At 38.7% G+C, this 58,753-nt stretch overlaps 1 protein-coding gene across 1 annotated transcript; it reads right to left on the bottom strand.

Moving 5' to 3' along the window:
- Positions 1-23,336: 23,336 nt before the first annotated feature.
- LOC115863558 (desmocollin-2) lies at positions 23,337-55,539 on the bottom strand. Its single transcript, XM_030876462.2, has 16 exons — positions 55,209-55,539; positions 48,671-48,755; positions 47,581-47,780; positions 46,350-46,469; positions 44,910-45,065; positions 43,514-43,658; positions 42,354-42,520; positions 38,085-38,219; positions 37,648-37,833; positions 35,974-36,224; positions 35,703-35,845; positions 30,774-31,001; positions 28,232-28,465; positions 27,729-27,853; positions 26,196-26,483; positions 23,337-25,508 (listed from the first exon to the last, which is right to left on the bottom strand). The coding sequence occupies exons 1-16, from the start codon at positions 55,275-55,277 to the stop codon at positions 25,311-25,313; spliced, it is 2,730 nt and encodes a 909-aa protein (XP_030732322.2). The 5' UTR covers positions 55,278-55,539; the 3' UTR covers positions 23,337-25,310.
- Between the last annotated feature and the right edge of the window lie 3,214 nt (positions 55,540-58,753).

Here is a 58,753-nt window from a genome sequence, read left to right as displayed (position 1 = left end):
ATTCCAGAAATAGTGTAAGAAAGCATATTGGTGATATTTTCTATTTGTATTGTAAAATTCTAGGTGCAATATGAATACTGAATAATAACATTATGGAGTATAACTATCTTGGAATTTCCTGTTTTGCTAAGACATGTATTTGTCCACCATGAGTATATTAAAGTCCTAATAAAAAGCAATGTGTTTTTATAATTTAGAAAAGAATCTTCATAGGCAGTTATAATTATAAATATGACTTGAAGACAAATTTAAGAATTGCTTTTATTTCTGCTGTGGAGATTATAATTTTAAATGAAATTGTTGAAAATTTATTTAAAACCTGAGCTTTAGTTTGAATATAGTTAGAACTGGATGCCTTCTATAATAAAATTAATTTTAAATCATCATGAGACATCATAAGGCATAAAGAGTTATTCTGAAATGTCTTTATTTTAATACCCTGTACCCCAAACTGGAAGTCAGTTGGAAGTCACGACTAAAAGAATAATGTACAAAAATGGGAAAGAAATATGATTTTTCCTTGTTATCTTCTTAGTTTGAGGGTAAGAGCAGCAATAAATAGAAGATCAAAAATGGAAGATGACCTTAAGCTAACGTCTAAAACTTCAGGGATCCAGGTGAATTGTCAAATTTTCAGTAGAAAGCAAACTTAAGGTCATCAGGAAGAGTTCTCTGTAGCTAGGAGGGATCTCTGGCCACAGAAAGGGTAAAGACCCTAGGAGCTGGGAGCCGACTCCTAGCCCGCTGAGAAGGCTGCCTTGCACAACTCCGCGCCCACAGGTGCTGGTCTCACACACCCACTCACCTCAGTGGTTTATATGGGCGGTGACACCACAAATGTGGGTCCCCTCACACACGCCTATAAAACACAACCAGTACAACTGTATGATGTTTGGAACAAATTTGCTGGTAAGGGAAGAGATATTTATGAAAAGCTTAAATTAAAAGCAAGTAAAAGTTTCATGTTGAATAGTCCTACTAGTGACACAGAATGATTTCTGCCCTGAGACGTTAGCTCCGAAGCATTTGTAGAATATGATTTAGGGTAAATAGTCACGGTAATGAACAGTATTCAAACAAATTGCTTGCTGGAACAAGAGTGGGAAATACTGTACAAACATGTACTCAAATGCCAGGAGCGTTCTCAGACTTAATTTTTAGAAATTAGCTCCCCTTAGTGTATCCACTTGCTCTTTTAGAGAAGGCTCTTCCCTGGTGCTTGGCAACTGGGTGGTCGGATTCTCTCATCTCCACTACTGTTTTCCTCTAAGAGTACTATATTCTGCTACTGCCCTTCCAGCCTCCAGGAGAGGATGCTGCTTTTCCTGTAGCACCTTTCCCAAAGTGTGGCGGTAGGTCCTCCACAAATTTCCCACAGCGCCGCTAAGAACGGCCTTGATTTTTTTGTGTGTGTGTCATTTAAAAAGACTGCTGGAGACAGTTGACGTCAAGAGTAACCTATAATATTGCATTGATGCTCAGGACGAGAGCCATCCACGATCTCCATCAACCTCACGGCAAGCACCCCTCCCAGCGCTATTTCCACCCCCATGGAAATGCTCCGGGAAACAAACAGAACCTCGAGCCTAGACCAGAATGAGCCCTGGCCTCCCAGGGAACAGAAGTTTACCTTTCCTCCTCTTCTGTGCTGTGTCCTTACTCCTAAGGATTAATTTCTACCCAGAGTGATTGACAGTAGGATTACCCATTTCTTTCCGGAGAAAACACTCCCAGCCACAGAGGTGTGACCTTTCACTCTAACCTTGCAACAAACATTCAAAAATTGAACATTTGTACATCTCTCAAACTCAGAAATATCCAGTTTAAGAAACACCATGATAATAGTCCAATCCAGATAGGGTGTGCCAGGCTCAGAAAGGCTCCCTTTCAGTCTCTCCTTATTAATAAATGATTCAAGGACTATTACAATAGTTTTACTCTTTCTCCACGGAAATCTTCAGACGCCCTGACAAATAGCCTCTCTTCTGCAAACAGGCCTTTCAAGGAGAGAGGAATGTTCTCCTGGTGACTTCTCACCAGGCTGGAAGGAAGACGGATTTCCACACAGAAAACAACTCCATTGTGTGAGTGATAACTTCTTACATTAACTACACAAACCCAGGGTAACAAAGTCCTCCTACAGGGTCAATTTAGTCCTTCCTATCTTGGAATCATCCCATAATCCTTCGCTTCATGTCAGCATGAAAATCTCTTCCCACCGGGTGAGGCTTTAGTTTCTCCTATATGTTCTCATGTCGCCAGGAGAGCACATTGTGTGCATCTGTTGTTCAAAGAGCATTACTCACGGATGAAGGCTACAGGTGTGAATGGGCCAACTTCCAGATGCCATGTGTCATTCATCTGATTCATTGGCCCGTCAGCCTTCTTTTTTCCCAGAAGTTTAGGAGGACCATCCCTCAAAATCAGCTTGGGGAAGTGGCAGACCCCCAGCTCAGATGCCTATCAGCTAGCTCAGGAGTGGAGAAACAGATTTTCCCACCAGTTCTCTATGGGCAGTAAATTATTAAATTCAGCAGTTATTATTTATTGTTCTTAATTGTTGATTTTATTTTAAATTATCTACTCATTAATTTTATCTACTTAAGATTTATTCAACTTGATTTGTTTTTTTCTTTTCCGCCTGCCCATTTTCCCAAGCCCTCTGTCACCAGATAAGGAGTAGCTTTCTACCAATTAGCTACTTAGTGTTCACTGAACAAGCCAAACACCAAGGTTCTCTCCTTGCACTGCTTTCAAGCATCATACTTGTGTTTGCCTTTCAACATTATGATAAGCTGCACTTTTCCCTAATTGATAAGTTCTAGTCTTAACTTACACACATCTATGTAAGGTTATACCAGATCCCTATTCCTCTAAACAACCCTAATGCAGGGATCTTACCTGAATGTTAAAAGAAAAAGAGAGAGAGAAGCTAGAAATATTCCTATTAGGCATGTAGGCATGTCCCAGAAAGCCTATTTTGTTGTCCCTTTCTCCTAAGGTTGCAGTGTTCTTGACATGTGCAATAAAATTGGCTGCTTCTCCCAGATTCCAAGTTCTGTTTGGATGGTGGTCCAAGAAAGACTTGATCTTAACTATAATATTTCACTTTAAAAATGAGAATCTGTTACCAAAATCACCCTTTCAGGCCCCCAAAGTAATAAATAGTACTTTTAGACATCTCAAAATAAATTATTCCAAACTCACAGAAACATCCTTAAGAACTTTATTTCCTACTCAAAACAATGTTAAGTAGAGCCCTGAACCAAGATGGTGGAGTAGAAGGATATGCTCTCACTCCCTCTTGCGAGAACACCAGAATCACAACTAGCTGCTGGACAATCATCGACAGGAGGACACTGGAACTCACCAAAAAAAGATACCCCACATCCAAAGACAAAGGAGAAGCCACAATGAGATGGTAGGAGTGGCACAATCACAGTAAAAGCAAATCCCATAACTGCTGGCTGAGTGACTCACAGACTGGAGAACACTTATACCACAGAAGTCCACCCACTGGAGTGAAGGTTCTGAGCCCCATGTCAGGCTTCCCAACCTGGGGGTCCAGCAACGGGAGGAGGAATCCTAGAGAATCAGACTTTGAAGGCTAGTGGGATTTGATTGCAGGACTTCAACAGGACTGGGGGAAACAGAGACTCCACTCTTGGAGGGCACACACAAAGTAGAGTGTGCATCGGGACCCAGGGGAAGGAGCAGTGACCCCAGGGGAGACTGAACCAGATCTACCTGCTAGTGTTGGAGGGTCTCCTGCAGAGGTGGGGGGTGGCTGTAACACTGGTAGCAGAACTTCCAGGAAGTAGTCCTTGGCGTGAGCCCTCCCAGAGTCCACCATTAACCCCACCAAAGAGCCCAGGTAGGCTCTGGTGTTGGGTTGCCTCAGGCCAAACAACCAACAGGGAAGGGGAAGGAACCCAGCCCCACCCATCAGCAGTCAAGTGGATTAAAGTTTTACCGAGCTCTGCCCACCAGAGGAACAGTCAGCTCTACCCACCACCAGTCCCTCCCATCAGGAAACTTGCCCAAGCTTCTTAGATCGCCGCATTCACCAGAGGGCAGACAGCAGAAGCAAGAAGAACTACAGTCCTGCAGCCTGTGGAACAAAAACCATATTCACAGAAAGATAGACAAGATGAAAAGGCAGAGGGCTATGAACCAGATGAAGGAACAAGATAAAACCCCAGAAAAACAACTAAATAAAGTGGAGATAGGCAACCTTCCAGAAAAAGAATTCAGAATAATGAGAGTGAAGATGATCCAGGACCTCGGAAAAAGAATGAAGGCAAAGGTCGAGAAGATGGAAGAAATGTTTAACAAAGACCTAGAAGAATTAAAGAACAAACAAACAGAGATGGAAAATACAATAACTGAAATGAAAGCTACACTAGAAGGAATCAATAGCATAATAACCAAGGCAGAAGAATGGATAAGTGACCTGGAAGACAGAATGGTGGAATTCACTGCTGTGGAACAGAATAAAGAAAAAAGAACGAAAAGAATTGAAGTCAGCCTAAGAGACCTCTGGGACAACATTAAATGCAACAACATTCGCATTATAGGGGTCCCAGAAGGAGAAGAGAGAGAGAAAGGGCCAGAGAAAATATTTGACGAGTTTATAGTTGAAAACTTCCCTAACATGTGAAAGGAAATAGCCACCCAAGTCCAGGAAGCACAGAGAGTCCCATACAGGATAAACCCAAGGAGAAACATGCCAAGACACAGTAATCAAATTGGCAAAAATTAAAGACAAAGAAAAATTATTGAAAGCAGCAAGGGACAAATGACATATAACATACAAGGGAGATCCCATAAGGTTAACAGCTGATTTCTCAGCAGAAACTCTACAGGACAGAAGGGACTGGAATGATATACTTAAAATGATGAAAGGGAAGAAGCTACAACCAAGAGTACTCTACCCAGCAAGGATCTCATTCAGATTCGATGGAGGAATCAAAAGCTTTACAGACAAGCAAAAGCTAAGAGAATTCAGCACCACCAAACCAGCTTTACAACAAATGCTAAAGGAACTTCTCTTAGTGGGAAACACAAGAGAAGAAAATGACCTAAAAAAACAAACCCAAAACAATTAAGAAAATGTTCATAGGAACATACATATCGATAATTACCTTAAATGTAAATGGATTAAATGCTCCAACCAAAAGACACAGGCTTGCTGAGTGGATACAAAAACAAGACCCATATATATGCTGTCTACAAGAGACCCACTTCAGACCTAGGGACACATACAGACTGAAAGTGAGGGGATGGAAAAAATATATTCCATGCAAATGGAAATCAAGAGAAAGCTGGAGTAGCAACACTCATATCTGATAAAACAGATTTTAAAATAAAGAATGTTACAAGAGACAAGGAAGGACACTGCATAATGATCAAGGGATCAATCCAAGAAGAAGATATAACAATTATAAATATATATGCACCCAATATAGGCGCACCTCAATACATAGGGCATCTGCTAACAGCTATAAAACAGGAAATCTTCTTTAACACCTCACTTACACCAATGGACAGATCATCCAAAATGAAAATAAATAAGGATGCAGAAGCTTTAAATGACACAATAGATGAGATAGATTTAACTGATATTTATAGGACATTCCATCCAGAAACAGCAGATTACACTTTCTTCTCAAGTGCGCACGGAATATTCCCTGGGATAGATCACATCTTGGGTCACAAATCAAGCCTCAGTAAATTTAAGAAAATTGGAATCACATCAAGCTTCTTTTCTGACCAAAATGCTATGAGATTAGAAATCAATTACAGGGAAAAAACCATAAAAAACACAAAGACATGGAGGCTAAACAATACGTTACTAAATAACCAAGAGCTCAATCACTGAAGAAATCAAAGAGGAAATCAAAACATGCCTAGAGACAAATGACAATAAAAACACGACGATCCAAAACCTATGGGATGCAGCAAAAGCAGTTCTAAGAGGGAAGTTTATAGCTATACAACCCTACCTCAAGACACAAGAAAAATCTCAAATAAACAATTGAACCTTACACCTAAAAGAACTAGAGAAAGAAGAACAAACAAAACCCAGAGTTAGCAGAAGGAAAGAAATAATGAAGATCATGGCAGAAATAAATGAAATAGAAACAAAGAAAACAATAGCAAAGATCAATAAAACTAAAAGCTGGTTCTTTGAGAAGATAAACAAAATTGATAAACCATTAGTCAGACTCATCAAGAAAAAGAGGGAGAGGACTCAAATCATTAAAATTAGAAATGAAAAAGGAGAAGTTACAACAGACACCGCAGAAATACAAAGCATCCTAAGAGACTACTACAAGCAACTCTATGCCAATGAAATGGACAACCTGGAAGGAATGGACAAATTCTTAGAAAGGTAGAAACTTCCAAGACTGAACCAGGAATAAACAGAAAATATGAACAGACCAATCACAAGTAATGAAATTGAAACTGTGATTAAAACTCTTCCAACAATCAAAAGTCCAGGACCAGATGGCTTCACAGGTGAATTCTATCAAACATTTAGAAAAGAGATAACACCCATCCTTCTCAAACTCTTCCAAAAAATTGCAGAGGAAGGATTACTCCCAAGCTCATTCTATGAGGCCACCATCACCCTGATACCAAAACCAGACAAAGATACTACAAAAAAAGAAAATTACAGACCAAATCTCTGATGAATATAGATGCAAAAATCCTCAACAAAATACTAGCAAACAGAATCCAACAACACATTAAAAGGATCATACACCATGATCAAGTGAGATTTATCCCAGGGTTGCAAGGATTCTTCAATATATGCAGATCAATCAATGTGATACACCATATTAACAAACTGAAGAATAAAAACCATATGATCATCTGAATAGATGCAGAAAAAGCTTTTGACAAAATTCAACACCCATTTATGATAAAAACTCTCCAGAAAGTGGGCATAGAGGGAACCTACCTCAACATAATAAAGGCCATATATGACAAACCTTCAGCAAACATCATTCTCAATGGTGAAAAACTGAAAGCATTTCCTCTAGGATCAGGAATGAGACAAGGATATCCACTCTCACCACTATTATTCAACATAGTTTTGGAAGTCCTAGCCACAGCAATCAGAGAAGAAAAAGAAATAAAAGGAATCCAAACTGGAAAAGAAGAAGTAAAACTGTCACTGTTTGCAGATGACATGATAGTATACATAGAGAATCCTCAAGATGCTACCAGAAAACTACTAGAGCTAATCAATGAATTTGGTAAAGCTGCAGGATACAAAATTAATGCACAGAAATCTCTTGCATTCCTATACACTAATGATGAAAAACCTGAAAGAGAAATTAAGGAAACACTCCCACTTACCACTGCAACAAAAAGAATAAAATACTTAGGAATAAACTTACCTAGGGAGACAAAAGACCTGTATGCAGAAAACTATAAGACACTGATGAAAGAAATTAAAGATGATACCAACAGATGGAGAGATATACCATGTTTTTGGATTGGAAGAATCAATATTGTGAAAATGACTATATTACCCAAAGCAATCTACAGATTCAATGCAATCCCTATCAAATTGCCAATGACATTTTTTATGGAACTAGAACAAAACATCTTCAAATTTGTATGGAGACACAAAAGACCCCGAATAGCCAAAGCAGTCTTGTGGGATAAAAACGGAGCTGGAGGAATCAGACTCCCTGACTTCAGACTATACTACAAAGCTACAGTAATCAAGACAATGTGGTACTGTCACAAAAACAGAAACATAGATCAATGGAACAAGATAGAAAGCCCAAAGATAAACCCACATACCTATGGTCAACTAATCTATGACAAAGGAGAAAAGGATATACAATGGAGAAAAGACAGTCTCTTCAATAAGTGGTGCTGGGAAAACTGGACAGCTACATGTAAAAGACCTAAATGTAAGTCCAGACACTATAAAACTCTTAGAGGAAAACATAGGAAGAACACTCTTTGACATAAATCACAGCAAGATCTTTTTTGATCCACCTCCTAGAGTAATGGAAATCAAAACAAAAATAAACAAATGGGACCTAAGAAAACTTCAGAGCTTTTGCACAGCAAAGGAAATCATAAACAAGACAAGAAGACAACCCTCAGAATGGGAGGAAATATTTGCAAATGAATCAACGGACAAAGGATTATTCTCCAAAATATACAGACAGCTCATGCAGCTCAATATTAAAAAAACAAACAACCCAATCCAAAAATGGGCAGAAGACCTAAATAGACATTTCTCCAAAGAAGACATACAGATGGCCAAGAAGCACGTGAAAAGCTGCTCACCATCACTAATTATTATAGAAATGCAAATCAAAACTACAGTGAGGTATCACCTCATATCAGTTAGAATGGGCATCATCAGAAAATCTACAAGCAACAAATGCTGGAGAGGGTCTGGAGAAAAGGGAACCCTCTTGCACTATTGGTGGGAATGTTACTTGATATAGCCACTATGGAGAACAGTATGGAGGTTCCTTAAAAAACTAAAAATAAAATTACCATATGATACTGAAGTCCCACTACTGGGCATATACTCAGAGAAAACCATAACTCCAAAAGACACATGCTCCCCAATGTTCATTGCAGCACTATTTTCAATAGCCAGGTCATGGAAGCAATCTAAATGCCCATCGACAGACGAATGGATAAAGAAGATGTGGTACATATATAGAATGGAATATTACTCAGCCATAAAAAGGAACGAAATTCGGTCATTTGTTGAGACGTGGATGGACCTAGAGACTGTCATGCAGAGTGAAGTAAGTCAGAAAGAGAAAAACAAATATCGTATATTAACGCACATATGTGGAACCTAGAAAAATGGTACAGATGAACTGGTTTGCAGGGCAGAAATTGAGACACACATGTAGAGAACAAACGTATGGACACCAAGGGGGGAAAGCAGTGGGAGAGTGGGGTGGTGGTGTGATGAATTGAGTGATTGGGATTGACATGTATACACTGATGTGTATAAAATTGATGACTAATAAGAACCTGCTCTATAAAAAATAATTTAAAGAAAAGAAAAGAAAAAAAACACAAAACAATGTTAAGTAGTGATCAGATATTATCTGGAACAGCTTCTCAACCATCTAATGATGAGTTATCTGATCTCAACTGCTGTACTGTTCCAAAGGTCCAAGCAAGGACTGGAGCCCACTGCCTCTCCCCATTTGTCTTATCCTAGGAAGGGTGGACAAAACGAAATTGGAATGGACAAGCGCTGTGGGTGTAACTATGACATCTTTCCCCTTATGGTGACCTGCCTTTCTGTAATAGTCCCAAGATAATTGACACCAATTTCATCCAATATCAACTTTTCCTTTCTCATTTGGCACACCGAGAATAAGGTTTCCTCTCTTCAGAGAGATACTGAAAAGTGATAAGGACACACATGTTCTCATGACATAATGTAACATAAAGACATCTTATTTTCTGCCACATTCATTTATCATAGTATACAAAGTATTCCCTGAGAAGAGGTGGCCTGAGCCTTGCTCTATTGGGCTCTCTCAGCAATAGTTTTCCAGACTCATCTGTTCAAAGGAGAAGGGCATACTCTATTATGGCATTTAGCAAGGAATATGCCAGGTTTTTTTATTTTTCCCGAGTTTGTCCAAGGCCCTCTAGCTTTTTCCTTCCCTTCCCCTCCAAATGTAACAGGGATCCCAGTCAGCCTGACCTGGGTACTCTAACCCCATCTGTCTAGAGATTCTAACTGAATTTTTAAATTGCCTGTTAACTTGTTTGACATAATTGCCCTGGGGTAGGTAGTTTTTAAATCTCTGGCCTCTCCATCTTGTAAAAATGTAAAATTTTAGAAAAGATTTTTCCTTTTACATCTGGATTACATAGAGTAAATTTCATAGACCTTAAGCATACACTTCAATAAGCTTTTTTTTCCTTCAATAAGTTTTGACAAATATATACATAAATATATATATGGTTGGCCAAAACGTTCGTTAGGGCTTTTCAGTAACATCTTACGAAAAACCCGAACGAACTTTTTGGCCGACCCAATTATTTATCTATATATAAATACATAGTGTTACCTTCATTCAAATCAAGATAGAGAACATTTCCTTCACCCTAGTCAATACCCCCACCCTGAGGCAACCACTGTTCTGCTTTCTGTCACTAAGGAGTAGTTTTGGCTTCCTTAGAATTTCACATAAATGGAATTGCACACTAACTTAGTTATCTATTACAGCATCACTTTTTATCTATTGGACATCACTTTTGCATTATTCCACAGCTTAGTGGGTTAAAACAACTAGGACTTGTTATCTCACAGTTTCTGTGGAATTCAGGCTTAGCTGGCTGTCTCTAGCTCAGGTTGCAGTCAAGGTGTGAAGCTGAGGCTACAGTCATATCAAGGTTCCACTGGATCTGTTTTTAAGTTCCTGTACATGACTTTCGGCAGGCTTTCCTTGATAAATGTTGGCTGAGACATCAGTTCCTTGCCACATGGGCCTCTCTAGGGCAGCCCACACCATGGCTACCTGGCTTCCCTCAGAACAAACCAGAAAGATAAGGTGCCCAGAATGGAAGCCACAGTCTTCTTGTAACACAACATCAGAAGTGAGATTCTGTCACCTCTGCCTAATTCTGTTGGCTAGAAGTAAGTCACTAGAAACACTCCAAAGTCAAGGGATGGCGATTACACAAGGGCACGAACACCAAAAGGCAGAGATCATTGGACACCATCTTAGGGGCTGACAGCCCCCTAGAATGTATGCTTTTTTGTCGATGTCTTTCATTCAACATTGTTGTTGAGTGTGTCAGTACCTTGTCCCTTTTATTACTGAGTACTATTGCATTGTCTGTACACCACTGTGTGTTTAATTCTTCTCTTTTGTGTTGTTTCCACATTTTAGCTGTTATGAATAAAGCTGCTATGAACATGTGCAAGCCTTTTTGTGCGCATAGAGTTTCATTTCTCCCCCATATATCCCTAGTAGTAGAATAACTAGGACATAGGGCATAGGATAAGGCTATACTTCACTTTCATTCAAACTGTCTGACCAATTCCCCACCAGCATATATCAATATATATGAGTTCCAGTTGTTCTACATCCTTGCCAACACATTTTTTGTTTGTTTGTTTGTTTGCGGTACACGGGCCTCTCACTGTTGTGGCCTCTCCCGCTGCAGAGCACAGGCTCCGGACGCGCAGGCTCAGCGCCCATGGCTCACGGGCCCAGCCGCTCCGCGGCATGTGGGATCCTCCCAGACCGGGGCACGAACCCGTGTCCCCTGCATCGGCAGGCTGACTCTCAACCACTGCGCCACCAGGGAAGCCCCCTTGCCAACACATTTTTGTCAGTCTTATAATTTTACCACTATGGGTGTCTCATTGTGGCTTTCATTTGCATTTCACTGATGACGTGATATCTTATGTTTTAAATTTGCTTTCCCCTGATGACTGATGATGTTGAGCAAATTTTCAAGTGCTTATTGGCCATGTTAAGTACAATTGCATCGTCTGTCTCCTCATTACTGTTTTGTGACAATATTTACTACATATTTTTAAAATTAAATTATTTATGTGTAATAAATATACAAATTATTTAAATATAAATTCAAATTTCGTACATTTTAAATAGAATTTTATTTGTTGAAAATGTAATTCAAGTCCTCCTCCTTCCTCTTCCTCCTCTTCCTTTTCATCTTTATATTGGCTAATTCATTACAAAAGTGGTTCCAGAGTCACAGGAGCTGTTAAAATCTTGTGTTTCACAGGTTGGATTTACAACTAGGAAGATGGAGGCAAGGGTATCTTCTAGAAAACGTTATTGTCTAAGCTTTTGGACCACAAAACATTTTTTAAATTTCTCTTTGGATGCCAAGGTAAAATTTATAGTTATGGAGGAGAATGTCCCAGTTCTGTAATTGACTCAAAAGTTTGGGAAGGGCGCTTCCCTGGTGGCGCAGTGGTTGAGAGTCCGCCTGCCGATGCAGGGGACACGGGTTCGTGCCCTGGTCCGGGAAGATCCCACATGCCGCGGAGCGGCTGGGCCCGTGAGCCATGGGCGCTGAGCCTGCGCGTCCGGAGCCTGTGCTCCGCAACGGGAGAGGCCACACAGTGAGAGGTCCGCGTACCGCAACAAAACAAAACAAAATAAAACAAAAAAAGTTTGGGAAGGCTGCAGTGGGTCCAGGACTGACTACAAATTTAGGAATATCACCACCAGGAGCAGTAGTTCGTAACTCTCACTGCGTATTGATATCTCCCGGGGAGCTTTTAATAAACACCAACATTCAGGCCCCCCCTCAGATCAATTACATCGGATTCTCCGAAGGAGGGGCTCTCTTAAGTGTTTTATTTAAAAGCTTCCCAGAGTATTCTACTGTACAGATCAGAAATGAGATTCTTGCTCTAGATGAGCAGTTCTCAAAATGTGGTTGTTTAACCAGTAGCACAAGCACCACTAGGAATGTGGAAGTTCTTTACTCACTCTGAAATATGACAGATACAAAACCCAGGAAATGATGAAATTGACGTTGGAAGAATTCAGGCCTTTGGGTTTTTCTAAGATGCAGATTCTTAAATTTTTTTAAAATGTTTCATTTTGATTTAGATGTAAATCTCCTTTTCCCATTTTTTAGCCCTCTTTGTAGCATTTATGTAATCTATTTAATCAATACTTTACAAGAAAGGCTTAGGTCTGCTTTTGTGTACTTCATCAAGTCCTTTCATGGTGGGCATGATGAAATGTACTGTGGTTTCCAGTTCGTTTATTACCTGGACTGTTGTTACCTGTATTCGTTTATTCTTACTTTCAAAGTCTTTCCCTAGATTTCAGTAAATTACAGGAGAAATATATATCAAGGAAGTATTTCTTCCACACACCCATTTAGGTCTAGATGTTTCCTATCCTCGGTGAAATATTAATGGCTAAAAAGATTCTAATGGTTCCACTTTCCTATCTCAAGTGCAAGAATATTTATTGTAACTCTTGGGTCTGGGTCTTTTAAATGGTTTCCAGATAAACTGTCTATATTATTAAGACTTCCCTCTGCTTACAATTGACACAATTCTCACGATTTATTTTGATGTCCACAGCTATTGGCAAAAAGGAAAAAAAAATCAGGTATTGTTTTGGTGTTCTTTCCACTTAGATAACCAAAGCTATCATGTAAGACTTTTAGCATCATGACACAGTAAACACAGGACAGAGATTGGTGTTTCCATTGCCTTCATACTAAGTACTGAAATACAATATCTTATTTCTCAGGGACTAATGCCAGTCTTGAAACAAAATCACGCTTCCCTTTCAGATAGCTCTGTTCATCTCTACCTAGATGTTATGGGTCTTGTTTTTCATTTTGGTTTTTAAAAATCTCTTCCTTTAGCTCATGCTTTACCTACTTTTTCATCTTTCCATTCCACACTCTCAACTGGGACAATAAAAATGTTCTCAAGACACATATAATTGACAGTGGTGAAGGCATGCTTCCTGAAACCACAAGTTTTCTGCCACACCTCTTTTAGGAAAACCAAACAGTCCTGACACCCAAGCTAGTTTAAATATCCTGAGAAATGGGTATTTTATAGGGGTCATCTGGAAAGATGTACTGAGGTGTGAACTTGGAGATCTGAATGATAGAGGAGACAAATGATCTGGAGGGAAAGCATCCCAGCCTGAGAGAATACCAAGTATAAAAGCCCTGGAAATCAAGAACAAGCTTGTCTGTTCAGAGAACAGAGAGAAGCCAACAAGTGTTGGAGTGGAGTGAAGGCTACTAGCATATAAAGCAATAAAAAGAAGCAACAGAGATTTAAAAAAACTCATGGGCCCCGTTAATGAGTTTAGGTTTTATTTTAATTTCATCTGCTCATAAAAAGGCATAGAAAGGCTTTTGGGTGGTGGTGGGGGAGGAAGGCGTGATCTGATGTATATATTTTATTAATCACTTATGGCTGCTGCAAGAAAAGAGATTATAGAGGACAACACTGGCAGATGTAGCAGTTCAGGCCGAAGGTGATGATGGTTTGACCTATGAAAGTCAGTGACGCAACTAGTGATGGAGTTTGGATTTGTGGTATAACTTGAAGTTAAACCTCATAGGACTGGTTGATAGATTGGAGATGGGATGTGAGAGAAAGAGAAGATTCAAGGGTGCCTACCAAGGGCTTTGTACTAAGCAGCAGTGTGAACACAATGACTGAATGAAGGAAGGAAATTGGGAGAGGAACTGGTTTGGCTTAAGACATGAAGGGTTTTATTTGGACATGTAAAGTTTGAGATATCTATTACATACCCAAGCTAAGATGTATTATTTAAAACTTTGAGAGTGAAAGAAAATCTAGGGAATGAGTGAAGATAAATCCCTTAGTTACTCCAAGAGTCAGGAAGGAAAAAGGAAACAGCTTCTCCTAGACTAAGGAGGAGTGGCCAGAGACTAAGGAGGAATGGAATGATCTGTGAACATGGTGTTCCATAAGCCAAGGGAAGACAGTTTGTCACCAAGAAGGAAGTAATTAACTGTGACATAAGCTTTTGAAAAGTCAAGTAAGATTAAGGCTAAAAACAAGTCATTGGATTGGACATGACTAAGCCATTGGTGATGACAGGAAAGTGAGTTTCCTTGGAGTGGTGGTGATGAAGGTACGATTGCAGAGCTGCACATGGACTAGGCGAGGTGATGAGGAAATAGAGACAAAAGCGACTCTCAGATCTTCGCTTCCTTGCACCTGTCACACTTTGGTCCACCTGGAAACAAAGCCTGAAACACAGATGTGAGAGAAGCCAGTCTACTGGGAGATAATCCTGGAGGCAGAATCAGAGACTGGGAAAATATAAAAGTCACTAAAAGTTGTGTTATTGACTTGATTAATGCTGTGGGCTCAGTCCCATTTGTCGCACTCTGAGAAAGGAGGTCTACTGCACTTCAGAGTTGTATTCTGGAAAGAGAGTACGTGACCAGGCAATTCTAAGCTACCACAAACTTAGAGGCTTAAAACAACACACATGTATTATCCATAGTTTTTGTGTGTCAAATATTTGGACATGCCTTAGCTGGGTGCTCTGCTTTATTCTCACCAGGCTGCAACTGAGGTGTCGGCTGGGCTGCATTTTCATCCAGAGGCTCAGGTGGGGAAGGATCCACTTTCAAGCTCATGCTGATTCTCGGCAGGTTTCTTTATGGCTGTGTAACAAATGGCCTGCTTTTTGTGGCTGTTGGATGGATGGTGGGCAGCATTAAGTCCTACAAGCCACCAGCAGTTTCTAGAGGTCACGCCAGTTCTTTGTCACATAGGCTTGCTTAATACGGCTGCTTATTGCAAGTCAGCAAGAAGAAGCTCTTTCCCCGGTCCACTAAAATGGGATGTTATATAGCGTAATCATACGCTATGTGGGTGAAGTCTCATCCCATTACCTTTGCCATGTTCTATTGACTAGAAGCAAGTCTAGTCAATAGACTTGCTTCTAGTCAATAGAAGTCCTGCCCTGCCTTCTAGTCAATGAGGCCCGGCCCTCATTCCAGAGGAGGAGATTACTCAAAATCATGGACACCAAAAGGCAAGGAACCGTTGGAGGGTCACCTTAACAAACAGGAATCTGGAGCACATGTCCACTGACTTCTCTTCCCTTTACGGTGAGGGTGGGCCCTGAGGAGCAGTCACTCCTCTGACTTTCTGGGCTCCATCTACACACAAGACTGAGAGATGCTGAAGCAGGTGCTCCAGGTGGACACTCGCAGGTGTGTGGAGCTGTCAGCCTCAGCTATGTTAAAATTGGGTGGGGTGTTGAAGGGTTGTCCTATGGGACTCAAAGCCTTCTGCAACAGCATCATTTGGGTCTCTGTTATGTAGGTTTTTCTATGAAAAGGGACGGAGAAAATGAGGCAAACGCTGAAGGACAACTTGAGGTAAACAAGTTTTATGCACATGACAGAAGCAAATTGCAGGGTGGCTAAGAGCGTAGATTCTGGAGTCAGATTGCCTAGTCAGATACTGATTCTATCATATCCTAGTACAACTACCCTGAGCTAGTCATTTAACATTTCTGTGTCTCAGTTTCCTCATCTATAAAGTGGGAATAATAATAGTTCTTAACTTGAATGAGCATAAAAAAAATTAACATATGCAAAGTTTTTACAATATGGCACAAGAAAACTACTATATCCATGTTAACTATTATTTCTATTAAGCATTTCTGTTTATTATTGGAGATGATCCAGGCAAGAGCAGATTATGGACGATGTAGGAGAGGTTAATTTCATGAACAAAGATCTTGAGGAAGGAAAAGGTCATGGGAACCAGTGTATTAATGGAGAGGTTGCCTTAAATACGAGCAGAGCAAGTCATCCATTATAAAGGATGGAGGTCAAAGTACATGGTATAGTTGTTGGTAGTCTGGTAGAGTTGGTGGTGGAAAGATGAGAGAGTTCTGTTTCTATTTTGTCATTAAAATCAGTTGCAAAGTTATGTTAAGCAAGGATGGTAGTCTAGAGACTTAAACAGAGAGTAGGTGTAAAACAGGAAATTGACTAGACCAGTCTTTTGAATTGTTGACTCTAATTCATAGTAAGAAATATTTTTTATGTTGTGAACTGGTACATAGCTCATACATGTAATCTGGAACTTAAATTTCATGAATAACACTTACTGTTCCCATGTGTAACACACACTGACCATTTCTGTTCATTGCCTTCTAATTTATTAATAATGCAGGTGGCCATCCCTCGAGTTAATTGGCTGTGTTTCAACCAATTGGCTGTATCTCACTGTTTGAAAAACCCTGAACTTAGGTAACAGGGCAGAATTGTGGGTCAGCACTGACAACATGGTTAAATGTTTTTTCTTGAGCCATGTTCCAGGGTTCATGTAAAATTCATGAAAGAGCTGGCAAATCCAGTGATAGGGTTTTGCTGAGTAATTACTCAGCAAAAGAAGAGAAAGGAAAAGAAGTTAAAGTTATAGTGGAATAGATTAAAGCAATGAATAAATTGAAGTTGAGAAAGGAAGGAAATGATGAGATCAATGAAACAATGAAAAAGTGGTAGGGTTTTGCAAGAGACTGAAAATTGCCAAAGATGTTATTGGAAGATTTCCTAAAGAAATGCAGCCAAAAAAAAAGAAAAAGGGAACTTCCCTACGTAATTGAGTTTCAGGCACATATCCAGACAAACTATATAAATCAAAGCATCAGAAGAGTTCTGGGATAGACGTGTGCATTTATCTGTTAAAGACATTTTATCAGGGCTGCTTACCAGCTTCGTGTTGGCATGGAGCTAACATCAAACTAATCCAACTATCTTTGCCCTGTCCTTGACATACATCTCCACACACCACAGCCATTGCAATACAATCTCTTTGACTTGGAGGACGTTTGGAAATCAATGATATACTAAGACTGAATTACCACTTCACTTATATTTGATTAACATGGAATCATAGAAAATTATAACAAAGTGACTAGATATTTAACCTGGTTTAACTCCTCAGTTTATTGAAGAAACATACACCCAAAGAAGGAGTTATGTGATTTTCCTAAAGATGCAGATGAGTTTTTAGAATGTTGAGATAAAAATTCAGAATTTTGGACCCATATACCCTCTCTTAAAAAATCTTTATGGAGATAAATTAATCTGTTAAAACCAAAAATGGTTGAAACCCATAATGTTGTTTTTTTCTTTCCTGCTTAAACCTAAGATGTATTGGCAGGTTTTAAATTATTATTATTGTTGGAAGAAACAGCACCCAATTATAACCATAAGAAACAAAACTGTGTCTGCAAGTTAAATCCTGTTCTAGGAAACTATCCAAATTCTTTTACTGTGAACAATCAATGAACCATATAAAGAGTTTTAGAAATAATTTTATTAATTAGAAGTTTTTAAATGATATTTATTCTCTAAGATTTCTATATGCATTATGCAAAAAGGAAGAATTTAAATTACTGATGTTTATATGAAAATTTTGCATAAAGGAGACATTAAAATAATTAGAAAATGACTCCTATTTTTCAATTAAAAAAAGAAAGTACAGATTCCAGGGACTTCCCTGGTGGCTTAGTGGTTAAGAATCTGCCTGCCATTGCAGGGAACACGGGTTCAATCCCTGGTCGTGGAAGATCCCACATGCCCTGGAGCAACTAAGCCAGTGCACCACAGCTACTGAGCCTGCACTCTGGAACCCGCGAGCCACAACTACTGAGCCCACGTGCCACAACAACTGAAACCTGCGTGCTTAGAGCCCATGCTCCACAAGGAGAGAAGCCACCGCAATGAGAAGCCCACACACTGCAACAAAGAGTAGCCCCCGTTGGCTGCAACCAGAGAAAAGCCCGCTCCCAGCAACGAAGACCCAATGCAGCCAGAAATAAATTTATATATATATAAAAAGTACAGACTCTAGACCAGACCACAATGTTACAATGTTTAAAAGGTAATGAAGACTCAGCAATCTTTTTAAATTTTATTTTATTTATTTATTTTTGGCTGCGTTGAGTCTTCGCTGCTGCGCGTGGATTTTCTCTAGTTGTGGCGAGCGGGGGCTACTCTTTGTTGTGGAACACGGGCTTCTCCTTGTGGTGGCTTCTCTTGTTGCGAAGCTTGGGTTCTAGGCACGCGGACTTCAGTAGCTGTGGCTCGTGGACTCTAGAGCGCAGGCTCAGTAGTTGTGGCACACTGGCTTAGATGCTCCACAGCATGTGGAATCTTCGTGGACCAGGGCTCGAACCGGCGTCTCCTACATTGGCAGGCGGATTCTTAACCACTGTGCCACCAGGGAAGTCCTCACCATAGGTCTTCTTTGTGCAGAGATTAACTTTGTGTCTATGGGAGGAGGAAGAGGGAAAGCTAGGCTTGCTACAAAATGAACAATTTATTTGGTTCACCGTTGCACTCATGCAAATACTGTTTGAAATATTTCATTTGGTACGTCTAGTAAATTGTTTACTTTTTCTTAGTCTAGCCAGCACATGAAAATTTACTGATCATAAAATTTGTGTGCTAATGCAAAATTTTTAGACGAAAAACACGAGTGCACTCAATTCTTATGAGATGTTAAAATATTGTTTTTGCTTCAATTCAGTCATTTACTGTGAATGTAACATGTTCCTTGTAGCCTTGATGTTGTAAGGCTAAGATTTAAAGGTTTTTTTCTCACAGGTCTATAAATCTCCAAAAATCTAAAACCTATGAACTTTTCTTGTTATTTCATTTATTATTTTCCCCCAATTTTATAATAAATGCTCATTGTAAAATGGAAACACAAAAACACAATAAAGAAATATTTCATCTGCAGATTACCACTCTATTTTAGTATATTACATAGAATCTTACATTTATATGAATTTGGAATTATACTAGAGAATTGTCCTACTTTTTCATTAATACTGTATTTTGTCTTTTCTTAATTAAATAGCCTTCAAAATAAAATAATTGCATGATATTCCATTATCATCATAACAATAGTAGCAATAGCTATCTTTATTAATTCATTGATGAGTCAAGAACTAAGATAGGATCCTTGGGACGTCCCTCGTGGTCCAGTGGTAAAGAATCCGCCTTCCAACGCAAGGGACACGGGTTCGAGCCCTGGTCCGGGAACTAAGATCCCACATGCCACAGGGCAACTAAGCCCGCATGTCACAACTAGAGAGAAGCCCACGTGCCACAACGACGAGTCCACACAGCAATGAAAAGATCCCGCATGCCTCAATGAAGACCCCGTGTGCTGCAACTAAGACCCGAGGCAACCAAAAACAAATAAACAAATTTTTTAAAAAGATAGGATCTTTACATGTATTACATCATTTATTCCTATTTTGTCCCCATTTTATATGTAACAAATCTGATGCTCCCATGATTTACCAAGGTTCCTCAGTTAGTGATAACAAAGTTGCAATTTGGATTCATGTCTTTCAGACTACAAAGTCAGTGCCCATGGTCACTACATCCGTTATCCTCATTTATGGTAACTTGTATCACAGTAATGTATTATAAACCATTTACTTTCCTATCATGGGACGTTTAGCTTATTTCCAATTATCCACATATTTCATACTACTGAGATAAACATCTTTGCATGTGTGTGGAATCTTTGCACCATTATCCTACCTTTTCAGGATAAATTCCTTTTACCTGATTTACTGGTAATTTTGCATCAGAATTCTGTAGGTTGACCCCGCCCCTCTGCTTTCAACGATGGCTTTCAGAACATCTCATTCCCTGTAGGTTCACCTCATGTCCTTGGTTCTTAGAAAATTTCCAATTGGACCACTTCCCATGGGAACACTCTTTAAGCTGCAAGTCTTGACTCTTCCACCACATCCCTTCCCTGTTTCATAAAACCCTCTGAAGCTCCTAGCCATCATGGTTACCCAGTGAGCACTGCCTGTCACCCTGCCCGACACGGCTTCCACATGACAGCATAGCACTGCCAAGTATCTGCCACTTCATGGACAGAGTCACCTGTTGCACCTGGTGCTGACCCTCCTTGCCCCATTTGTCTCTGGAGATTTGACAACCTGATTTGTTTTGGGAAGAGATGCAACATAATTTGCATACATGTTATTGGTTAGCAGCATTTATGTGGCAAAATTAGCTCATTTTTTTTAGTGTTTACTGATTGTCTTCATCCCATGATTCTACCTTAAGACCATGCCTCCACTTCCCTTCCATGTGGTTGGCAGGAATCACGGAGCAGAGTTCATTCTGAAATGGTTAATCAACTGAAATTGTGGAATTTTACAAACTAATGTGTTTCAACTCTTTGGTACATCTAGCATTTTGTATAATGTATCTGATATGAAGAAGCAAACTTTAAATACTTCAGTTTCATAAACTTCCAAATAATCACCTAAATCAAGATACTAATCCCTATTCATGGTTCTCAAAATTTAAAGGGTGTAAAAGTGACCTAGCAAACTTATTAAAAAGTGTGGCCTTCCATACTTCTTCCCAATAACCTGTCATCCCTGTGATTCTGATTCAAGGGATTTTTTTTTTTTTTTGGGGGCCACTTTGCCTGTGGGATCTTATTTCCCTGACCAGGGATCAAACCTGCACCCCCTGCAGTGGAAGCACGGAGTCTTAACCTCTGGACCACCAGAGAAGTCCCAAAGGGATCTTTATTTTAACAAACACAATGGGTGATTCTGAGGTAGATGATCGGTGAACCACACTCTAAAAAATAGTGCAAGCAAATATTTCAGCAAGGTCACCCTACTATTTGTCTACTGTGAAAGAACCAGCATTTTGCTCCATCCTCCTTCCTGTATCCTAACATAAATAAAAGCAAACAGGCAACTAGCAGAAATTCCACAGCTCTAACCTCTTAGCTCTGCGCAGGTTTCCTGTAGGGATGTAAGGGACAACTACACCATGCCTTGTCCTATGCAAGAGGAGCTGATTCAGCTTGTTCCTTCTCATATGAGCACAAACAGTCTGTATTAGGAAGGCCTTACATGGCTGTAAATGGGAGCGCATTAAATGACTGTATGCAAAAAAATGAATGAATGAAATTGTGTTTAAAATTCTCAGAAAATTTCGCAGTTTGGGGCAACGAATTGGATGTGCTATGCAGACAAGAAAGAGAAGCTAAGGCTTCTCAGCTTCAAGCCTAAGTAATAAGAAGGAGGACACTATTTATACAGGAAACTCAGGAAGGCCTGATTGGATGGGGCAACATGCTGTTTGTCTTTATGCATAATGAGTTAAAAGTACTAGCCTAACAGAGGTCTTGACCTAAAAGTAAATAATAGGATAAAAGAGGTCTTAAAGAAGAACTGGATAAGAGCTGTAGCTCTACACAGATACCATGTAACCTCTTACAGCTTCATTATTCAAGGAGGTAAAAAAAAGGATGGTTCTAGGTACATAGAAGGAAAAGCATTTTGTCCTCAGGACGTTACTGCCTAAGGGGTCGACCAGGGCAAAATCTGGGGTCGAGATTTCAATCTTGAGCCCAGGAAAAGGCTGGAGGTAGAGACTAAAGGGAAAGTTTGTGGTCAAAGTCAGATTTTGCACTTAAAAAAAAAAAGAAAGAAAAGGAACGAAGATAAAGCCCTGTCTTAAAACAGGGAATCCAATAAAGCAGAAAATGATTATACAGAGATCGCAAAAGCAGATTGCACTGAACTAACGGCAGATCCCCGTTGGCTTCCTCTGTTGAAGCAACATTTTGTAGGGGAAATCTCTAAGAGTTTTGCCTCCTTTTTGCTTCCTGAGGCAATGTATGGCTTATTAGGAATTTTATCTGCTTTTCATTTAAGTCTTAAGACTGATCACACACTGATCTGTGGGCTATGGGTATGATGTAGCTTCCTGACTACCAAGAATCAGAGACCTGGAAACTATTATTAGCCATGAAGTTCCTAAAGGCCATCACAGGTAAAAACACTGATCGAGCTTCTGGGGAAAATGAACGGGAACATGATGGCAAGTTGTCAGCTGTAGAGAAGTGGATACAGGAGCTATGATTCTTCCCAGCTATGGCATCCTCTGCTCCTATGATAATAGCAGCAGCTGACACATATATTGAGGGCTAACCCAGTACCAAATCTTTTCATGAATTAACTCTTTTAACTGACAACAAAACTATGAAGTAGACTCCTCCAACCCCCTCAATAGGTGTCATACAAGTGAGGAAACCAGACTCAAAGCTTGAGTGACTTCTCAAAACCCACAGCTAATAAGGGTGGAGCTGGGAGTTTGCATCAAGGTAGTCTCTCTGGAGTTTTTGAGTTTTTGCATTTAGATTACCATGGTGACTGCCAAGAGTCTTAAACTCCCAGGCAAGCAACTGCTTGCCTCGGAGGCAAACCATTCTTTAGCAGAACAAGCTAGCAGAGCAGCTAAGGATGGGCTTGACAGGAGGAATCTTAAGCACAAGTAATTTTCAAAGAGCTTTAGAATTAGTGCCCTTTTTAAGAAGCGGATGTTCCTCTTTCCAGCCAATTTGAATAGAGTAGTTTCACAGTATTTCAAACAAAGCAATCCTTTGCAGATACTTCAGCAATCTTTGCAATGTATGTTCTGAACCACTGGAAATATAAGACCCAGTCATCAGATGATCATTATGGAGAAACATATGCTCAATTGACAAACATTCAAAAATGAAAAACAAAAATAAAAATAATCCCCCCCCAAACCCAACCTTTTCATTATCCTGTTTTCTTAATTGATTTTTGTTAATATGAAATGGGTTGTATATGTGACTTATTTAAAATTATTTGGTTTTATTAGGAGTGCCTTTTAGGTGGACCACTCTGACTTTCATGTTTAAAAACCATTTTTTATTCAAATGTCTTACAGCCACCTTAATAGAACCCTAGGAAAGGAGTTCTATTATTATTCCCCATTTTAGATGAAGAAAACCAGACACAGCGAAATTGTGCAACTTAACCAACATCCCATAGCATCATAGTCTTTAGAATAGTAAAATTAGATAAATGTAACAATGGACCAATTTCCTCTCCAAATCAAACTCTAAAATTCTAAAAAATGTAGAACAGGATTCTAAAAAAGAGACTCACTTCTCTAAGTAAGAAAAATACAATCCCATAAGCTCATGTCAGACACATGATTAACAAACACACTGATTTTTAAAAATTACTTGATTTACTTTATCATAACTAGTAATATACAAGAATTTTATACATAATGTATTAAAAATAACTTTGAGAAATAGTATTTTTGACTGAGTAGTGATGAAACTATTGAAAAGATAAACTGATTATTGAATAAATTACCCAGTGTTAATTTTTAAAAATAATTGTTATAAGCCAATCCTGTGAATTCAAAATAGGCATATTATTAACAATCCTAAATATCAGAAATACTTTAAAAATGTCCATATGGTTAGCACGGATAGAAAATTCATTGACTGAAATCAGCTGTGATATGTAGCCTGGAATTTGTTTGGCTATTAAGTTTAATTTTGTCTTATTATTTCAAAATTTAAATAGTTTGAACCAGTTCGACATTTGTTAAAAAACTGTAATCTCAAAATATTTAAAAAAAAAAACTTTACAAACACATAGCTATAACTAGCCACCTCATCTAAAAAGCTATAAAAGTTATTCCTAGAGATTTCACAATCCCTGTATTGCAAAGCTTATTTCAAAAAAATCACTATTTTGCATTTATAAACTGTATCCTTGCAATAATGAACTGTAAATATACTATCTTATACTAAACCAATTTTAATTACACTATTCCTTTTGTTAACATAGAATTTTGCATCAAATAAAAGCATGACATACTTCTACAGTTGAATGGCAAAAGTAAAGGGTCTTTGTTGAGGAGATAATGAAGCAATCACCAAAATAGTTGAAACAAAAAAATCGACATTACATTGATTTTAAGAAAAGCCAAGAATACAGGTGCTTACGTAAAACAGAAACACAGAATAAGTCACTTTATAAGCGAGGAAAAAAGAGGCGGCTTTTAAACATATTTAGATTCTCCAACCCAAATCAAAATTTTAAGAACAAAAAAGAAGAGAAAGAGAGAGATAGAGGGAAAAAGAGAGGGAGAGGGGGAAAGAGGGAAGAGAGAGGGTGAGAGGCAGACAGAAGGGGCGGCGGGGAGTGGCGGGGACCAAAGACCAAAACCTTGCAGGAGTAAAAAATACATTCTTCAGCATTTTTTTAATTTAAATTTTGCGGAGAAGGTGGGTAACAGAGGAAATGTAGATTCAGTGCCGGATTTCACAGAGAATACAACACAAAAACTGAAGTCCACCAAAGTGGAATTATAGTAACAGTCAACGCTTAGTTGGGAATCTCCCTTTGCTTTATGAGGCAAGGTCATGTTACAAGACTAAAAAATAGCAAGAATGCAGTGTATACACTTTAGAATGTTTAGGAGAACAACAGTCTTCAAGCACCACACAAACAATTAATTTAGGTAACTGAAGATAATGTTAGAGCAAGACCTCTTCAACTTTCCATTCGGTTATACTCCAAGTAGTCTATGATATAGACTTGAGTTAATTACATACTATTGCACTATAAATTGGCTGCTGTCACTATACCCAAATGTAAACAGTAACGCAGACTTTCTCAACTTGTCTATCTGCAGGTGTCCTTAGGTGGAAGACAAGTATTTAAAAACTACGGAAAAATCAGGAAATTTGTGTAGTTGTTCACAGCATCCCTCTGTAAAAGCACATTTGGCTAAAGAGATCTCAACAAAATAAAGGGGAAAAGTCCCCCAAAACAGCATCTTCTATTTTTAAAAAAATCCTGGCTTGTAATAATAATTTAAAAGAGACAATTAAAGCCACTGGCTTTTGTAGACTAAATAGAACACACTCATCTCTTCATGCATGCTTCTGCTAGTGTCCTAAATTTGGGTTCCAAATGATCCAAAAATTCAAGCCCATCTTCTTCTTGTCGTTCACTGCAACAACCCACAGAACCAGCCGCCGATCCTTTTCCTTCATAGTTATACGTCCGGACGTAGTCTTGTGCATGCGTATGACTGTTATCCTGATTACACTGCTGGACCTTCTGCCAAGAGGAAAAACACAGCATATTTTATTACTATTTTAAACACCGAAACTTACTAGCATAAAAATAATTGCTTTGATTTACCTTTCATTGTTTAATTTTTAATCAGATTGTGTCCTCTAATGGATTCCTACATATAAAAAACACCCACAATTGGTCTATATCATCAATCATACCATCAATTCACTACATAGCATGTTTCTAAAAGTCACACATGTGGCAGCAAGTATACAAGTGTTCGTTTTAAGTAATCACTGCTTTCTCTTTCAAGATTATGGCTAATGTGAAATGCATCCCTTACACTGAACCTGAATGAATGTGGGCTCAGAGCTTTCCAGATAGGCATAGTGGCTGTGCAGGCTGGAATTGCCTTGGACCCCACTTTTGGCCTTTAAGACATGACTTGTCTGATGACAATGGCATCAGAGAACTGGCAACACAAAGTCATGAGAAAAAGAATTTGAATATCATATGATTTCAGAAGCAATTAAAAAGCAAACAAAATATGAGGAAAAGTCAATATCCACTTAACATCTGATCATAACTAAATCAAAATTAAGGAAAATCAAATTTCTTATTAGTAGGTTAATCATTAATTGAAAATAAAGATCAGGCCACTAAACTGTAATCATTTAGAAAGTTGCAAAGGAAGCAAAATAGATTTGTAGGTCACTTAGGGAAACCCACTTCAACAAGGCGGGGCTGAGTGTAGGTGTACCAATCGGAGTACGCGTATCTGCAGTTGTCTGCCTCTACTTGTCCTCCTCTGCAGGAATCCAGGGTGTGCTGTCCACCTCCCTTACACGATCCCAGGGTGTGATGATGCCCGGCCTCCTGGCAGGACTCAATGGTCTGCCCTCCTTTCACCATTTCAATGGTCTCCTGCCCTCCGTTTTTCACTCCGGATCCCGGGGTGCTGCAAATTCCCTGAGTGAAGCCTCCCACAGTATGGGTTGTGAAGCCGTTGGTGGAATACTGAAACAAAACAGTTGGCATTGGGGAAATACGGAGGAGAACAAAAAATGAGAAAAAGAGCAAATCATGCAGATAATGCTGTGACTTTTCATGCTATAAGGTAAGCATTCTGAGGGCAGGAACTCCATCTGTCCTGGCAATCCCAAGTACCTAACTACCGTAACCCCAGTACTTCACGTAGCGTCCAATACAAGAAGCAAACTATAGATGCCAAGTGGTCTGAGCCTTGAGACAAGTCAGAAAGCTTGATGTATACTCCTTCAAAAACATCTTAGACTACTGTACAACTTCATTTGTGAAATCCTTCCAGCATCTCACATCTCAAGATCAGGATTGTACACTATTGTCTCACATGGATTGACCCTTGATTCCCTTCACCTGACTAGAACAGAAACAGAAATAATAATCAGTATTTTTATTTAGTGTCTAACTGAGTTCCCTTCAACTGAAACAAAATCAGTAGAAATAAAAGTTGCTGTAAAAATCTTAGCAGCAATACTAAATCCGTGTGATCTTATTAAATACAAATAAATCAGCAGAGAAAATAAGAACACCAAAGCTCTGGCCACTAATTTTCCATGTTACGTTTCTGTAGGAAACTCTAAGTTTTATTTTTTCAAATACCTTCCTAGATGTCAGCATCCTTTTGTTTTCTAAATCCTTCCTGCTCTAATCACCAATTATGCTTTTTGTAGGGAATTTACTTGTTCCTCAACCACATATTAGGCTGGAAAACAAAGCGGAAGCAGTGTAATCACCTGTTAGCATTACTGCTTCATATAGTTGACTTCAGGCTCCTTTCTAACCTATTAGAGCCTGAAAGCCTCCACTAAAGTTCTTCCCACGATGATCAAAGCCTGTAGTCATTTTATCGCTATTGCCAGAAAAAAAATTAAAACCATATGCTGATGATCTGTGAATAACTAAATGAAACATTTTTACACACAACCAGCAGCTTCAACATATAAAAAAGACTGGGTCTGAAGTTGAAGCCATGACACCCTCGAAATAGAAAATAATAATGACATGCCGAAGGATTTTTACTATTAAGTGACACTATATGGCCGAATTGAAATGCCATATATCACCATAGGATCAATGTCATTTTATCTGTCTCCTGGGACTGATGACATTTTATATATTGTAAGTTACCAGATTTGAAAAGAACTTTGCCCAGAAAAGGTCATTATTGTTGGTTAGGCCAATTTATCGTCTGTATGTATTTTGAAAGGACAAACAATTTACCACTTTGTCATCGCCGGGAGCTTCAGTGTTTGATACAATGAGGTTCTGCTGGGCTAAATCATCGGGAAATACTTTTGGCTTTTTGGCTGCCCCAGTAGCCCCACAGACTAAGGTAAATAGGACACCTGGAGGATGAGAGAGATGTTCAGTTTATCGTAAAACAATGTTATGAATTTATGATGACAAATATGAAAACAACTTTCCAGAAAACATAAACATTATTGCTTGTGTCAAAGTAGCATCCAGTAGAAAAGTCTGCCCTAACCAGATATGCCACACACAATGCTAAGTGCTGTATTTGTGTTGAATTTTATGTCTATGCTAATTAGGATAGCACTAAAATGATACCTAAATGCACTTTCAATAAATAAATTAAATATGTGTGTGTTAAATAGAAATGTAGCTATATGCAAATGAGCAGCCATAGATAACAGTGCTGATCCTAAGAATGTGTCCTGAAAGTTATTTTAAAAGCTATCATTTGAATTCATGAAAGGACTTACAAAATAGCAATGCTATGCCCAACAATATTGCAAGGATGGCCCACTTTCCAAGCATCATTCCTTTGGCAGTCCTCACAGGTGAGGGAATCTTGCAGTCACTTCGGGTAACACAGTTACATAACATCACGTCTAACTGAGTGACACGTGATTGGCCAAGCCTATCTGCAACTCTGACAGGTACTGTATATCGTCCAAACTGGGGGTCATTCAGATAGGAAAGACGTGCTGCTGTATCTGAAAGGAAATAAAACCAAGCATTATAGAATGTCATTGATTTCTCCTGAGCATAAATAAGTAACTAGTGACAGAATATTCATATTTCCCTACAACTGGATATTCCTGATGGGAATGGCACAAGTGCTACACGATTGTAAGCGTGAATGGACGAAGTCTTTCTAATCATATAAAAGTTTGTCTACACTGCCTCTTTTTAGAAAGGTCTTTCTTTTGGCTTTTGTAATAATATATTTTATCTGTGGATAAACAAATCCTTCCTATCACAAATAACAGACTTGTTTAGAGACTGATTTTTATCACATCTTTAAAATTTAAAAATTTTTAAAATACCAGTCAGTGTATATTTTCTTTTACGCATGATTCATCAGAGAATTTCATAGACTAAAATTCTGGATGTTTCCCCTTACTTTGTTTTCTATACATTGTGCCACACCTTGAACATATTTTCAAGGCATGAGTCATGCTGCTGGAACTTCTTCTCATGGTCCTACAAGACACTGGGACCAACTGTATTTTTTTTGGTTTCGATGTATGTTATGTTAGGTCAATAATAGAAAATATCCAGGTCAAAATCCTAGTCTTGGGAACGCCAAAAATATACTACTCTACATGTAGATGACACATGCCCATGCCCAAGAATAATCCTCCCCACTTAACTGGCTCAGGGTGACATTTTCATTATTTCATAATTTGAAGCTCTAAATATAAACTTGGATATTTGGGTAAAAAAAAAAAAATCACTGAATCAAGTCAATTTTAAGAGAAAGCATGGTTAACCCAGTGAGTCTATGTATGTGTAAGAAATCATAAGACTAACAAAACCACAATTTATGATTCAAAACATGCCATGGTCTATTGCATTGACTATCTTGTTTACTTCCCCCAAGAATCCCATTTTACACATGAGTAAATTGATGCCCAAGAAGAATAAATAGCATGGCGAGACCTAAAGCCTCTTTAGGATACGTTCTTCTTAACTTGGCATTTCCCAGGCTTTTGGGCTCTTTCACAGCCCAGTAAAACTTTAAACTAACAAAGTTTTGACCAACAGAATCCTGACAACGTTTCATTGTACTAAGTAGGAATATTTTTTAAAATTACCACCTCCTTTAACATTATGTAAAAAGAAATATTATGACACCAAATAAGTAGAAAGGACATCTAAATATAAGGTTAGTTCTCAAGCACGCACACGTTAGAATGCTGTTACAGACACTGAAAATGTTGTCAGCTCACAGAGCAACTTGTCATAATAGGAAGTCAAGGAATACTCATCGAAAGCATGGGAATGAAAACCTTTCAAGGGCATCCACTCAGCTTACAGTGGATCTTGAGTCGTGAAAGCTGGAGTGACATGACATCATGATGCACAGGTACTGTAGTGCGGTCAGGAGACGCAGAATGTGCTGGAAAGTTAAAGAGCTGACGTAGAGAATGAGGCCATGGTGGGACAAAGGGAGGTTCCCTTTGTCTTTGCCATTCTTGTCACCATAGATTCTAACATGGGTAAAGTCAGAAGTACAGACTGGTACCAAGTGGGGGAAGAATCCCACATAGAAAACAGTAGACAAGAAATGGTCAGAAGTCAATGCAGTGCAGAAAGAAGGGATGCTACGGTGGACACTGTGATGCATACCCAGATCCCCTGTAATCAGGGATGTATTGTCCCAGCTGCTTGGGAGGCTATCAGTGACTGTGCCTTCCTGCCAAAGGTCACATCCCTGCGGGCAGCCCAACCCACTGATGAAGCAATGTGAGAGCACAGAACAGAATGGCCACTCTGAAGGGCCATTTAGTTCAGACTCCCCGTGAGTCAGCCGAGGCTGTCCTTTGGCCTGAGCTACAGCTTGATTTCTCTTTTTGCTAAATCCTGCTTCCCTTCCTTTCACACATATTAATGCCAAGGAAACTCCTTGATAAACATTCAGCCTGGAAAGACTGTCTCAGAGTCTGCTTCCTGGGTAGCATACCCGCAAGGGATGGGGATTCCCTTATGACTTAGGAGACCACTGTCATACGAAGACTCTGTGTAGGTGGGAGGTACACAAGTCAGGAAGTGGTTACATCAGACCTAGTCTGGGGTGGGGGGGGGTGGAGTACGAATGAGAATTCACCCAACACCAAAGGGAATCCCGGCACAGGACTGATCAGAGACCGGCACTTCCCACCACATCAACACTGAGAAACTCATGTTCTTTTGTTGGCGGTTACCATTCAGTGAATTATTCTTCTACTCCAACAAGAAAAAAAATATTTTAGATATCCTGATGCTGAGAAGGACAAAGTAATGTTTAAAAACACCTACCGTTCATTTTTGTCAGTCTCCACATTCTAAGTACTTCTGAATCAGAAACACCTTCCAACCTGAAGTCAAAGGGTGGGCCGTGTATGGGTTCATCGGGATCCACGGCCACGATCTCCGCCGATGACATGACAGTTTTACAGATTATCACTGTCCTTTCAGGTATGAATGGGCCATTATCATTCACGTCTTCAAGTATAATCCCTAGTGTCCCAGTACATGTTCTCTTACCTAGAAAATTGGATATGAAAATACAATTTTTTAATGTTTTGAGTTTTCACTGGGACATTACACATTGCAAAAAATTTATTACTTATTAGGCACTTGTACCATATAAATGAGAGTGACAAGCACAGTCCCAGGCTATGTCCTTAAGGTAAGTTAAGAGAAAGACATTATCAATTTCAAATGGGTTGTACAGAAAATAACTGCTGTTTAGATTTGTCATTCATTCACTAAAGAGCTGCAATAGACATGGGAACTTTTATGGAGGTGAGCTTTGACAGATTTTTAAAAAGAGGAAGGAAGAGGGGACCAACAAGGATATTTCTGGTATATTTAAAAGCACAGAGAGATTTAAGGAGGTGGGAAAGCACATACTCACACCTATGTTCTGGACATAATGAAGGGGAAGGCACACTGGTGGGAGCTAACGCTGGAAAGAAGAACCAAGGGTCCTTGAAAGCCAACGTAGGGAGCTTGGAGTTTAATATGCATTTAGAAAACACTTAAGATTTGGGGGCAGGAAAAGTGAAAGACAGAAGGCATGTATTTGGGAGATTAGAAGAAAACTAGTACACGGAATTGTTCAAAGCATGAAAGACTCCAGAAGTGGAAAAACACTTTCAAACCAGAATAATCACTCTCAGGTGTAGCCTAAGGAATTCATCTATCTACATATTCAATAAAAACTTACTGAATAGCTACTTTGTACAGGGCACTGCAGTGGAAAATCTGGAGATTCAAAAATGAAGTGGTCATGGGTCCCGGCCACAAATTAGTAACACGGTTGTGAAGTCTGGAGTTGAACATAAATCCAGGACTTGTGTCTCTAAATCGTTTATTCTTTCCGTTTAATAAGAAGGCCTTGAACATCAGGGGTGGAGAAGAGGATGAAAAAAACCTGTGCCACCCGCGATCTGGGGCTATGCCTTATACGAAGCTGCCCACGTAGGAAAGCGGGAAGACCGGGCACTGGCGTGCAGTCACAGCCTCGACCCAGCAAAAGAACCTGTGATATTCCCAGGGTCATCATGGGCCAGGAGCCATAGCCCACCAAGTTAAGAAGGGGTTCTAAAATGTGGGCCACAGAAAAGAACATGGTGGAGGCAACTACAAGACCACTATGAGGTAAAGTGGAAGAAAGAAAAGAGTCAAAAGCAGAGGCAAACCAATACCTCCCATTTAATGTAAGCTTGCAAATTAAAATTCCTGAATGAGCAAGATTAATGCTTAAAGGAAAACCAACAAAATCAACAATCAGAAGATTAATTCACTCTATGCAAGATATCTTCGAAACACGTATATTTACTATCTTCAAAAGCATAAAGAAGGTTAACTGTTTAAATAAGCATGAAAATGACACTGAAATTCCAGTAGAAATAACATTCATCTAACAGGGACTCTAGAAAAAAAGGATAAATAGAATGGTAGGGAAGTAATACTCAAAGAAATACTTGCTGAGACTATCCCAGAATTAAAGGAAAAAAATGGATCTTCTAAAATATATTCTGACTGTAGTGCTGGGTAAATAAAAATAAATTCTCAGCATAAGACTGAATTAAAACTATATATAGAACACAACCTAGAGAACTATAAAAGTTATCTGGATGTATTACCTATAAAGAGACAATAATTAAACAGACAGTAGAATATGAGTGAGCAACAAGTAATGCCAAAAGATGATGGAGTACCACTTGCAGGGTACTGAGGGAAAGAAGGGGTTAACTCAAAATTCTAAACCAAGTCAAATGATCAAATCAAGCATGAGAACAATATTAAAATATTTTTCAGAACAATAAAACTGACAGGGTTTATCACCCACAATGCACCATTGAAGGAACTAGTAAAGGATATAGTTGAGCAGGAAGAAAAGGGAACTAGGAGAGAAGAAATGAGATACAAGAAACAATGCAACTATCTCTCACTTTGGATAACTTTTATTTATTTATTTATTAATTTTTTGCGGTACGCGGGCCTCTCACTGTTGTGGCCTCTCCCGTTGCGGAGCACAGGCTCCAGACGCGCAGGCTCAGCGGCCATGGCTCACGGGCCTAACCGCTCCGCGGCATGTGGGATCTTCCCAGACCGGGGCACGAACCTGTGTCCCCTGCATCGGCAGGCGGACTCTCAACCACTGTACCACCAGGGAAGCCCTGGACAACTTTTAAAGAAAAGACAGAGACACAAAGGAAGCAGGGAGACATGTATACATGTATTTTATCCATCTGACAAACTTTTCTATTAGGACAGAATAATCTCGTCTCTCAAATTCTCTCGTTCTTATGCCATGTGGTATTTTCTTGCTCTGACAATTGGATTGCAAGATGTCTTGACCATTTCTTTCCATTTGAGGCCACACACGGTGTTGAAAACACATGTCTTACTGATTAAATCTGGTTAATTATAAAGTCTTTAAAAACTGACCTCGGGACTTCCCTGGTGGCACAGTGGTTAAGAATCCACCTGCCAACGCAGGGAACACGGGTTCGATCCCTGGTCTGGGAAGATTCCACATGCTGCGCAGCAACTAAGCCTGTGCACCACAACTACTGAGCCTGTGCCCTAGAGCCCGGGCGCCTAGAGCCCGCTCTCTGCAACAAAGACAAGCCACTGCAATGAGAAGCCCGCGCACTACAACAAAGAGTAGCCCCCACCCACCACAACTAGAGAAAGCCCGCGCGCAGCAACGGAGACCCAATGCAGCCAAAAATAAATTAATTAATTAAAAAAAAAATTGACCTCTACAGTGTTTGCTGTGCTACCACGGTGCTAAATGCTTGAATTTCCCTTCCATGAAATATTTAGAGTTGTTCAATAAACTCCATTGTTTTTGCACATTGTGATGAGTAGTGGACAATATTTCAACCAAAGATTTTAGACATCTAACTCAGTGTTTCACAGCTCTGCTTTTCATCTGTTAATAAATAATATTCTTTTATTCACTGGAACGTATGCATGCAATGCTCACCTTCTAATATTAATATAATTCTATACGGGTAAATATCAATTCCTAAAATGAAGTCTTGGAAGGTGAGTTACCTATGGGTCCATGATTTATGTGCATGGCACTCTTCTGATAAATGTTTTTTAAAAGTTTGAAAGCACACTCCTCCTCCCCAAAGTTAGAATCTTACAACAAAAGTAGAAACCTAAAACTCAGCTATACAGAGGAAACACCTGGGCGAAACTGCCAACTGAGGTTAGATTGAGAAGAGAAGAGAAATTGAACTTAAAGCTTAAGAGCGAGCTCTGTTTAGAAGAGGAGAAGGAAGTAAAACTAGAATGCATGTAGATAAGAGAGAAATGTGTGGAAAAGTTGAGACATAGAATCCTTGAGGGAGAGTTTTAAAAAGAGGAAACAAGCGCTGTAGGAAAGTAGGAGAGGGAGTGAGCACAGGCTCAGAGGTCAGTGCTCACAGGAGAGAACATTTCTTGTACGGAAGCAGCAGCTGGGAGGGCTCAAAGGGAATGAGCCAGGATAGATTTTAAAAAAGGTAAAAGACAAAAACAAATAAAAAACATACTTTAGTATGATCTCAGTTCAGAAAATAAAAAGATGTGGAGTTATTTATCCCCCACCAGCTTCAAAAGAAATTAATGGAAAAGGCCCTGTTACACATTTATTCTCGACCACAATGATGATTAACCGTGCCTCTCTTCTAAAGGCCATAAAAACATTTGTTCAACAGAGGAAAATGTAGAATAAAATTACATCCAAAATCTCTCATTCCAGACAGTAATTTTTATCTCATTGATAAAAACGATTTGCCAAGTGCAATTAAAAATGTAAAAATAATGGATTTGATTTTCATATTATTTCTCTTCTTTTCACTTGCTTTGACCAAAAAGCATGTTTCGACAAAGGGACAAAGGAAGTTGAGGCCTTAAAGGGCAGTCTTTAATTGGTTGAAGTTAAATTAACAATGATTACAACTTTACCAATTCAATCAATGGATATGAGCCATTTCTCTTTAATTTAGAAAAAGTTGAAATATCTAAAACATCTTCCAAAATCACTTCTAAATTCTAATTTTGCAAGCTATAGTATAATAATTTATGTTTACTGTAGTTAACATTTTTATTTTACAGAGGCAAAAAGTTCAAATGTATATTACGGTAAAATTATATTTTATGCAGTAAAAGGATCTCATTCCTAATCATTGTGCTCACATTCCAATTTTACAGGGCTCATAGAAAATGATTTTCCATTTTATGTGATTTTGTGGATTCACAGAATTCTTCTAATTTTATAATATCAGAATACTAACCCCCAAGTATATTGTCAGTTTCCTGTAGAAAGATATAACTTTTTGAGTACTGACCTATGAGGCAGTAAGTATGTTCTCTCTGTAATAAATTTTCCTGTCAAAGTGAATATTTTAAGAGATATGACTAAGTAAATTGAAGCTAATTTTTCTAAAGTAATTTTCTCAATTTTTAATGATTATTTAATTTTAATAAATTATAGTCTCAAGTATTTTCTATGACTAAATTATTTTATACCGTAATTACATACAAAACTGAGGGTACTATTAGAAAGCAGACATGAGTTAATAAATTATAGCAAACCTCTCAATTACTCTATTTGTCATCTGGGGTGAAATAAATTTTGAGAATGTATGCAGCTGACTTAAAAATGTATGTTGTTTAAAAACTGAGGATGTCTGGAGTTGGGGGTGTATACAGCTGGCTTAAACACAAAGTTCTTACCTTCGTCTGAGGCAAGGATTGTGATATTATATATACCATTTCTGATGGTCTTTGCCTCTCTATCCAGGCTTCTTAAAATTGTGATTGATCCTGAGTTTTCATCAACACTGACCCATCCTTCTGGATCACTTAATTTCTCATACCTGTAAGTAATGATGAATTAAAATAGCAAAATGGATCGTAAGCCAAATTACAATACTGGTATCACAATAAGTTATACATTTTAAAGACATGGTAAATTTGAAATCAACTAAAATAGAATTACAAGTACCTTATGCCACTGCTACTATTTGTTTCCGGGTCATGTGCTTTATATCCAATGTCCTTTGTGCTCACTGGTACATTTTCTTTAATACGAACAATTTGCACTGCAGGGCGACACTCAGGGCCTTCATCCTGATTTTTTACACGAACAGTGACTGTCGCCATGCTCCCGGTTGATCTCGAACTAGCAAAAATTGGAGCTTCATTAACTACACTGATTTGTAGGGTCATCTCTTGTTTTTCTTCGTAATTCAGTGGCTACAAAAGCAAGCGTGTTGGAAATCAGATCAAGAAATAGTACTTGGCAATGTGAACTAGTGTGTAACTAGTTAGCTGTGGAAATATGTAAATGCTGTGTCGGGAACAGTCATGAAAATATTAAACATATACCCACAGATATGATGGTGGTGGAAGGAGGGAAATCCTTCAACTGATTGAGCATTTGGGTGGAGCCAGCAAAAAAAAAAAAAAAAAAAATTCCTCAACTGCAAATTTAACAAAAGTAATATTATAGGTCCCGATGGCGATTTCAGATAGTATTTAATGAAATACTATTTGAAATATTACTTTAGGGACTCCGTACCCTAATCAACAGTAATTTACTAGTCCATTAATTTTGGAACCACTTTTCCTACCCTTCTGAGATGAGTACAATTATTCGTACCTGGTTTGGGGTAGAAAACGTGGGTCAAATTTTATGAAATGTATTCAAGATAAGAGAGACAAGAAAATAGAAAGCTTATGGGCTTTACACTTTCCTTTTTAATCTCTTTTATCCCAGTTACTCTCTAAAACATGGGTAGTACCAAGTTTAATGGAAGGTTTTCATTTTATTTTGCCTGATATCTAAAGAAAGAGATAAGATTTAAGGGACAATCCCTTTGCTGTTTTGAAATAGAAATTAACCCACAAACTGCAGCTAATTTTCATCATTGTAAGAAAAAAAGAATTCGTCATGTTTGATCCATTCTCCTTGTGAATATGTACAGCAGGGAAGCTACAGAGACCCAGGATAGAATCATGTTTTAGTTAGAGGCAGCAGAAATAAGCCCATGGTTTTGTCCAAAACCAGAGCTCAGATCACTTTATGGGCTAACTCTGCCTCCTGAATTCGCAGTGATGTCTTCTGAGATAATTGTAGAATATTATTAGAAAGAGGTTTTAGAAGTATTTACATCTTCAAATGGGTGAGGATTCCCATTTTGAACCAGGAAGCTAAGAATGTAATGTACACTGGATACAGATGAACAGATCTATAAACAGCTTTCCTATGGGTCTGACCAGGAATAACTCATCATCTGGGAAATTCAGTAATTAAGTACAGGCTCCTGGACACAGCTATAGATAGAATAGACTAGGAAAGTTTGGCAGTGTCCCACTGGTGTCAAAGCTGTGCTAGTTTTTTAATTGTTAAGAGATACTGGTTACAAAGTGGGTACTATATCGTATTCATTGAACATGCATATATAATCATTTTAAACTATCATGCCTTTATAAAAAAAACTTCTCCAAAATTTGTATATTCATCCCACTATATATATGAAAAACATAGTGTTTACATTTACCTAAATATCTATTTTATTCCTACATTTACCATAATTCCTTTCTTTTCATTAAGCTCTAGTATGCTAATCTGTGACATTATAAGCTACAAATAACTAATTTCCTAAGTTATTCTTACCTTAACCACACACAGAACTCCTTCATTGGTTTTGGGATCTGTTACAATTTTAAAATTTCCATTTTCATTGCCCTTTAAAATGGTATAATTAGCTCTCCAATTAGCAGTATTAATTAAATCCTTATCTGTAACGGCAACACGTAAGATTTCCACATCAACTCTATTTTCCTCCACTGATACCTCATACTAAAATAATAAAAAACAAAAAAAAAAAGTTTAATTAGTAACTCTCACAAAAACAAAACACCAGGTAAAGCCAGCCCAGTTCTTCTAATTTCTAAAGTACTATGTTAACATGACTTTAAACCCCAAGTCCAAACTACTGACACGTGGCTGGGAATACTTCCTTTGAAATCATGGGGCATGGGTGGAGGTGCACATATGTAGCAACTAACACTACATTGTACATTTTTCTTTTATTAATATCACACACTTACAGATAAACGGTTGAATGTTGGCAAGTTGTCATTCACATCTCCAATATTAATGATGCAAGTTGCAGTTGTGTGCAAACCAAAATATTGACCATCCATGTCTTGTACTTTTATTTTCAATTGGTATTTATCAGTTACCTGAAAAGTAAGTATTAATTACTGAGTGAAAGCAACATTGTAAATGAAATCTTAATTTACACTCTATAATTTCCCTTGCATTCAAAATTTAAGAGGTACACTATTAGATTTCATAGTTTTCATGTACTGGCAGAAGAACAATTTCCTCACACTAGTAATTTTCAATTAATTTACAAAAATAGAGTAGTTTCTCAAATTGAAAGTGCTACTCATGGAAGTAACTGGTTTTAGCATTACTTAACAGAAAGAGAAGATATAGTCATAGTACATTTTAAATTGCCTAGTAATTAATCAAAATCGTTATCTCCTATGCAAAGTACATTCTTATATTCAAAAATACACAACAGTGACTCTATACCAGTCTCGTAATGAAGCAATAAAGGTATCCTCCTGTAAAAAAAGGTGGATTTTAAATATTTACTTTACATTTACTAAAAGATCATTAAATTAGCATGAAAACAAAGTTCTGGAACTATGTAATTTTTTCTTCTTCATGGAAAATAGATTCTGGTTCTTAAGCGTTTTCCGTTCTTCAGAGATTGCAGAAGGCTCATCACTGGTTTTAAAAAATGTGTATCTCCGGGCTTCCCTGGTGGCGCAGTGGTTGAGAGTCCGCCTGCCGATGCAGGGGACACGGGTTCGTGCCCCAGTCTGGGAAGATCTCACATGCCGCGGAGCGGCTGGGCCCGTGAGCCATGGCCGCTAAGCCTGCGCGTCCAGAGCCTGTGCTCCGCGGCGGGAGAGGCCACAACAGTGAGAGCCCTGCGTACCGCAAAAAAAAAAAAAAAAGTGTATCTCCTCATAATGGTTTCATTTGTCACAAGTGTTGAGATATGGAAGGATTAACAACAACACTAATAATAATGTCTCTGGACTGAACATTAGGAGGCTTGGGTTCTACTTCCAAGTTCAAAAATAACAAATGTACTCTTGGGCAGTTGGAAACGTATTTTTCCCTAGCTTTCCTCTTCTATAAAATTATAACAACACCTTCCTTTATAATTCACCTCTTTTCATAAGATTAAATTATATGTAAAAAACTATCCTAACTGTCCACCTAGAATATTCACCCTTCTCTTAAAAAGCCACCTTCTTTGGGCTTCCCTGATGGCACAGTGGTTAAGAATCCACCTGCCAATGCAGGGGACACGGGTTCGAGCCCTTGTCCGGGAAGATCCCACATGCCGCGGAGCAACTAAGCCCGTGTGCCACAGCTACTGAGCCTGTGCTCTAGAGCCCGCGAGCCACAACTACTGAGCCTGCGTGCCGCAACTACTGAAGCTCGCGTGCCTAGAGCCCGTGCTCCGCAACAAAAGAAACCACTGCAATGAGAAGCCCGCGCACCGCAACGGAGTAGCTCCCACTTACCGCAACTAGAGAAAGCCCTCGTGCAGCTATGAAGACCCAAAGTAGCCAAAAATAAAATTAATTAATTAATTTTTTAAAAAAGCCACCTTCTTCCCTTTAGATCTCTTAAACTTTCTAGCCCTCATGTATTACCCAAAATAAAACTAATATTTCTCTCGATCACTATGCTTTTTACAAACCCAATTTTTCCCAATTTATTCTTCTCTCATAATCAGTCACATGAGAGTTAAAAATTCATGGCCTTATTTCATTAAAAAAATTTTAAAAGCTCATACTAGTATTACGTATGGGAGGGAATATGTATTCTGTTTGTAATAAACTATGATTTATTGGGAATGATCAACTGGCTGATAAAACAAAGAAAGAAATCAAGTTTGGGACCTAAATATTAACTTGTGATATCTTCAGATGGAAGAAAAATTCTGATGTTTAAAGAGCTTAAAGGGCTGAAGGCCAACAATAAAAAAAATTGGAAACCTGGGATCAGAAAGTGAGTCCAGAGCTCTCTTGGGTAAAAGCACTCCAAGACTCCTTCATTAGTCAAATGTTTTCCACTGATTTATCAGAAGGATCTATTCAAGGCTTGATGATAAAAGAGAATTTGGTCTATAATCTGCTCTTTCTGAGCACATAAATTCCATGAAGAATCTGTATAATTCGTAGAGCTGTGACAGCAATTCATTCATTCAACAAACGAAATTGCATTCTTCACTGGCACGTACTCATGGTAAAAATAAATAAATTATAAAATTGAATTAAAATTAAAATTTACCTAGGAATGTCCTTGTAAATGCAGTAAAAATGATTAATTTTAATAAATTTTATTAGATTTCAACCCATAGTCTATCTAAAGAAATGGGAGGTATATATAAAGCACTTCTGCATAACATAGTATGATGTTCTTTTCATGGAAAAGTACTTGTGTGATTGATTTATAAGCTGAACTAGCTATCGGGTTTTTTTTCATAGAATACCATTTTTACATGAAAGACACCTATGGTTATTCAGACTGGTATATTTGGAAGACATTTTGTCATAGGTAAGGTGAATATGTCATTTCAAGGAAAACAGCTATTTGTTGCCAATGGTCAATTGGAGTTTTCAAGCCAAAATGAGGATTCCGGAAAACTTTTATGATATTAATCGTGATATTAATGGAGATGAGGAGGTGATTTTTTCCAATATTGTTTAATTAGATGTGTCAATATTTGGAGGATCTACATAACTCAGTGAGTCAATATTTCCCATATGACTAATGCACGATGTTACAAAATCACACATGGTAAACTATCCACTCATAGCAGAAGAAAGACCAATGTATTTTGATGTAACAAAGTAGGAAAGTTCATGGACAAGGCTTCTTCAGAGTGCACATTGCAAAACCCATTTATGACACTACCACTTGTCAAGATTTGGTGTATCAAAGAAGACTATCCACGATGATCTGAAATTACTGTTAACATACTCTTTTCTAACTTCATATCATGTTGGATTTTCTTTACATACTTCGACTAAAACTATATAACAGACTGAATGCAGGAGATGTGAGAATCCATTGGTCTTATACTAAGTCAGGTATTGAAGAGATTTAGAAAATGCATAATAATGCCACTCTTCTCACTAAATTACTTATTGTTTTAGAAATGTAATCATTTCTTATAAAAATATTATTTACATTAACATGTAATATATTATTTTAATTGGGTAAATAAATACATAGTTTAAACTTTTATAGTTTTAAACACTTACAGATTAAATAGTGATAAATATAACCCACATAAACAAAAGATCTTTGGAATTTCCAATAATATTTAAGACTGTAAAGGGGTCTGAGACCAGAAAAGTTGCAGACCACTTCTCTAATCCATGCGAGAGGGAGAGGAAATGAATCGATATGAGATTTAGGAATCAAAGAAAAACGTGACAAACACATATTACTATATTTTAATATTAAGGATTATAAACGTAGGAAGTAGGCCAGAATAAAGGTTTGGTGGAGGAGGTAATAGTTTAATAACAAAATGAACAATTACTAAACTGGGGTAGTTGCAGTAGAAATGGACAGAATGTGACTGTTACGATCACTTTGGAGTCAATATCAAATGCTTTGGAAAGTAATTTGATCTGCAAGAGGAGACATCAAATACAATTTTGAGAACATGAATCCAAGGTGACATTAGAAAAAATGTGTGAAGGAAAAGAAGGTACTAATGGCATTTTAACTAGAGAACATGGGAAGGAGAGCATGTTTAGAAGGAAAGAAGAATTCATTTCTAGATGTACTGAATCTTAGGTACTTGTGAAATGTTCAAATAAGGATTTCTAGCAGTCAACTGAAAATGTTAAACCAGAGATCAGAGACAGATAAACTTTCATTTAATCTATGTAAGGGGAAAGAGTGTAGATGAGATTGTTGATGAAGAAATGACACAGATAGAAAAAGAAGCATTGTTATCTGTAGATAAGAAAATTCTGAAAGTTTTACTTTTCATATATGACATTTCTTGTTTTTTACAACTATAAATATGTTTATATTAGGAAATTTGATTTTATAAAACATACAATTCAGGAGAGAATGAATTAGCGGTTCAAATTCAGAGCACTGCAAGGTCAATGACCTCCATCAACCTACCTAAAATAATTTTTGTTAAATTAGATTCACAACATGCTTTTCAAAAGCACATCTGCAGGTGGTATACAGAGATATGCAGGTACTGCTAAGTAGCCATGTGATAATCAGGCTTTATTTGTTAATATTTATGTTACCTCTCTGTCTAGCCGAGATGATGTTGTGGTGATCACACCTGTAGCTGGCTGCATAAAAAAGAGGGTGGGTGATGCTGGTAACTGCTCGATGATAGAGTACATTAGACGCGTGTGCAGTGTGTCAGGCTCATCTTTGTCAGTTGCACAAACCTGTCCCACGGTAGTACCTACATATAGAAAAATCCTCTTTAATTTCAAAAACTTTTACAGTTTCAACTTTCCCTTTATTTGACTCTTCTCCATCTACCACAAAAAAGTTTTGGACCACATAATTGATAATAGTAATAGGTTTTATACATTTTCAGACTTCTATATAAAATAGCACTTACTTTTAAATATCCCAGCGTTCCAACATTTTGGAATTTGGTAACCATATTTGTATTTACTGTATTTATTGTATAAATTTATAAATGTTGATAATATCCCTCCATGGCCTTTGTATTCCTGGACTAAAGAATTCCAATTATTCTTTAACCTTTTTCTATTTGTAAGCCTACACTTAAATTGATCATATGGGTCAGTTTGCTCTGAAAATTCTTGGTTTAGTTAGATTTTTCTAAAGGAAGACTCAAAATCTGCATTCCGACTCCTAGTTGAAATGGTCAATTTTCAAAAGATTGAGAAAATATATTATTCTCCATGACCTTTATGATAATGCTCAGAATACTGTCTATCATTTAATCACTATAGAACATCAGCCAGCTCTCTTCAAGGCCAAGACATCCGTTGCTCAAAGACTTACTCTTTTTTAGAAAAGAATATTCTAAAAATATTCTTAGAATATTTAGAAAATATGGTCTCTTAAAAGTATTTATTTTACCTCACACAGGAAGGCAAAGTAACATTGAGTCACTCCTATTTTTCAGGCACTGTGCTTGGCCTTCAAGGTATATTGTGCTTCATTTAACCTTCAAAACAACCTTGTATATTAATATCCCATTTTACAGATGAGGAAACCAAGGCTTGTCAAGATTAGGAAACTTGCCCAGGGTCATGTCAGACAGCTAGCAAAAGGCAGGGTAAAATGCCACCTACAGCCGCCCGTCTGGCAAGTCCCTTGTTCTTGGCAGCAGGATGTGCCACCTCCCAGTGGCCAGAGTGAAACTCAGCTAATGAATTTAAACATTCAGTTGCCGTGTATTGCCACGGTGGGTACTCACCAACTCTGCAGTTTTCAGTAACATTAAAAATGTAAGTTGTTTCTGTAAAAATTGGGAAGTTATCATTCTCATCCTCGATTCTGATTAGTAGGGTCAGTGGATATTCTGGAGTATATCCATCCTTAGTTGTTGCAAAGGCAACTAGCTGTGAAGAGAGTAAAATGGAAAAAAAAAAAGCTACGGTTCAAACTTGCTTTCGCTTTGGCTTTCATTTGGAGACTGTTCAGCATCACAGTGTGGATTTCACCATTTGTTACTGTTTTGGGATGTGAACATAACCTTAATGCCAGAAGAGATGGTTAATTTCATGATGCACTATAGCATTTTATGTTTAAATTTATCTAATATAATAACATAGCTAAATTTGGTTACCTCACCATTGCTGTATTGTTGTTCATGAGTGTAAGGGTTTTTATTATTATTTTCCCGAAAGTGTCTTGAGAACTATTTTGCTTTGTTTGAAAGTTTCAGGTGCATGAATTTTAAATACAATTTTCTGGATCTTTTATAACTTTGAATTCTTAGGATTCCAAATTCCCCAGGTGCAGTTAACTGAGATATTATTTTATTTTCTAATTAGAATTTTAGGCATATTGATGATTGTATTTAGATAACTTTCTTCATAAGAATTTTTTAATTTAAAAAGGGGGGAGTCAGGAATGGACCAAATGAGTGGTTATAAATTGGGTCTAGAATGCGATTTATTCTTTTGATTTTATAATATGAATTTCAATTCCAATTTTTCTCATAACAGCTATCATAGAAAGAACAGACCATCACAGGTACTTAGAAGGTCATGTTGTAGTAATTCTAAAGCTAAGTAATTACATCATCCAAAATAGATATAAAATAATTAAAACTAAGTTAAGCAAAATGACCAGCTCCTGTTGGAAAATCAACACAACATTAGGTTAAATTCTTATATATTAACGCTCATCCCACCACAGGAGGTTGCTTAGATGATGAAAAGACCTAGTTATCCTAGTTAAGCACTGTCCACACTCCCTACTTGCTCACCACAAGTTAACTTTCTCTCATTGCAAAGGTACCAAGGCTTAACTTCTGAACTTGACTTACCTCCTATGGTATCACTCTCAGTACCATAAAGAGGTTCACAGATCTTTTCTGCCAAATAAATAACTACTGTTCAAAGTGGTACTCTTTTTTTCTTTTGAAAAGAAAAATAGTAAACTGTAATTCCCAGAACAATCTATAGAATCGAAGGCTATTTATTCTATAAAATTCTTTTTGCTGCCAGTCAGGTCTGTACTATCAGATGTACCCAGAGCACGGATGCCAAAAGTCAGAAAACAGTCAAGAGTAAATGAATTGAGGAAGGGAGACGAAATAGCCACGTTTAATTTTACTAATACAATATGTAAACTTTAGACTTTACCTCAAAAGATGGATATATTTCACGATCTACAGGACGAGTACAAAACAGGTTTCCAGTATCTCTCTCTACATAAAATAAATTTAGAGGTTCTTTGTCAACTCCAGGCCCACTTATGGAATAGTAAATAGTGTAGTTTTGTGCTGTATCAGATTGAATCTAGAAAGTAGACATCATATACATAAAAGACAAATTTGTATTTCAGCAAAACTTTCATTTATATACTTATGCAATCATACTGACATTTTACAATAAGTAATTGCCCTCTTTAATTTATTATTATGTCTGAATAAAAAGCAGCAATCGAATAAGGAAGACTAATAATTGTGAAATTCAAGAGCAAGGCATGAGGAAAATAATGTAATAGCATCTTAGCTTTCCAGAATAACTAAGAAGTACTTTAAAGGCTACGTGTAACTACATGGATCAAGCATTTTGGACTTTCCCTGTCTTAGATAACAAAGTATTCTGAGCATGAAAAGTTATCCTTCTGTCAAAGTTTTACACCTCAAGTTTTATTATATATAACATAATATTTGAGACACTGGGTTTAAAGTATACTGTCGGCAGGCAAACATCTGGAAAGTGGTTTCCTTAATTAGTTTTTGTTATTTCTCAGCATCTTCTCTATTATAGGGGCTAAATGGGAGGATGAAAATGAGTGAGAATGGAAATGATGTAATATCCTGGCAAGTGTGCTACTTTGGTATTTGATTCAAAAAGAAAATTTTTTTCCAAATTGTTTTCATCCTCTTAGTAGGATCCTTATCTATTAGGATGACTAACAATTATTTTCTAACAATTTCTTTCTCAACTTTAAAATGCTCTTTTCTCAGCTGCATTGAATTTGTTGATGGGATATAAACAAGGATTCTCTCTCACCATTTCAAGAACTGGGGGAAAAGAAACCTAAGAGCTAGACTGAATGGTAGTGACCACTGATAAGGGAGGAAGGAAAGAAGATTTGCTGGGGTTTCCACTAAAAATGAAACAGGGGAGAGAAAATGTGGATCCAGTATGATTTAAGCAGTGGACCTGGGAAGAAACCATGGAAAGGTGTATGTGTCTTTCCCCTTTATGGCATTTGACCTGTCATCAACAATTTCATCCTTTGTTATGGAAGATGTTTTGGGATTTTCTAGACTATGCCCAGGCTCTGAGATACCCTTGATGATATGAAAATTCATTAAGGAAGCATGCGTTTGACAGTGCTATATGGGTTTTACAGTTTTATAAATGGCTTTTGCATGACTAAAACTGCAAAAAAAAAGTATACATAGGTATAGAGAGATGCATTTATACCATATATTGAAACATATGATAGACATACTCACCCATACATTCATACACACATACTTTTTAAATAACTGCATACTCATTGTCTAAATTTTTTACAAAGATGGAAACCATAGACTCTCACAGTGGAAGGAAAGTAAATTATACCTGTTGAAGAAAGAGTGGGAAAGGACCCAAGGAATTCTCAGACACTGAACAAGGAATAGGAGCCCATCTTCTCTTGGCACGTATTAGAACTTTTTCTTGAGAACGCCTTTTCCTCAGTACCTCAATTTAGAAGACAAAAAAATATTAATAATAAATATTACTTATTTAAAAGCCAACGACTACTTTATTTTCAAACTTTAAAACTCTGATACATCTTTCTCCTCTCATGAGGATTAGCTGGGGAGGCGTAAGACCATGGTAGTGCTTGAAAACCAAACGAAATGTCAATACTAGAAAAAAAATAACCAAGAAATCCCTGCCCTAACTGTTATCACAGCAATCCTATTGAGAAAATAACTTGGTGGGAACATGGAAGAGAGAGAGATGAAATTGGAAGCCTAGAAGCAAAACTGAAAAAAAAAAACACTGTACTGTTGCCACACTGCCATGCAAAAACATGGGAGGAGACATATGCAAAGAATGTAAGTAGACAGGTGCCCTTCTAAATTTAGCGTAAGCATCTTCCACTCACCGGCAACTAGGAAGAGCCAGGGGACCAACAGAGAGATCTGTGTCAGAACGAGGAGAGAAACATGGTGACAACTCTCAAACAGCTGTCATGAGTAATGGCCAGTGGTTGAATGAAGTCATTTTGATCTTGGATGTCAAAAAGTCATAAGTATGTGTGAAGTCCAAACCTTAACCTAAAATAGTCCTTCATTTTCTAAGACTAAAAATTATGCTAAGATACATGAGACCTATCTCTGGATGCCTCATGTATCTCAGAGTAATTAACCATGTCATGACGCTATACTGCTGCCCAGAGTAGGACACCATCCTAAGTCATTAACATGCCATATGAGTTCTTGAATAATTAAAAGCTACAAAGTCCAAGTTATATACAAATATCTTAAACAATAATGTTTCTTGTTTTGGAAACCTATTCCACAGTGAAGATCAAGAAATTCTTCCCTGTGTCTAATCTCAAGTTCTCATGCTGTCCCATATCCCAATTTCTCCTTTTATGTCCCAAATAAAAAGAAATTATAATCTGTGATAACATATGTTGAACAACCCTTTTCCATTTCAAAAATGTTAACTTGAGTCATGGCTTTTATTCTTCTTCAAGCTAAATTATTCCATATCTTTTTTGATTCACATCTTCCCTGGTCATGTTAGTTCCACCTGAAGAAAACAGTTCGTCATACTTCATTTTTATACTTTGGTATACCTTTGTTTGTTGCTCTAAAAGGACAAGTATTTTCTTCTCTTCTTGGGTCTCTGTGTTGGAAAGTAATATGGTAAAAGATCTCTTCGCTGAGGACAAAAGAATGGCATTTGTTGTATAGACTGAACCATCTTCTAAAATTTGGAAATCAGGATCACTTGAATGAATTAGATTTGCAGATTTAAAGCACTCCTTCAGGTTAACTGTAGAAAATGTACACAGCAATCATTTGTAAGGTAAAACAAAGCAATATACAGCTTTAACAGTAAGCTATGCATTTGAGGTGGGGCAGTCAAAAACTTTAATTACACTGACACTTGTAAGTTTTGCATTTTTAAAAGGATATATGAAACTATACGGTTAATTCAGTTGTGCTAAACTAAACGTATCCATCACTTCTGATACCTACTTCACAGCCTTTTAAAGAAGAGACATTTGTTCTGAAATCAAAGCATGTGAACTCTACAGTCTGAATATTAAACTCACACCAAAAAAGTTTTTCTTTATTAACTGAAACTAGCCACAGAGCAATACATGAGAACACTTAAAACAAGTTAAACAGAATCTAGAGATTAAAACTGGTAGTTATTACATTAAATTATTACTGAACTCTTTGCATCTGTTGTTAAATAGTCATCGTATTCTGTGTCTTCATTGGTCTGATCTTTTGGTATACATTTGAGTTATATGAAAAAAATAACTGAAAAAAAAATATGTGGAAGTAAATGTTGTAAGATGCCCAAATATTTTAGGATAAAAATCCAAAAACAACACCTTTAAACTCAAAAAATAGTTTCAATACTATTTCTCAATTTCATAGACGTGTTATAACATATACCATATCCTTCGTCTAACGTAAATATTAGTAATTACTCAAACTAAACAATCTTAACTACTTTATATAATCATGTTTTTCAATAAAGTACAATATTCCGTTCATTGGATTGACACCATATATATTTTTTAAAAAGTATTGGAATGTACTATATTAGTTTTAACTATTAGTTCCAATAGAGTTATCCTCCTGAAGATTACACTAATTTTACAAGATCAACCAAATTAGGATTTATTACATATTCTGGCAGTTTCTTACCTCTACCAATATATTTTACAGCATCTAGTTTGGAGGGAACATGTAGTGTCACTGTTTTGCAGGCATCACAGGCAAATGTTAAGATCTAAAAAAATCAGTATTATACATTAAAAAGAGCCTTTTCATGTGTACATAGTTTATACAAATTTGTATAATTATAAATCTGTTTATATAATTAGCAAAATAAAATAAAAAGCATACACTGGATTAAGAATTCAGAAAAAAACTGCATAGAAGAGAAGAATAAAAACAACAGACTAAGAGCCATGGATCCCTCCCTCACAAAGCATGTAAACTCAGAGAATTGCTTATCCTCTTGGGCTTTGTTTCCTAGTCTGTAAAATGAAGTTAATAATCATTTCACTAACTTAGTGGATATACTGAGAAACCAATGACACCCTTTTGTGGGAAAGCACTGGAAACTATTAGGAAGGCAGCACAGGTATGTAAAAGGAAAGAGAAACAAAAACAAATTTAATGAGCCAGCAAGTTGTTTCAATTAACTGTCAACTGTCTATGAGTTTTGTTACCAAATCAAAAATATCCTAAAGAAAATTCCAATGCTTTTAAAGAGAAGCACTGACTCATTGCCATGGAGTGACTTAAAAAGTATTTACATATGACCCCACGCATATAAGCACACGACTTTGAAATATGAACTTATTTTGAAGTTCTCAATAATGAGAATTAAGGTCAGTGTTAAAAGTATTTCACTTAAAAAATTTAAATGATTTAGTGATTTATGCTGAACCAATTCCAATACAATACATATTTGAGCACACTGAAAATAAATTCTGTTCTCTCTAAAAATTTATAATGGATGCTTCTGAAAGTTTCACAGTTTTTTGCAAAGGTTTTTGACAAAAAGCAAAACAGCCAACCAGCATTTACACTGTTATTTAAACTTTTATTTTTTGGGGACGTACCGCACGGCCTGCAGGATCTTAGTTCCCCCACCAGGGATCGAACCCATACTCCCTGCAGTGGAAGCTCAGAGTCTTAACCGCTGGACCGCCAGGGAAGTCCCTACACTGTTACTTAAAAGTCTATAAACATAAATTAAAATCGTCAAAATTTGGATGAAAATTTTTATTTCCAAAATACACTAAAGACCCTTTAAGTATCTAATTTAAATTATGTATGAAGGACCAAGCATGGCAGAGATTACATTTCATTTGGAACTCAGAGATGGACGTGACAAAGAAACTGTACTTGAATTACAAATAAAAAGATGAAAAGAATCTTCCTTGGTTGCATAGCCCAGAGAGAATAGGAGTAGAATCAGACATGTGAAGAGTCCAGCTCAAGGTGACAGAAGGCATACACCCACTGATTCATTCAACCAACATTTCTTGGTTTCTGCCTAGGTGCCAAGAAGTGTTCAAAGGCTACTACGGTGAACAAAGAGAACTCGACCTCACAGAGATTATTTTACCCTAAAAGACAAAAAGTAAATACACAAATGCACAAAGGTCACACAATGCCAAGAGTAAGTGTTACGAGAAAAATAAAACAGGAAGAGAGGGTGATAAAGACCAGAAACTTGAGTGAAAGCAGGATGCAAACCAGTTCACTAACTGGGGAAGAGTCTTCCAGGTGGAGTGAAAAGCCAGGCCAAAGGCCCTGGGAGGGGACTTCACCTGGTGCCTTGAAGGAACAAAAAGAAGGGTATAGCAGTAAACACAGTGAGGGAAGAGTGAGAGGACATGATATTGAAGAGACAATCATAGGCATATCATGTAGGGTCTAAAAGGCCACAGTAAGGAGTGCAGATTTTATTCTGAGGGCAAAGAGAAGCACAGTAGGTTTAGACACTGTGGAGTGGTGTCACGTGGTGAGCATTTACACAGACTCATTCCGGTGGCCATGTGAGATCAGACTATGGGGAAGACAGAGTGGAAGCAAGGAGACCCATTGGGAGGAATCTATCTGAGAGGAGAGGTGGTGACTTGGACTAAGGTAAAAACGATGGAAAATGTGAGAAGTGGCCGAATTAAGACAATATTTCAGATAACAGTATCCTGGACATCCAGTCATTCATGCATTCAACAAATACTTACTGAATGTTCTAATATGTACTAGACACAGAGCAGTAAAAGGGATTCTCATGAAACATTCAATTCAAGGATAAGACTTATTTGTAATTTCAATAATGGAGGATAAAAGCTATGACAGGGAAGTACAGGATGCTTTGGGAGAGCACTAGCAACCAGCCTCCTCTAAGAGCCAGGTGAAGAGGGGCAACAAGTTAGCCATGTCACAGGGAGGCAGAGCTTGTATGCTGCAAACATAGGAACTGCATATGCAAAGGCCCAGAGATGACACAGACTTGAAAATGCAATTTGCGATGGTTGATGCATATAGCACAAGAGGGACAGGAGTTTAAAATGGATTCACAGAAGTAGGTGTGGGACAGGTCCTGAACAGCCTTAACAAAGTACACATATAGATTTTTCTTCCTAAAGATAATAAGAAACCAAAGATTTGTTTTAAGCAGATAAATTACATAGCAGCTTTCTATTTGAATAAGGTTAACTCTGACCAGTGTGACGAATGAAGTAGGGGAACAATTTTCATTTCCAATAATGGGACTTAGGGCATTCAGTCCAACCCCCAGGCCAAAACTAACAATGATGGATACATGTTTTTAAACCATCCTAAAACCATCCAGCTAGGCAAAAACTGAGGATAAAGCTGGAACACAGTAGTAACCAGAAACAACTTCTAATCTGAAAAGATTAGATTCTGGCTTTTTGGCCTCAAGAGAGGGGAGTGAAATCAAAGCACAGACCTGCCTAAGATCTAAGAGAAGATCTGTCCACATTAATCTGGATCCCCAAATGCGAAACCTTCATTGTAAGAGTAAGCTAGTAGTAAACTGGTCCTCACATGGATTTGTGATCCACATTCACATCACTCATTTGTTCTAGGAAACACAAGCCGCTAATTAGTTTAAAGAAGCCCTGGCATGTGACCAGCACCATAGGTGATGAAAACCATTTGACCAAGTCAATAACCATTCTTAAATTTTTAAAAAAAGTGCCCCCAATAAGAATTGATAAGTGCTACTTCAATAGAATTATATTATAATGACATCATCAATGGAAAAGCATTAGCAGTAGCCTCACTAAACTCAGAAACAAGGTAGACTTCCCAAGGGTCATCATCTACAGCTAACATTACATTAAAGTATATTAGGCAAGAGAATGATATTAGATGGCATATGAATTGAAAAGAAAGAGGTTAAAAAGAACCACTATTTGCATTTGATATGACTATTTATCTGGAAAACCCAAGGAAATTAACCACAAAACAATAAGAAATTCATAAGGGAGCAGAAACAGCTATTAAAATACAGAAATCATTAGTCATCATACACATAAACAAAATCTGTTAAACAATATAATGGAAAAGAAGAAATCATTTTCAAAAGTGATAAAAAGTTAGAATACCAAAAAGTAAACTTAACAAGAAACATGTAAAGTTTATTTGAGAAAAACCTGAAACTATTTCTGAAGGACACAAAAGCAGACTTGAACAAAAGAAATATATATTATTGTTTTGGATAGTAAAAAATCAACAACGTAAGTATATCAATTTACACTAAGTTAAATTATAAAGTTTATGATCCCAAAAAAAATCCCATTGGGCTTCCCAGGTGGCACAGTGGTTAAGAGTCCGCCTGCCGATGCAGGGGACACAGGTTCGTGCCCCGGTCCCGGAAGATCCCACATGCCGCGGAGCGGCTGGGCCCGTGAGCCATGGCCGCTGAGCCTGCGCATCTGGAGGCTGTGCTCCGCAATGGGAGAGGCCACAACAGTGAGAGGCCCGCGCACCGCAAAAAAAAAAAAAAAAAAATCCCATCAATATTTTTTCTGGAACTAGACAAGCTGATATAAAATGTAATAAGGAAAAATAAACAATTAAAGATAGAAACATTATGAAAAAGAAAAGCAATGAAAGGATATTAGCTTTAGCAGATACTGAAAGGTCTTATGAAGTCTCAATAATTAAAACAATGCAGTATTTGGTATATGAATAGACGGAAAGAGAGTAGATGCATATAAATTGGAAAGGAAGAAGTAAAAGTTTCTATTTACATTTGTTACAATTGTATATAGACCATAGGGGTTGTAACTTTTTGTTAACACTCACTAGCCATTTATGAGTTTCTATTTCTCCACATTCTTGCCTACAGAGCCTGTTGTCAAACTTCTGGATGTTTGCCAAATGAGAAATGATATTTCAATGTATTTCTTTCTCTTTTTTTTGTAATACCATTTTTAAATTATTTATTTGTTTGTTTTTTTAAAGATTTTTTTGATATAGACCATTTTTTTCTTTTTTCCTTTAACATCTTTATTAGAGTATAATTGCTTTACAACCAATGTAGTTTTAAATTCATCTTTCCTCACTATAAGTAAGGCTGAAATATTTTATGGGACATTTTTATTACTTTATGGTTTTTCAGGTCCATGTTCATGCTGGACTTCTTGATTTAGAAGAGCTCCAACCACAAGATGGAATTGTATAAGGAATGATTTCGATTTAGCAGTGGAGATCCCTGATGACCTTAGAGAGACAGAAACTTCATTAGGTGTTTAGGTAGAGGCAGCGTTCAAGTGGTTACTAAATGTGTGAGGTGAGGCAAGATGAGGAAGTTGGGAGAAGCTGATTCACAGAAGGGTGATGGAAGGGAAATGTAAGGGGTGTCCCCCAAGCCATTTTTATTTAGTAATGTTCCTACTTTTCTTTAACACGTCTATCACACATGAGGCTCACAACCACAACAAGCATCTGAGGCTAGCAGGACTTTGCACAGACATGCACATGAGCATCAGAACAGCTTAAGACCCACCAAGCCTTCCAGCCAGAATGCAGTAGGATGAGGGGGGTAGCCACAGCCACCCCACTTCTGGCCTATCCAGCTTTGAAGCTAAGGAAGGCCAAAGAATGAGGATTATTCAACTTTATTCAACTTTATTATTATTCCCTTATATGTGCTTTCTTCTAAAAAGGAAGTGAGAACACACGGAAAGTTGTGTGTGTCAGTATATAAGATCAAAGCTATTTATGGCCTGTGCCTTTTAGTACCCGTGCCTAATCATGCCTTTTCCTTCAAGGGCAATGTTTAAAAAGAAGTGTCAAAAAAAAAAAAAAGTGTCAACTTTATTAAGAATCTAAGCAAAATCCGTTCCTCTTGTCATCAAAGACATATCTTACGACCGTTATTTACTCCCTTCTTGATTTCCTCAGCTGTGAACTATTACTTGCTGTGCACCCGGCCCTGTGTATGTTATTAATGTGCCCCGGTAATTTAGTTAAGAGTTTGAAGTCCCTGGAGTTCCATGGGAAAGGCATTCTAATAATAGTAACAACTACAATTTCATTAGTTAAAAACTTCAGGACTTCGTTGTAAAACGAGAGCGGTAGAGTAAGGGAAATTACACGGATATTTCCCGCCGCCAGTTGCACCCCTCCCAGAAGGAATCCTCCCTCTGTCTGTTCTCCAGGTTCGTCCCCTTGTCCTTCAGGGTTAGGGACTGGAGCCCTAACGCCTGCGGCTCAACGTGAACGGACACTATGCGCTTTGACCTCTGTACTTGGTCTATGTTAATTTTGTCCTTCCAGGGGACCCAGGAAGCCCTGACTGGGGAACCTCTGATCCCAGTCTCCCAGGGGCTGCTCTCCCCGCACTGGATTCCTATGCCTTGAGGTCCCCCAAAGAGACCTCGGTCTTTCCTGCCAGGGAGGGGGGCTATCCCTTCCGAATAAGGCCACCTCCTTTTTCCCGCCCAGCTTTGGGGTCTTTGCTATTGGGTTCTTTAAAGCGGGAAGGAAACTAGAGCTGGAGGGCTTGGCGGGGGATGGGGGAGCGGGGAGAATCTGTATGCCTCCGAGGCGAGAGATCGGGAAAGCCACTTCCCCGAAGTTCAAGGGGGATGAAATCTCACGTGCTGACAAACAATGGAAACCGTACCAAGGACCACCGAGGGCCGGCCCATCTACTATCTTTAGGCGCAGAGGGTGGAGACCGCCCCAGCCCCAGCTCTTCCCTCCCCCCTTCACTCACACACTAAGATCAAAAGGCGCCTAGTTCTTTCACCCAAGGACCTGCGATTTCGATCCCCAGCGGCTCCCCTCGTCTGCGGCCGGAGCTCGGCACTGAGGTCGAATGGACTGCCCCGCCCGGGGAGGTGCGCGAGGCGCAGAGGAGCAGCGCGGGGCGCGCAGCGCTCGCCGGCTTGTACCCAGAGGCCACGGTTTGGGACGGGCGTTTGCAGCCGCTCATCTGCCTGCGCTGATCACATCTACCGGAGACAACCTTCTCCTCCCCTGCGGGATCGCTGCGCCCAGCTCGCTCTCCTCTGTCTGTCCTCCCCCGTCCCCCAGCCTACGGCACTTTTTTCAGTCAGCCCCAGGCCCAAGAACCCCCGCATGGGCCGCCGCCACCACCGACCCCCGCCCCCAAAGTTTCCCCTCCCTCCCCCATGGGTGCGTGCGCCCACTCGGGACCGGGGTCCGGGCAGCCACTCACCGCGAGGGTCAGCAGGAGTTGCCAGCAAAGGGCTCCGCTCGCGGAGCCTGTGGGTCGCGCTGCCGCCATGGGAGGACTCGGAGGCAGGTCGCCGGCCGAGGCACCCGGAAGGCCGGGGTGGGAAGGCGCAGCCGGGCGAAGGGCCGCGGGCCAGGCGCAGGCTGGGCCGGCCGCGCAGGAGTGCGAGGCAGAGAACGTGGCGCGCGGAGGGAGCTGCTTTTTTTCTCGGTTTTTCTGAAGCTTCTGCGTCTCACCCCAGGAGCTTTTCCTCTGACCGAGGGTGGGGTTCCAGGCGCGTCCGAAACACACCGATCGGCCCCTCCTTGGTATTTTCTCAAGTCTTTATTTCTGGAAGAACGCCAACAGGTGGGAACTCCCTCTCGCCGCCACCCTTTTTCTGTGCTAGGTGTTTCTCACCGACGGACACCACCCATATGCCCCATCTCCCCACCGCCCCGGTATCCGCCTTGAGGATTAACAGCTGGCCCTGCCCAGCAGAAGTCCTGACTGTACAGAGACTCGGTCCCCGAGCGCGTCCTGCCGCAGGAGGGGGCGCGCTCCCGGCCCCGACTCCGCCCCGTGCGCAGCGGCCAGTTTCAGACCCGCAAAGGCCGCCTGGGAGCTGGAGAGGTCGCGTTTTGTGTCACAGCTAACTAAGGCCCGCCTATTAGAGGGTTGACCCCAGGTAGACTGTTTTATACACTCTTTGCTGGAGTTAATTTACTGCAGACATCCAAGTGCAATTCAGACAGAGGTTTCATCTGTGGCACACCTTTCTTGGGGTCTTGTTTGGTTGTTGTTGGTCTTTTTTTTTTAACAGAAATGTCCTGGCCAGTATAGCAATGATACAAGGAAATTACAATAATTAATCAATTAAAATAAGGGAATCCAGGCATCAAGGGTGAGTTACTACTGAAAATACATCTTGTAGACGTCGGTTAAATGTGGGCCTACTGATTTCATCCAAGACCTTCCTTTGTCACAGTTAAAGCCAACCACTGACCTTCTTGTAACTTACCTCCTAAATTGGACTCCTGGACGTCTGAGATTTCTCTCTTCCCTTCCCACCATAAAAACCAGAGTTCGTGGTAAGAAAAGAAAAAGAACAGGATAAAATGTATGTTTTGGTTTGAAGTATACTTAAACTAGATGAATTATAGGAGTACTTAACCTGGAAGATTAAAATATAAAAGAGGTATGCTTGCAGCTCTTCAGAAAAGCAATGACAGGGCATTCTGAATCTCCTGCACCTCTTTTCAATTATAGCTTAAACCAGGGAATTCTGACCACAAAGGAGAAACTTGTCTGTTCCATTTCATTTGGTTTGTCTCCACAGGGATGTGTGGAGAAAACTTGTTTGAAAAGCCAGCCGTGATACAGTTCAGCTCTTGAAAACATGTACAGTCCTAATACCATTATACACAGAGCCAAAATTATTATAATATTGACCATATACTTAAATTCAAAAGTATTGTCAAACAGTACCCGCGTTACATTCTATGTATTAGTCCCATGCTCTATTTTATTAATGAATGACACATAATGAGCTGTTCTGTTATCTCCATGTATATAAAATTTATCATTGAATCTTTGCTTGTAAAATAAGCCTGGGTCATCAGCACGAGACTATGGTTGACATCGTTCTGTTTCCATAATTTTTTAACCCTCATGTTTTTTCCAGCAATGCTTTCATAAACACACCTCATCCTATTAATGAAGATATCATGATCTCTAGCGTGAAGCTTTCCAGAGGAAGAGAAGCAAGCTAGTTTCAGGTTTAAGAAATCTACTCAGGGGGCTTCCCTGGTGGCGCAGTGGTTGAGAGTCCGCCTGCCGATGCAGGGGACACGGGTTCGTGCCCCGGTCTGGGAGGATCCCACATGCTGCGGAGCGGCTGGGCGCGTGAGCCATGGCCTCTGAGCCTGCGCGTCCGGAGCTTGTGCTCCGCAAAGGGAGAGGCCACAACAGTGAGAGGCCCGCGTACAGCAGAAAAAAAAAAAAAAAAAAAAGAAAAGAAATCTACTCAGGCTGTCATCATACCCCTTGACAATAGGACATTTCCAAACTCTTGCCTACCCCTCAACCTTTAATGCCTAAGGGTAGCTCATGTTTTTCCACATTCCAGAAAAGGGGAGAAGAGCAATTTGAAAAGAATTCGCCTTAGATATTTATTTTCATCTTTCACATTATGTAACTGATTGAGGCTACTAAGATGGTGATTTGTTTGTTTCATTATGATTCTTTAAACAAAGAAATGAATTATAAACTCTAAACAAGGGGCCCAATTAATTTAATAGATTTAAATTAGACTATATGGCTTCTGAAATAGATTCTTCTATACTACAGTCTTGAAACAACAGGTATAAATTTGAAGAGACAATGAAATATGGGAAGATGAAATTTTTAAGTATGTCTTTTGGCTGTGAAGATGATTTTGCTGACTTGAACTGGGTTTCCATTCTGCTATAGTAAAGAGTGCACCGGACCAAAAGTCAGGACCAAGTTCCTTTGTGTCTTGGGCCACTCATGTAACCTTAGCGCTCAGCACGCCTGTTTGTTAAGTAAGATAATTAAAGTAATACTAGATGCTGTCTATGGCACCTTCCACATCTAAAATTAAACTACTTAGACTCCTTGTGGCTTATTTTTGAGAAGTTGGCTGGAAATAGGTTTTCCTTTCCAAGTAGAAAGTCAGAACCAGAATTGTCCTTAAAAAACTGAACAAACAGCAAGGCACTTGGGGCACATCACTGCAACCTAGCTTCACAGTTCTCTAATTTCAGAAACCGGAAACTGAACATATTAATGGCAACAAAAAAATACCACTTACTGATATGTACACAGGGACAGCTCTCTTTGAGCTGCGTGATTCCACTGTTGAAGCCTGGGGAGAAGGGTCCATGTGGACACGTGATCTTTAGGGTGCCTCTATCTTGGCATGGCCAATGACACAGAATGGAACCTCAAAGCAAAGGAAACAGACCTAAGGGGGGAAAAATGAGGTTGAAGAACGTTGTCTAGTTACTTTACAGGTGAAAGTGAAGAGGAAAACATCAGATAACCATAATAAAATGAGCACAATTAGCCTATTTACCTCTCAGAGTTGTTACAAGATTAAATGATGCAGAATAAAACCTAGCATATTCTAAGCGCTCCATGAATGTTGGTTAATATGGGTATCCCTCTCCTGCCCACTGCTACCATACCTTTACAACCCACTCATGGCCCACCAGGCTTCATGCTCATGACAGTTCCCTAGTTCCTGTTCTTCCTCTTTGCTCAGGTACTGGTCTAGGTCTGAACCCCAGTGTTAATTCACTCACCACTCCCAAATCCTTCAGGCTCTGTCCCCCCAACACGACCCCCAGACCTCATCTGATTCAGAAGGATTAACTATGCAATACCAAAATGAGATGCCACAGCTCGCGCTGGTTTTGTACTTACTGAAAATTGGGACCAATTTGTTTTCAACATTTAACAAACATTTATTGAATGTCTACCCTGTATTCCCATAGCCCTCTTGGCATGCATTCCTAGTATTGCAG

The sequence above is a fragment of the Globicephala melas genome, chromosome 13 (assembly GCF_963455315.2).
Source record: "Globicephala melas chromosome 13, mGloMel1.2, whole genome shotgun sequence".
NCBI classification, from domain to species: Eukaryota; Metazoa; Chordata; class Mammalia; order Artiodactyla; family Delphinidae; genus Globicephala; species Globicephala melas.
Note: the sequence above shows the minus strand (reverse complement) of the source record. Positions and strands in the feature narration are given on the sequence as shown.

What these genes read in the sequence shown, in the direction of transcription:
- LOC115863558 (XM_030876462.2), bottom strand. Translation starts at nt 55,277, where the DNA reads ATGGCGGCAGCGCGACCCACAGGCTCCGCGAGCGGAGCCCTTTGCTGG. An exon ending in GAGTTCTGTGTGTGGTTAAG is followed by an intron (nt 36,225 to 37,647) that starts GTAAGAATAACT and finishes TTGCTTTTGTAG; the next exon opens with CCACTGAATTACGAAGAAAA. An exon ending in GAGACTGACAAAAATGAACG is followed by an intron (nt 28,466 to 30,773) that starts GTAGGTGTTTTT and finishes ATTTCCTTTCAG; the next exon opens with ATACAGCAGCACGTCTTTCC.